This window comes from Ammospiza caudacuta, chromosome 22, assembly GCF_027887145.1.
Source record: "Ammospiza caudacuta isolate bAmmCau1 chromosome 22, bAmmCau1.pri, whole genome shotgun sequence".
In the NCBI taxonomy this organism is placed as follows: Eukaryota; Metazoa; Chordata; class Aves; order Passeriformes; family Passerellidae; genus Ammospiza; species Ammospiza caudacuta.
The window spans coordinates 3263503-3332527 of NC_080614.1; the positions used below are offsets into that span (position 1 = coordinate 3263503).

The 69025-nt window shown below is 51.2% G+C and overlaps 4 protein-coding genes and 1 pseudogene across 4 annotated transcripts; all 5 read left to right on the forward strand.

Moving 5' to 3' along the window:
* Positions 1-5552: 5552 nt before the first annotated feature.
* On the forward strand, positions 5553-23597 carry FHAD1 (forkhead associated phosphopeptide binding domain 1). Its single transcript, XM_058818903.1, has 28 exons — positions 5553-5648; positions 5847-6053; positions 8081-8351; positions 9353-9444; positions 9708-9935; positions 10536-10659; positions 11016-11146; positions 11868-11933; positions 12329-12421; positions 12831-12938; positions 13321-13404; positions 14118-14270; positions 14603-14798; positions 15117-15187; positions 15488-15625; positions 16448-16555; positions 16745-16834; positions 17013-17238; positions 17762-17843; positions 18242-18357; positions 18987-19146; positions 19474-19582; positions 20766-20901; positions 21170-21297; positions 21625-21720; positions 22317-22537; positions 22943-23108; positions 23385-23597. The coding sequence occupies exons 1-28, from the start codon at positions 5553-5555 to the stop codon at positions 23493-23495; spliced, it is 3807 nt and encodes a 1268-aa protein (XP_058674886.1). The 3' UTR covers positions 23496-23597.
* Positions 23598-25079: 1482 nt separating this feature from the next.
* On the forward strand, positions 25080-29690 carry EFHD2 (EF-hand domain family member D2). Its single transcript, XM_058818849.1, has 4 exons — positions 25080-25276; positions 28131-28278; positions 28410-28544; positions 28683-29690. Exons 1-4 carry the CDS (start codon positions 25080-25082, stop codon positions 28815-28817), a joined length of 615 nt encoding a protein of 204 aa, XP_058674832.1. The 3' UTR covers positions 28818-29690.
* A 697-nt stretch (positions 29691-30387) lies between these two features.
* On the forward strand, positions 30388-31916 carry LOC131567238 (chymotrypsin-C-like). The gene is made up of 8 exons (XM_058818789.1): positions 30388-30427; positions 30537-30628; positions 30705-30802; positions 30885-31010; positions 31127-31263; positions 31347-31492; positions 31652-31804; positions 31899-31916. Exons 1-8 carry the CDS (start codon positions 30388-30390, stop codon positions 31914-31916), a joined length of 810 nt encoding a protein of 269 aa, XP_058674772.1.
* A 20614-nt stretch (positions 31917-52530) lies between these two features.
* Positions 52531-54034, forward strand: LOC131567246 (chymotrypsin-C-like; annotated as a pseudogene).
* A 12303-nt stretch (positions 54035-66337) lies between these two features.
* LOC131567241 (chymotrypsin-C-like) lies at positions 66338-67897 on the forward strand. Its single transcript, XM_058818795.1, has 8 exons — positions 66338-66377; positions 66494-66585; positions 66674-66771; positions 66858-66983; positions 67101-67237; positions 67321-67466; positions 67634-67786; positions 67880-67897. The coding sequence occupies exons 1-8, from the start codon at positions 66338-66340 to the stop codon at positions 67895-67897; spliced, it is 810 nt and encodes a 269-aa protein (XP_058674778.1).
* The last annotated feature ends 1128 nt before the right edge of the window (positions 67898-69025 follow it).

Genomic DNA, 69025 nt, shown 5'->3' on the forward strand with positions numbered 1-69025 from the left:
TTAGTAGTATTAGTATTAAATTAGTGTTAGTAATTCATATTAACTAGTATTAATTTCTTAGTTATTTTGTATTAAATACTAACTATTGAATATATATTGAATATTAAATTAATAATAAATTATTTAATTATTTTTGAATTTAATTAAATTTAGTATTAGTATGAAATACCCTAGTATTTAATACTAGGTATTAACAGTAGTAGTTTTTAATACTAGGATTCTCTAAATGGCAACATGCACCAAACCAAGTGTGTCTCATAATCTGCTATTCAAAGATCAATATGAAGCCTATAACATGCAGTCTGGGATCTATCTGTGGTTAGCATACTCTGGTTAAATTGCAGCTCTAAAACCTCTGATAAATCACAGCCTTAAAGAAATTATTCCTCAGGCTGAAATAATTGTGGCAACATAATAGCAGTCTCATTAAAATTATGTCCTTGCATATAGATGACACAGAACATTTTCAAATACCAAAATGTCTTGAAAAATCTATTTAGCTTGGTTTTGGGTATTCTGTGAAGTTACCATACTGTACTGGTGCTAAAATATAATTTTAATGTGTCCAGTTTCTAGAGAATATTTATGGGATAAGAACAAATACTTGCAAAGGTCTGGTTTCACTTCTGACCTCTTGCAAACAGTTGTCTCTGCTCAACTGCCTGTATTTTATTATTTTGAAGTGCTCATGTAAAAGTACATTTTTATTTGTACCTGCAGATTACTTGCTTCAATAAAATATTAAAAAAACTTTGCTTTTAATTCCTCAGAAAAAGGATTTTGTGAAGAACAGCTGTGTTACTTTCATATGACTGTGAGACATAGGGTTAGGAATTACAGGGGTATTGATTAAAAATAGATATTTAGATGAAATATTGTTTAATCAACTGCTCTGTATGATAATGTGTGTTTCAAGTGATTACAGAAGAATTTATCTGTATTTATTGCAAGGCTGAGAGTTTCACACATGTCTTGCATATCTTTAGTAAATGTATTTCCACAGAATGTTTTTTTGATAGTTTTGAAATGGGTCTGTAATTCAGCACCAAAGAAAATTTGAGGGAGCACCTGCAAAGTTTTCAGCACACACCATCACTATTTTCAGGTCTCATTGTTATAAATCACAAAACATCCTACAACTTCAAAAAGCAACAAGTAACACGTATTAGTTCATTGTCTCTAATAATGCAGCACATAAAAACTCTCTGAGGGTCAATGCCATGATTGGGCCTGTAAGTGCTGTTTACTTCCTTTTTTTTTCTCTTTTGGTGTTGAGAGATTAGGAAAAATGGCTTTCCTACAGAAGAAAAAAACAAATAAAAAAGAAAACAAAACCAGCCCTAGGCCATAGTAAACACACCACAATGCACACAAAGAACTGTACTGTTGAGACATAAACTTTAAGGAATTTAGAGATTTTAGAGGAGCTAAGATTTTAGTTAGAGATAAGCTTTATTGGAGTTAATTAAAATAAATGGGTAGGCCTTGATGAAGTTGAGTTAGTAGTTAACTAATAATTGATTGCTTGTCAGCACAATGTTTGGTTAGCTGGGTTTATAATGAAGAATATAGAAACTGATAAATAGCTTTTAGGAACATAAGAATTATAGGACTCTTCTGTTGTGAAATCAATTGAAAATGGGGAATGACAGTTCTACAAAGGGTTCATTTGTCATATTTGCATTGAAAAGGCAGAAAGGTCAGAATGAGGAAGACTTCATATACTTCCTCATTTTGGGACTCCTCCCCATGAAAGGGACCACCGACCCATTTCAAGGAACAAACTACCCATGCTTAATGGCTTTTGAACTAATTACCATGGGAAGTGGGGAATGGGATGTACCAAAATTATGAATATGCATTTGTATTTTATATATATAATATAGTATTTAATAATACATTTATATATACAATAGTACAGTATTCAATATTTGTATAGATAAAAGGACTCTGTAATCACCTGTAAATCACAGGGTGTATTTGGGAGCTATCCCACAATAAACATTCCCTTTCTGACTTTAAACTGTTAGAGAGTTTTTGTCCATCACAGTTGAATATTGGTACTAGATCAATATCCATATTTTTAATAGATCACTGTGACAAGGCAACACAAACCATGCTTCCATTTCAGGGTAAAAAATGTAACATAGCTGCATGTGGGCAGCACAGTGGGGTCCAAGCTGGTTTCTTGTCAAAATTTTTGCTGCAATATTTCCTATGCATCACGTGCCTGGGAGAAAAATGTCCATAATACAAGAAGTAATTAATTTTTTAAGTTAACAACAGAAAAGCAAATTCAAAGGCTCTAAAGATGCAGATAACCTCTAATTTTAGACATAGCAATGCATGTAATATCAATTTAAATCTTCTCCCTACTTATCCTACCTTCTAATTAACATCTCTTCTTGTCTTAATGTAGATTTTTAGGAAGGGTACTGTTGCTTGTGTGAAGTCAGAAGCCTTTTTGGAGTTGTATAAATGGAACACATTTTAAATCTTAGATTTATAATTTAATGTCAATAGACATCAAAAACAATCAAAATTTAGTACAGCTACTTGGGTGCTCTTGTCAATGTGAGGGGAAGGACAACAAACAATTTAAGGGAGGGAACACCTCTGCTATAGAAGCAGGACCAGAGAGTTGGTGTTGTTTAGCCTGGAGAAGGGAGCACTCCAGGACTTCTAATTGTGGCCTTCAAGTGCCCCATGGGGCTGTGAGAGAGTTGGAGAAGAGCTTCCAACGAGGGCAGGTAGTGATAAAACAAGGGAAATGGCTTTGGGATAGAAGAGGATTGGTTTCCATTAGATATTGGGAAGAAATCCTTTGGTGTGGTAGTGGTGAGGCACTGGCACAGGCTACCCAGGGAAGTGTGGCAAGAGAAACCCTGGAAGAGTTCAAGGCAAGGTTAGATGGGGCTTTGAGCAGCGTGGTCTAGTGGAAGCTGGAAATAGGCATAGTTCAGGTCCCTTCCAACCCAGGGATTCTCATGTGAAAAACACATTCGCTCTCCTCTGAAAATTTTAAAAGTTTAATAAAGGCCAACAGGAGACAAAGATAGTAAAGCAAGGATTATGGCCCAAGAGCACACTGTTATCTTTGGGGATACCCCTTAAATACCTTTTCCCTTACATCAGCCTGTTGCATATTCATAGACCCTTATGCATAATAAACTTTTTCCCAAACTAGTTTACATGTTCAAGAATTGTTTAGCATGGGTCCTCCTTGGATCCACTCTTTTAGAGCATGGGTATTCCTTGGGTGTGGTTTTAGTCCATTCTTATCACCTCCAGCTTTTGGGCCTTGCTCCACTCTGCCTTCAGACAGTGAGTGCTGATAGGTGGCAGATCTGTACAGGTGTCCTCATCGTGTGTGCATTGGATGTTATCCCATCCAGGCAGGCAGTTTAACACAAGCATAGCTATTTCACTGAGCCTAATTAACAACAGAAATAAACACTATATCTTTATAGCAAAGTTACTTTAACACTACACATATAAAATCCATTTTAATATTTGCAAAAAGCCAATATTAAAATATGTATCTATAATACAGAATTTGCTGAACCTCTGACTGCCACCTGATGCTTAGATGCTGTCCAGGTGCACTACACACCTGCAGCTGGTGGCAAGCCTCTACTTCTGTGTGTGTGGATTTAACATTTGGAAAAGGTACAGGACAGAGTATCTGAGAGGGAGGGAAGAGAGCAAATGAGCAGAGAGACAAGAAAGAAGAGACAAAAGGGAGAGTAAAAGGGGAAAAGCAAAGAGGAAAGAGAAGAAAAGAGAGAGAGGTGGAGAGAGAGCAGGACAAAGATGGCCAAGAGAGAGGGAGAGAGACTGAGAGGCAGGGGAGTGAGCAAAAGAGAGACAAGGAGAGACCCAGACAAAGTCAAAACAAACAAAAAAGAGTAAATCACACCAAAGAAAGAAGGAACAAAAAGAAAAATATTACAACTTCACAGCATTACTTACTTTGTTACACTTCCTCAGATACACTTCTGTGCAGCTTAGTCACGTGAGGAACAGTTCACCATTTAAAAATTTTGTAGAAGTTTATTAAGGGATAAAAGGGATAAAATCCAATGCTGGGGTGCTTGGCTATTTGCCAAATACATATGGTTAACTTAGCACCATGTTCTCTATGTACTGTTACATTGCAATAATATTCATTAAAGAATTTATACCTATTCAAATATTCTTTTGAGTTTAGATGTTCTTCTGCTTGGTTTTAACCTTTGACTTGTCTTCATGCCATTTTGGAGATTAAACCAATATATTTTATTTCTTCTTGTGGTTCCGTCCTGTTGTATTTTCACTGCCTGATAACAAGGGTCAATAAGTTCTTTTTTTCAGTGCTCTGGTTTCTGTTATCTTGTCTTTTAGATTTCCTGAATGTGAGAAATCACCTAATTATTTCACACGATATTCTGAGTTAGTGACATGGAAAAGCATTTTAACATTTCACAGTCTTTATTATACTACAGTCTAAGATAGTACATATTACACTACTATTTATAAAAGCTATACAGTGTAAACATAAACTGACAGATTGTACTATATCGAAAGCAGTAATTACAAGTTGTACTATATCAGGATTTTTGTGATCAATAATACCTTGCAAAAGTTGATACATAAATGAGAAAGCCAATAACTATATTTGTTATTTATATCAGTCATTTGAGAGTAAAATTTGACATCAGTTTCAACACAGATTAATACAAGAGCACAGAGTGACAGGACAAAAGGGAATGGCTTCAAACTGGTAGAAGTTTTCAGGGAAGCTCTGATTTGCCAAATGTGCCACTTCTACCTCAAAAAGGAGCACAATGAAATCTTGCAGGACTGGTGGGGGCAAACTGGGGGGAATTGGTGAGAAGTGGGGTTTTTCCTTTCTGCTCTGTTGAAAAAGGGAGTGTGGCAGCCTGGGACCAAGGAATATTGATGGCAAAGTGCTGAAGGGTGACAGCATCCACCTGACAGCAATGTTTATCCCCTTCCCTCAGGTTGCAAGTCCTGTTTCTGTGTGTGTGTTAGCATGACATGAAATAAAATATGAGGAAAATGAGGGCAAAAGGTTCTAGCAGGTGTGTGTGTGTGTGTGTGTGTGTGTGTGTGTGTTAACATGACATGAAATAAAATATGAGTAAAATGAGGGCAAAAGGTCCTAGCAGGTGGCCGGGCCCGTGTGGGGTTTGGGATACACATTCCCACGTGTGTCCCCAGCTGATGGGATCGGTGGCCACGCCGGCGCAGAGCTGTGTTGTGCTGCCGGGACAGTTGCTTGGAAAAAGAAGGAAAAAAAAAAAACCCTAAACAAATCGAAGAGGAAAAACTCACCCAGGCAGGCAGCAGCAGGCTCCGGCGTGACCGAGGTTTCCAAGGCTACTGCAGCACACTGCCAGCTGGGACACGGCCGCTTTTGGAGTCATTTTGTACAATTTTTACTGTTTGAGTTGGTGGAGCGACTCGTGGCTCAGGTTGTGTGTTGGGGGGGAAATTGCTGAGTGAGGATTTATTTGTTTGGTGCAAGCCTTTGCAGGGGGGGTTGGGCCATGCGAGCTTTCCTAAAGAGCTCTGAGGGGTGTTTCCAGCTGAAATCCTACACCACGACCGTCGGGAGCCACAGAGGGGCCGACATCGTCCTGCAGGTAGGGCTGAGGCAGCTGAGCATCCTAAAATGGGAAGGGGAAGGGGAAGGGGAAGGGGAGGTGATGGAGCCCTCCATGCAAAGTGTGGAGGTACCAGTTTGTGCTGGAATTGATGGCCAGAAAAGGGGCTTGGCAAAGCAGGGATGAACCTGGAGCCACCTCCAGCAGCATTCCCTGTCTGTCCCTTGCCTGTCCCAGTCTGCAGGGGTAGCAAAGCGCCATGCAGCCCTGGAATTCTCCGCCTCAGACAACAGCTTCATCCTTCAGGACTTCAACTCCCCCCACGGCACCTTTGTCAACAGCTGCCAGGTGCAGAACGCGGCTGTCAGGGTGAGGCCGGGGGACATCCTGAGCTTCGGCACTGCCGGAGCCTCCTTCGAACTGGTGCTGGATGGGGCTGCCCAGGTAGGGCTGGGGGTGCCCGGGGAAGGGTGGGTGCTATGGCCCATGGAAGGATGCCCATGGGCAAGGGTGGGTGGGGATGTCCAGGGAAAGGTGCCCGGGGAAATTGGTTGGGTAGGTGCTGCTGTCCAGGGAAGGCTTCAGAAGCAGGAACTCACTCCCAGCTCATCTGGAGATCCTGAGGAAAGGTGCCAAAGCTGAGTGTCAGGAAAATCCACAAACGCCAGAGGTTTATGTCCAAAAAGGAGACAGAGGAGTCCTTCACCTTTATTCAGGTAAATAATTCTCCCAATTTATCTCCCAGATAAATTATTCTCCCAGTAAAGGGAGAGAGTCCACTGGGGCACATGCCCCTGGGGTTTTCTCTCTCTCAGGGTTTCAGAGGGCACAGCCTCCTCTTATCCTCACTCCTGGCCACATGGTGCCTGTTTCCTTTTCCCCCTGGCCGAGCTCCTAGGAAGGTACAGCCTTCCCGAACCACCTACCACATATTCCCCCCTTGAACCTACTGTTTTACCCCAAAGTTCAGGAGTTCAGGCTTATGCAGACCCTTGCCTATCTCAGGAGCCAAGCTATCTGGGCTCTACAACAAACCTGCTGCCCAAAGTCAGTAGAGACATTAAGACCCCTTTCAAAGACATCAACACCCATACCTTGACCCATCAAATTATTTGTAAAGACAGTAGCTCACATCTTTCCTATCACGGGGGAGGAGGAAATCAAAAGCTGGAGCTCCCTCTGCTGAAGAAAGTCAGGCAGTTCGGTAGGAAAATGGAAAAGCGCAGGACAGAGATGCATTAGCAAAGGAAGACCTGGAAAATGTCCTTTCCCTCTGTTTGCATTTTATGTTTCCTCCCAAGCCACTTAACAAGAGAGAAGCTGGGTTTCAAATAAAGCATAGAGCAACTGATAATCCTCAGTAATATTTTTATTATTTTGGCTCTTGAAGAATCCAAGATGCTGCCTAGGTAAAGCTAGATTGTGCTGGAGCAGTGAGCAGTTGAATTCCCAAGGACAGGTGAGCAGTTGGATTCCCAAGGACAGGTGAGGGGCTCAATTCCCAAGGGCAGGTGAGGGGCTCAATTCCCAAGGGCAGGTGAGCACAGGACCGGATCTGCACAGCCTTGCAGAGCCTGTCCATGGGGTGCCTTTTCCTCACTCTGGGATCCTCCTTTGGAGGGGCAGCTTTGGAGCCTGACCCTGCTGCCTGCAGGGAGCGAACCCCTTGCTGTGAAGTGTCTGACGAGGGAAGGGATCTCTGCTCTGAGTCTGAGAGGAGGTGCTGTGCAGAGGAGCACACCTGATGGGAATCATGTCCTGCCATGCCCACACAGGGACCCTGTCAGGTTTTTGTGCCATCTCGCTGGGAGCCAGCGCTGTGGGCAGCAGCAGGAGCAAAGCAGCAGGGCTGGGATGTGCCCTGGGAGAAGGGAAAATGCTGGAGGTGCAGGGAGCCTGCACTGGGGTCTGGGGCTCTGTTAACAGCTGGGGGTTGAAAGACCCACACCCAGGTCTGACCCCCTGGCAGATGTTTAATGCAGCCCTTGTCACTGAGACCTTAGTGGTGGCTTGTCCCCACTGCCCTGGAAAGCTCTGCTCTTTAGGAGAGCAGCACACAGTGTCCTAATTCCCAGTCTGACAGGCCCAGCTGATAGGAAAGCAGGAACACAATGAGGGGCTTTGGTTTGCCTGGGAGAATGGGAGAAACAAATGGGATAGGACCATGTGTGAGCCAGGAGAGCTGTGAAAGGAGTGCTCCTCGATTGTGCAAATGATGTGCAGAATTAGGGCAGTCAGATGCAGAGGGAAAAGCTCAAAAAGCAGAAAACCCCAATAATTTCCTTCTGTTTCAGCAAAGCATCTGGATGCCCTGATTAAAATCTGATCCTCGCATAATGGAAATGGGAAAAAACTAAAATTGTGCTTCTGCTTAGATCTGTGCCTGGGTTTTCCATGACACAGTGCATGTGAATCCAGGGCTAAAATACTTCCTAAAATCTTGCAGATAACTTGGTGCTTTCCCACTGTAGATGTCCTGCCCCCCCTTGAAACGTCACGTGGGGTGGAGTGGGCAGCTCCAGGCTGTTGCAGAGCCCAAACTCCAGACTCCTGTATCTCCTCTGTGCCTGCCCTCGCTGCAGGGGCAGCTTCCCCCCGACTCCCTGGGCAGAGGGGCCCCCAGAGCCCCTGGCCATGTGCCCCATCTGGTGCTGCCAAGGCGACCTGCAAGTGCCCGGGACAGGAGCGCAGCCAGTGCCACCTCTATGGACACCTCCAGCAGGACCTCTGCCCTGAGGCCAGGTACTCCATGGTGCCAAAAACAGCCATTTCTGTCCTGGTGGCCTCACAGAGCCACTTGATTGATTGGAGCAGAGCAGTGACAAGCGTTGAGCAACTGGGTGTGAGTCATTGTCCCCTGGAGCTGATCAAAATCCATGTGTGGTGCTGGGTGGCATTTGGGTCAGGGAAGAAATGAGCTGTGCCATCACAAGGGGAACGCTGTTGCCCTTGCAGAGAGACATTTCCTCTTCCTTTTTCCTGGTGTGACTGACTTTATCTGCACTACCAACTCCTGTGCCTGTTTCTGACTCCTGTGTGAAGTGGGTTTTTTTCCACCCTTGAAGTGGCTGTCTCAAGTGAAAACACTTGAAAATAGGTCTGTATCCAGTGCACCTCTGGAAATAAAGTATGTGATAGAGCAGGGCAGAGGTGAGGGTTTGGGCTGGAGAAGGTGACATTTGCCATGGATGTTGTGGCCTGGTGCACAGTGCTGGCTTTTCCTGCTGTGGGCTTGGGATTTTTGAGCTGTCATAAGCAACACAAAGTGAGCAGTGAGGCAGCACCATGCAGTCCCAGTGAGCAGGAAACCTCAATGTGGGCAAAAGCAGGGACAAACACAGCCAGGGTAGCACAAACTCCTTTTTTTGAGAACAACCCAAAGGATCTCCATGCCCTAATGGCAGTGAGCAGCGCTGATCCCATGAGGAAAGACAAAAAAGCAGAGCTTTCTGGGGGGCTGGCCAGTGCTGAAAAATAAGGGCAGCCTCTCTCTGCTGTGTCTCTGCTGCTTTTAGGCTGTTTTGGTTCCCAGAGGTGAATTAACTCTCTCTTCTGTGCAGACTGTTTGCAGTCTAAGTTTTTTGCAGTTGGTTTTCTTTTTCTCTGCTGGTTGTGAGGTGAGCTCATGCCCTGAATAGTGGCCACTGCCTTGGAGTAGTTTTGGGACAAGGGAAAAGGGTGCTGCAGGGAGCATTTTTTCTGCCTGCAGCCACCTCTCGTGCTGATGATTTGCTCTCTTCCAGTCTCAGCCAGCTTCTCAGGTGATGGTGCAAGCAGTGTGGGGAGAGCCCCTTCCCTGGGGCCTCACAAGGTGGATCTCCTACTGCAGGGGAAGGTAATGCTGGGGAAGGAGCAGGGAGGGAGGACCCTGTCCTGGTCCTTGGAGGAGCAGGTGAATCCTGCCCAATGTCTGTGTCCCACCAGGAGTACCAGCAGGGTGTGAGGGCTGCCACCAGAGTGGGTGGATGGGGACAGGGGGTGGCTGGAGGATGTGCCAAGCCAGGGACAGAGGGTCCCTTGCTGATGGTTGGTACCCCTGGGCAGGGGGTCTGGAGCTTCTGTGGCTGCAGAGTGACCAGTGGAACCTGGATCTGCCAGCAGGGTGAGAAGCTGCTGGAGAAGGAAGTGGGCCACCTTTTTGGTTTGGAAACAGAGTTAAAGGGGAAGGATGTGGTGATGAGAGACCTACAGGAGGAGATCGCAGCCATGGCAAAGAAACTGGCCCAGGCAGCCATGAGGAACGAGGCTGAGCTGACCCAGAAGCTGCTCACCTTCAACCAAGAGCTGGGAGCCCAAACAGAGGAGATCAAAGCCCTGAGGGAACAGGTACTGGAGGCACCAAGCAGGGAAAACACCTCTCAGGTACAGGTGTGTTTGTGGGCTAACAGCCATGTTTGAGCAGGAGAGGTTTGTGGGTCTGAAATCAAGGGAAATGAGGGGGAGAGCCAGCCTTCCTTCCTTCCTTCCTTCCTTCCTTCCTTCCTTCCTTCCTTCCTTCCTTCCTTCCGCCACTTCCTTCCGCCACTTCCTTCCTTCCGCCACTTCCTTCCGCCACTTCCTTCCGCCACTTCCTTCCGCCACTTCCTTCCGCCACTTCCGCCACTTCCTTCCGCCACTTCCTTCCGCCACTTCCTTCCTTCCGCCACTTCCTTCCGCCACTTCCTTCCTTCCTTCCGCCACTTCCTTCCTTCCTTCCGCCACTTCCTTCCTTCCCTCCCTCCCTCCCTCCCCTGGCATTAGGATTTCAGCAGGAACAGCCAGATGCTGTTCCTGCTCTTTAGCATCTTCAAATACCACATTTAGGATGGTATTTGAAGTTGCTAAAGAGCAGTCCAGCCAAACCACAAGTGCCAGCTGACCCTCCCTGAAGGGGTAGCAGTCAGTGAACGTTCTGCTGAGGAGCACAGGTAAATCTGTGTTTTGCAGATCAATGACCTGCAGAAAGGCTCAAACCAAGTTTTCAGCCATTCCCTCCACAAGAGAGACCTGGAGATCGGGAGGCTGCAGAGGGAAAGTGAGAAGTTGAAGAAGGACCAGGCTTTGACTGCAGGTGTTGTATCCCTGGAGCTTTGGGACAGGGCATGAAGCAGATTGGGACTGGCTCTGGATAAGGAGCAAGCATTGGCCAAACTGTACAGGCAACAAATTATTCCTAGTGCCTTGTGGGAAGGGACCCTAAAGAGCACCTCATTCCACCCCTGCCATGGGCAGGAACTCCTTCCACTGTCCCAGGTTTCTCCAAGCCCTGTCCAACCTGGCCTTGGGCATTTCCAGAGATGGGGCAGCCACAGCTGCTCTGGGCACACTGTGCCAGAACCTCCCCACCCTCACATGGAAAATTTTCTTCCCAATATCTCATCCAAATGTCACACCTGGGTGACCTCTGACCAGAGTTGTTTTCCTCAGGTCTGGTGAGCAACATGCAAAGAGAACTCCTGCAAAAGGAGCAGAAAATCCAGCAGCTCCAGCAAGAGACTGAAAAACTGAGTAAGGAAAACCGAGAGAAGGGCAAGCAGCTGGCCGTGGTTTCAGCCAAGGTTGGTAGCACTAATTAGGGGCTCAGTAATTTATGAGCCCCTGCTTGACATGGGGATAAGGTGGGAAAGCAGGTGAGAAGGGTGGTGCTTCTCTCTGGTGAGGATGGTAGCAGTTGTATCACTGGGTGATGGTCCATGACCACGTCTGGGTGTGGCAGGATGCCCATGGATCAGGGTCTCCTTCCCCAGCTGGATCTCCCTCCTTGCTCTGCATCAGGTACTGTGTGCCCTGGGCTCCTGAGCACAGCAGCTGTTTGTACACACAAAATATTCCTGCCAAGGTCCTCCCGAGGAGCCATGGCACTGTGCCATGGGGCTCCCTGTGGCCCAGCCTGGATCTGTCCTTAAAGAAGGTGGCTTGTGCAGTAGCAGGTTGTTCCTCTGCATGGGCAGCTCCTCCTCGACTGGCAGAGCTGCACTGGGAGCATGATAATGGCAGAGATTGTGTTGGCTGCAGTGCACCTACCAGGAGATCACAAGGATTGACTTGTGAATACCAGAATTGCTGAGGTTGGAAATGACCTAAGGATCACTGAGTCCAGCCATTACCCCAGCACCACCAAGGCCACCCCTAAACCATGTCCCCAAGTGTCTTCTAAATTCTTGCAGGGATGTCAACTCAACCACTGCCCTGGGCAGCCTGTGCCAGTGTCCCGTTCACAGCAGGAGCAATGGTATCACTGCCCTCATGGTTATTTTCCTTGGTTGCCATTCCTTCTAGTGCTTGAGAATTAAAGAAGAAAAAAAGCACGAACTCAGAGAGCAAGAACTAATCTCCTGCAGAAATGTGAGTCAAAAGTCACTTTGGGTAAGCAGTGGCTGTAGGAACACATCAGTGAGGGAATAATTAGCTGGGCATTGTAAGGGAGCTGTTTGGAACTCAGCTCCTGTCCTGAAAGGCACATAATGGGCATAACACCTGGGGCAGTCCTGGATCAGCAGCTCTGGTTTACACTGTGAAGGAGAGGGTGGGGAGAGGGGGCTTGTGGGGGGGGGTGATCAGAAATCAGATTGACTTCCACTTGTAAGCTGATGGAACCACAGTAAATGCAGGTTAGAAGAGAATTCCAGTAAACAGAGTGAGTTAGATGGGCAGAAAATCTTGCTGATCAGTGGAGGTCATCCAGAGGGGCAGTGCCCAGCTGCCCTGGTGAGACCCCCACCCTCGCTGGGCTCTTACAGCGCATCAAGGAGCTGCAGCGGGACCTGCAGGGGCTGCAGGGGGAGATCCAGAAGCATGAGAGTGTCCAGAAGCAACTGGCTGAGAAAGCCAAGGTACTGCAAGGAACACACTGAATGCAGAGGACACACAGAGGGCAGGTGCCATCATCCCAGGGGGGTGGGATGGGGACCAGCAATCCCTGGGAGGACAGGCTGGGTGAGCAGGGCATCCAACTGCCCTGAGCTCTACCATGGACCCTGATGGAAGAATTAAAATATATGACAGAGTGCCCTGTGTGGGTGTTGGGTGAGGAAGTCAAGGCTGGACAATGTCCCAGGGATGAAACCCAGACAAAAAGTGCCGTGAAGGGTCCATGCTGCAACCCCACTCCCTGCACCAGGACTGCTGTGTGTCTCCTGGTGTTCCAAAAGCACATTTGGATTTGTCTGATGGGAACAGTGGTTGGAATGCCCATGGCATGGTTTTGGATGTCACTCTGAGGTGCCAAAGCTCTCGTTGCAGGCAGAGGAGGAGCTGAAGGCAGCATGGTCCCAGCAGGCGCAGCAGCTGCGGGAGATGGAGCGCAGGGAGCGCCTGCTGCAGTCTGACATGCAGAGAGCTGGGGAGCAGGTAGGGATGGGAACATCACCACTGGGCCGTGGGCAGCACAGGGATGCAGCTTCCCATGGGGAAGATGTGCTGTGGAAACAGAAACCCAGAGCCCTGAGCACCAAACCCTGGCACGGAACTTACCTTGTCATTGGGTGAATATAAAAGGCTTATCCAGAATTGGTGTGGGCAGCGTAGACAATGTAGCAGTCTATTAGCATACAGAAAAGGAATCTCTAAGCTTAGTTGTGCTGCCTGGGAGCCACACCAACCTTCCTCAGTGCCTGGGTAATGCTGCTCTGAGCAGGGACAGCCCTTTGCAGATAACATCACCATCAGTGATCAGCAGAGTGGCTGTCAATGATTGGTGGTGTTTGTTTCCATGTGTGGGTCCCTGCTGCAGCTGGAGTCCTTCAAGACCCGAGTGATGCAAGCCTGTTCTCCATCAGCAGCTGGCAGCACAGGGAAAGCTGTAACAGAGCAGCAGGTGAGTTTGGGCAGCAGCTCACAGAGACGTTCAGAGTGGCTCACGGCAGCTGCTGCAGAACAGCTGTGGTGCCTGCTCCATGTGCAGCTGGGCTGCAGCACCTAGCCTTCTCCAGAGGAGGATTTGGGCTGTGGCTGTCCCAGGTCAATGGCACTGCTCCACTGTTAGAGCAAACCAGCCCCTGGCCAGGTAATAATTGGCACAGACTCCATGAATTCACAGAAGACTGATCAATAATCTTTATTAAGAAACCCATTGCTCTTTTTATATCCTAGTTCCCTGCAGGTAGAATTGATTGGTCTTTAATTAAAACACCATCACCACTGCTTATTAAGAAACTCCCCTTTGGTAACAAATCTCCATAACGCATTCCACGTGTTCACAATACCAGGTGCAGCAGGTTAAGATAAGAATTGTTTCTCATTCTTTTCTCTGATCTTCTCCCAGACTTTCCCAGAATGATGCCTGGGAAAGTTGTGTGTTTCTGTGGCCAGACGTGCTGCCACACTCCATGACATGAAGGGGACACAGTTCTTTTTGTTTCCTAAAGCTTGGAGGGAGTCAGTGGTCTGTGACAGGGACAAGCCCAGGAGTCTGATGTGGCTGCCAGATTGCAGGAAGCCTCAGATGTTGCTCTCTGAAACAATCCCTGGCCCCTCAGCTGGAAAACAGCATGAGCCTTATCCTCCTCTTTCTCCACCCACTTTTACCAGGTGATAGAGAAGGTCAGGCAGATCTCTGATGAGAACCAACAAAGTCATGAGAGAGAGAAGAGTCTGCAGAAGGAATTAAGCTCCAGGCTTGCAAAGGAGAAGGAGGTGTCTGCAAACATCGAGGTGTTCAAGAATTCCCTCCAGAAGCTCCAGGTCAGCCCTTTAAATACTGAAGACCAAATAGCAGCTGGGAGATAGTGGCACAGGGTGTTTTTTTGGCCTGAGGAAAGGTCAGAGTAAAGATACACCCCTGAAACAAAGCATCATCCCTAAGTGTTGATGTTCCCTGGAGTTTGTCACAGATTCTCCATAAAGCCCATCCTGTTCCACCCCTTGCAATGTGCTGAGACGCCTTCCACTGGACAAGGCTGCTCCAAGCCCCATCCAGCCTGGCCTGGGATGTTCAGAAATGTGTCATTTGCCAGTCCCTGAAGGCCACTGACAGTGGACACTGCCTTGTTCCCCTCTGGTTCCATTTGTTCCAGGCGTGCCTGAGGAGCCCCTGCAGCAGTGCCAGCCTGCGGGGGGAGCTGGGGCAGCTGGAGCTGGTGTGCCTGGATCCCTCTGTCTCAGCCATCAGGACAGCAGTGGTGGACATGGCACGTGGTCCCCTGTCCTGGCTGGAGGGTGCAGAGCAGCTCCTGGACAGCGTGGGGATGGACCTGCACACCTCTGGCAAAGGTCTGTGTCCCTGGGAATGTGGGATGTCCTGGCAAGCCAGATGTAGAGGAGAAATTCCAGCGTGAGCCACTCCTTGGGGAGAAAAATCACAGAATCATGGAAATTTTAAGGCTGGAAAATATCTCCAAGGCACCAAGTACAACCATTAAGCCAGCACGGTTCCCAAGTGCCACCGCCTCGCACTTTTTTGAACACTTACAAGAATGTGTTCAGGCCCATTCCAAAGCCTGACCATCCTTTTCATGAAGAAATTGTCCTGGATATCCCTAATATGGTGTATGAGCACCCCACACAGTGAGGCTCCATTGACTTTTGCAGGGCTGTTGGCTGCTCTCGGGAGCTTGTTGGAAAAGAGCCAAGAGATGGCACAGAGGAATCAGATGCTACAGGTACAGAAATATTTATGCACATAAACCAGGTGGATTTGGACTCTTTCTATGGGTAAATATGATGGCAGTCCCAAGCAAGCCAGTGCAGCACCTGGACTGCGGATGTGCAGTGTCTGAGGTCCCTGAGTGTACAGGAAATGTAAGGTAAGGACGACAGAGCCCACTGGCAGTGTGTCCTTATCCTAATGCAGCAGGATGGAGAGGAGATCTCTTTTGTGAATTTTTTGTGAGTTTTTGTGAGGTTTATTTCTTGCCCTGCTGCTGACACACTTCCTTTAATACCTCCATGTCTCCCTGCAGGAGCAATTAGAGAAGCTCCAGGAGCTGCAGGCAGAGCTGCTGCAGGAGCACACAAAGGAGCTGGAAGTAAAGCATGAGCAAGACTTACAGATAAAAATCCAGCAAATTGTCCTGGAAAAGGACAAGGAGAGCAAACAGGTACAGTGGCATGGTTGGTGTTTCAGAAGAGGAATGTTATGCAGGAAAAATGGATGTCTATAGGAGTGTTGGATAACAGGAGGAGGAACCTCTAACTCCAAACTGAATGCAGTCCCAAGGGACTGGATATCCTCCCATATGGATCCAGGAGGTGTAAACTCACAAAAATATCCATGGTGGAATGGGGAAGCACCTGCAGGTAACATCAGGATGCACAGCCTCCAGTCAGTCACCAGGGGACAGCGGAAAGCAAGGAGCATCGTGATCCACGAGCTTAGGGAAACATTGCACTGCTGCTTCTCAAGCCTTCTCTGCCTCCCTCCCCCTGCTGGGGTCCTGTGGGCTCCTTTTTGGCAGGAAAAGGATATTGCTATGGAGCAGGGGGCAGCAGTCCCCCTCAGCCCCAGGGAGGCCCAGGCCATTGCACCAGTGGCTCTGGTGTGGGGTGCAGTGTCAGTCAGGGCGTGAATGGGTGTTTTGCCATGTGTGTGTTGTGATCATGGTGGCCTTGTGGGACAGTTTCCAGTCTGCTTCTGTGCCTGGCACCTTGGGAGTGGTGATTTCCTGGTGTTCAGTTTTCTGAGGATTCAGGCAAGGAGCAGCCAAACAGCTCCTACTCTGTCTCTCAGCTGTGCTTTTCCCCAGGTGCTCTCATCCTCTCCTTCACTGAGTTACCTCGTGTCCTGGCAAGCTTTTCTCCCATCATCTGCCCCTGCTCTGGAGCAATGACCCTCCCTGGAGCAATGACCCTCCCTGCTGCTTTCCTCCTTGGAGCTGAGGTCTTTTTTTCCTGAAGTGAACCTGTGGTCTCTTGATTCACAGATTGTGGAAAGTGCCGTCACTGAGGAGAAGGAAAAGTGCAAGAAATCTGTGGAGGAAGAACAGAGGAAGATCCAAGAGTTGGAAAGCCACCTTAGAAGCATGGCTGAGGTGAGCATGGGAGATGTAGCAGAACAGTTCACTCTTGGAATGAAGAAAAGGGAAAGTGTAGTGTGACTCCAGGGGCTCAAATCAGTGGAAGAAGGGGTTTCCCTGCCCCCCCAAATACACAGAGAGCAGCTCTGCACAAAGAAAGGTGGATTCCTGGCTAAGCTAATTACTGATAATTTCCTCTGGTAGGAAACAGCAAAGAGGGCAGAGGAGCAGGAACTGACAGAGGGAAAGCTGAGAGAAGCTTTGCACGAGCTGAAGAAAATCACTGCACAAGAGGTACTTGCACTCACCTGTGCAGGTGGAGGATGCAGTGCTGGAGAAGAAGGCTTCCCCCATCCCTGAAATCCTTCCCTTCCCTCCATTCTTGTGATCACCATCCAGGAGAGATGATGCTGATGGTGATCCCAAAAGAAACCCAGTGCTCCCAACCAAGCTCCCACGTCTTGTTTCCCAGGCTGTGTTACAGCAGCAGGTGCTCCAGCAGAGCCAACAGCTCAGGGCTGTGCAGGAGGAAAATGAGCTGCAGAGGCAGAAACTGCAAGAAGAGGTGGCAGGATATAGGGAGCAAAGCAGGCAGCATTCCCTGACCATCCTGGCTTTAGAGGACAGGCTGCTCGAGGCCACTCAGCAGCAGAAGGTGCTGGAGGAGGAAAAGGCAGCGCTTGTGGAAAAGATGGAAGGTAGGTGAGGGTTGTATGGGATGTGCCTGTACCAGGAACTGACTGGGTTAACATGAAATGTGTGTGGAGATGGAACAGTGAACAGCTGCTGTAGAAAACATTGGGAAGATGTTGAATGAAGGTTATTTCCCTGCAGGACAAGCTGTGTGAGGCCCTGCAGAAGCCATTTCATTGTTTGGTGGGTTTGGAGAACAATTTTTCATTGTTTGGTGGTTTTGTCAGGGCTTTGCCACTGGAGAAGGGCTCTTTGCCCTCTAAAATTACAGACTGGTAATAAAACAAATAAAATAACAGCTGTAATAAAATTACAGCTTTGGGCTTCTCCAAGACAGAAGCAACCCCAATAAGGCTGGATGTCAAGAATTGTCCAGTTGGCCTTGGAACTGGGCTCTCAGGGACATGGTTTCCCAAACAGACAGTCCTCAGAGCTGCCACATGAAGGAAATTATTTGTGTAGCAGAAGCAACAAGCATGTAAGTGTTTCAAAGAAGTAATAGGCCTTTTTTGTGTGTGTGTCCTTTAGGACTTCAGTGTGATGCCCACAGCCCAGCACCAGGAGCTTGGCTGGAGATTTGTCCTGCCATGGAGTCTCATGCTTGTCTGAGGTGAGCAGCAGTTGCTGATGGTGATCAGAGATGCTTAGAGAAGGGCAGGGACCACTTGGGAGAGCCTAAGGAAGTCCAACGCCACCTGTCCCAAGATCTTTTCAGTCTGGCACAGGACTTGAGTCCCTTTGCTAGGCTGAAGTGATCCTAAGGGCAAAGAGCATCAAAGTGATGCCAAACAGCACATGACAATCTGCCATCCCCTCTGGATGGCTCCAGGTGACAGCAAGTGGTGTGGCCAATCCCACACCACAGGGTGACCCCCGGGGACCAAAAGGGAGGTTAAAAAATAATTAAATAATAAAATATTAAGCAGGAATGCAGCACAGGAAGGCATGCATGGGCTCCCTGCAATGAGGTTTCCCGATGGCTGTGAGATCTGCACTGATCTTTCCCAGGAAACTGCGGGAGGAGCTGGCAGTGGTGCAGGGCACACTCCTGGAAAAGAAGGCAGTTATCAGCAGGCTCAGCAGGGAGCTGTCAGAAACAAGAGCCAGGATGTCGGACATGAGAGGTGGGTGATGTGCACTGTGTGCCTGCCATCGTCCCCATCCTCCTCCAAGCATGCACAGATCACATGAAATTGATGGCACAACTCTCAGGCAATGCTGTGTCCTGCTGGGGTCAAAGCAGGCAGTCTGTTCCCTTTGGGAAGGTGAATTTCTCCCCATCCTTGGCTAAGTAATAGCAGTGACAATGAGAGAGCAGAGTAATCAGGGGGAGAGCAGGTAGACAAAAGTGAGCTCAAAATCACACTGGTGAACTTCTTGGAGCTGAAGATGTTCTAAGCCAGTGGACTGGGAAAGCCTTGCCTGAAATTCCTCTATGAGCAGGGCTGTGAACACGAGGAATGTGTGGAGTCAAAAACTGCAAGTCAGAAAATGCTGGTGACGTGTCCTCCTTCAATCTGAAGGAAAATTGCCACAGCAAGGAATTGCCCTGGCTGGTACCTCCACAAAGAGACTGGGATTTAGTAAAGCAGGATGTCCTGTTGGTGTGGCCCAGGATCTGAGGGCAGCTGCCAAGGGCAGGACTCTGCAGGGATGAGCCCCATTGTTGCTCCCATGAGGGTGCACCAGCTGCAGATCCCCCAGGACTGGGTGGTGAGTCAGCCAGCATCCCACGAGGCTGTTCTGTGCTTAGGGGAGCTGAGTGAAGAGCAGAAGGTGGAGCTGGAGCACAGCCAGAGGCAGCTGAAACACCGGGAGTGGGAAGTCAACCAGCTCCGGGAGAAGCTCTCCGAGATGTCCAGCCTTGTGGAGGAGAAGGATCAGGCCCTGAGAGCAGCAGCTGAAGAATTAAGGTACACCCTGACATCACCCAAGGCTTCACAGACGCCACTCTGTGTGTCCCCAGCAGCTGATGGTGTTTAGGGTTCTCCTCAGAGCAAAAGGCACGTGTGAGAGTATCAGGATGGAGCTCAGCTCTGAATCCATGACACATGAACTGAAATGGGGGTTTAGTGGAGCTCATGCCAGTAGATCTGTTACTCAGGCACTTGTATCTAAGCAAGTGTTCCCACCCACACCATGGTAGTCATCAGTGGGTGCCCAGGGTGCTGCTCTCCACAAGCTGTTTGGGTCACCTTCATCCATCATGGGGTCCCACAACTTCTTGTCTCTCCACACAGCCAAGCCCAAAGGCGCTGCCAGGTGCTGAGGGATGCCTCCCAGCAAACGCTGGAGAACGCAGAGGATGCTCCAAGGACACCAGTGCAGCTGAGTGAAGCCTCCCAGAGGGTGAGTGCTCGTGGAGAGCCCCGAGGTGTGGGTTTGCCAAGAGCACTGATGGGATCACGGTGGGAGCCAGGGCTGGAGCTGCCCTGCACTGGCCCGAGGCTGGGATGGCCGGGCACCCTCTCCGAGCCAGGGCTGCCTGTGCTGCCTCTAATCCAGGGAACCCTCAGCCCCCACCAGGCTGCTGCTGGTTAATGAGCTGATGTTTGCACAGCACTTTGGAACCACCAAGTGTTGTGCGCGCTAATGGCTGCGTTAATTGCCAATTAGAGGGAATAGCAACATGCAAGCATTCCTTCCTTTTCCCAGCTTGCCAGGCTGTGGATGCTGGCTGTGCAGGTAGTGCAGAACCAGTTCTAGGGTTGGATATGCAGAAGTAGGGGCAGCTTGTTGCACAGGACAGGAAGAAATGCTCCTCATTCTCCTGTGCCAAATCCCTGTTTGATTTTCCCGAGGCTGGAAAAGGGAAGAAGTGGCAGGTGGTGGCGGCAGCAGATGGAGGGGCTGTGGGAATTGAACGTTCTGTACAGCGAAGGTGGCAGCCAGCAGCGTGCCAGCGGGGCCGGCTGGCTGCGGGGGCGCGGTGACTCACTGCCAGCTGAGGAGGGGCGGGAGGCACTGCCCGTCCTGCTCCGCATGCCCTGATGGGGAGGGAGATCCCAGTGCTGGGGGTGCCACTCAGGAGCGGGATGGGCTGAGATGTGGGGTGACAGCAGCCAGACCGGAGCTGGGGGTCTGCAGCCATCATCAGCCCTGTGGCCCTAGCCCCATCGCAGGGTTTTGGATGTTTGTCATAATGTGGCGATCTGGATGGGGCTGGGAGAGGCAAGCACATGTAGAGAGTGATGTCCAAGTCTGTGTAGGGACAATCTCTGAAGTGCACCAGTGTTTGTGTGTCAATGGCAAATGCTCTCTGGTGGTGCAAAGGACAAGGGGAAAACGCCAACGTGGCTGTTCAGAGCTGTGCACCAACCTCTCCTGGCTCTCCAGAGCATTTTGCAGGGTTCTTATCCTGACCATAGCAGGAAGGAGGTCTCTGACAAGTTGTCTATACACCCCCAATCCATGGAGATGCTCCCCAGGCTTTGCTCTTGTGCCAAGTGCCCGGTGTCTGGCAGCGGGGCTGTGTTTGCATTGAGCTTGTGCTGTGCCAGCTGCAGACTGGGCAGAAGCTGTCTTCTTTCAGGAGCCACCATCAGCCTTGGCTGAGCTTGGTGCCAAGTGCCAAGGCCTCAGGCACGAGGAAACAATCCAGCGCCAGAAAGAAGGTTTGGCTGAGCTCCGGGAGAGAGTGAAGATGCTGGAGAAGAGACAGTGCTCAGGTGAGCAGGGCTCTCCTAGAACTATGGAATGCTTTGGGTTGGAAGAGACTTTAAGGACCAACTTGTTCTGCTCCCTGCCATGGGACACCTGCCACTGTCCCAGGTTTCTCCAAGCCCCATCCAGCCTGGCCCTGGGCACTTCCAGGGATGATGCAGCCACAGCTGCTCTGAGCAACCTGTGCCAGGGCCTGCCCACCCTCACAGGGAGGCTGGGAAAGCTGGGCAGCCTCAAAGTTGTGTGGAGAGTGGAACAATTTGTCACCTCCAGGTGCTGTGAAGAGCGATTCAGAGCCACTGGTGGTCTGGATGGAAGACTTACCAGAGAAAATAGTCCAACAAAGAGGTCTTGAGCTGGAACCTGTTCCTGTGTCGGGAGAAAAGCTGAGGGCTGGCAAGGTAGGGAGGCAGTGTGTGGTTTGTAATGCCTGTGACTTTGTTTGGAAAGTACACTCTGGGAAAGGGAGAAATAGGTTTTCAGAGCTGCTACAAAAGGAGTCAGGGTAGGAGATACAGCTGATGGATGGCAGGCAGTGCTCCTGCAGGGCTGGCAGCTCCATCAGGACCAGCACATTGCCTGGGATGCCATGGGCTGAGCAGGGTGGGAGGCTTGGCACCACAGCAATACTGGAGTGGTTTTCCCATGGGGCGAAAGGGAGGCACAAGGCCCCTTGACCAAAAACCAGGCCCAACATGGGCTCCATGGGTCTTTCCCTGTCTTTGCAGGTTCCTGACCATGTTCTTAATGGGAGCTCATTCAGGATCACCAACAGCACAGTGAGCTTGGAAATGGCTGAGGCGACAGACTTGGGTGAGAAGATGGTATGTCAGGGATAGATGTGGTAAATGGTGTAGAGTGTGTGTACATGCCCAGAGTTTGTGTAGAGTTTAGATGTTTTTTGAAAACATTTCAGAGGCATGTCACATCAGGATGCTGCAGGAATTTGAAGATTAACTGCTCTGTGGTCCAGTTAAAGACACCCCTGTCCATGGCAGGGGGGATTGGTTGATGACCTTTAAATTTCCTTTCCAATCTAAACTATTCTATGGCCCAGAGCACATTGTGTGTCTGCCAGGACATCCTGGGACCCCAGAACATGCCACGGTACATCAGAGAGGCTGGGGAGCAGTGGAGGGAGCTGCCAGGGAAGGGGTCCATGGGTAGCACAACTGGTGGGTTGTGCAAGGGGGTTCCTTCCCTCCAAAAAATGCAGGGAAGTACCCAGCAGGGAAAACTATAATCTTAGGAAAGGAAGCAATCCAATTCCAGTGAGCTGTGCAGGTGTGAATGAGATGCAAACCTACTTTCCTTGGGACACTGTCATGTCCTCAGGAAAGCAGACAGAAAGCAGATGGCTGAGCAGCGTGATGGAATGCAGCAGACCTGGTAAATAATGCATTGCCTCTTCTTCCCACAGTACCTTGATGTAATCGGTGCTCTGGGAAGCCTGGTGGAGATGAAGGAGCTGTCAGGAATGCAGCCTCTGCAGCACCTTCCTCAGGAGAGAAGGGCAGAAGTGGGACTGCAGAGACAGAAGGCCCTGGAGCTGTTGTACAAAAAGATCAGGAACCTCCAGGTTCGCCTGGAAAGGAAAGAAAAAGTGCTGAAAGATTATGAGGGAAGTGTGGAGCAACTCAGGTATGGAAAGCCAGGGTTCTGAACAAGACCTGCTCCTTGGATGCCAAGTGACAGGGAGCCTGGGGCAAGAAGTGACATGGCACTGCTGAGTCCTGTCTCTGTCTGGGACCAGTCTGTGTCTATGGCCACGGTACAAAAGTCAAATGTCAAGAGGAGTGGGGAAACATCCTCCCCACTCTGCAGTGCTACCTTCTGCAGCCTCACACAGTTGAGCAGTGTCAGAGCCAGGAAAGCCTTGACAGGTTCCCTTGTCCTGGGTGGCTGGAGCAGCAGTGGCAGTGGCAGCAGCTGGGACATAGGGACGGTGTCAGCAGGACCAAGGAAGGCATGGGAGAGCACAACTGAGGGTCAGGGCGTTGGTAAGGGCAAAAGACCAACAGAATCCTCCCCTCCTGTTTGGCACAGGCAGAGCCAAGCTTCCCTGCGAAGGTGCCAGGAGGAGATGTCCAACCTGGAAGATGAGGCCCACAGGGAGGCAGAAGAAAAGGCCCTGCTGAGAGAGGCTCTGGAGAGGATGCAGCTCCAGCTGGACCAGGAGAAGAGGCTGCGACAAGCGGCCAAAAGGCACAAGGTGAGAAGGCAACACCCAACTCCTGCTCTTTGTACAACAGGCGACTCCACCTGTTGGGAACCATCCACAGAGTGGTCAGTCAGACCATCCCAAGAAGCTGGAGGTTCCAGGCCCCCAGTGCTCAGCCACAGCATCGTGGCCACATCCCTTGATGAGGCTGGAGGAGGTGCTGACACCTGTAGCGATGGGTTTGCACCATGTATGAGAGCGAGGGAGAGGACCAGGTCATGCTGAGCTCTCGAGGTCAACGCTGTGTCTGTTGTCTCTGTTCTGCAGCCTGGAGCCACAAAGACTCTCTGCTCGGGCAAGCTGAAGGCCAAGGGGTGCATGGCAGGTGCTGCCAGATTGGGAAGATCATGGGAGCAGCACCACAGGGACCTTCACTAGGCGGTGGTCTGCAGTAGGAACAGTCATTGCTGTGGACTCTGTCAGGGTGGGGGTGGCACGAGGTGAGGGTGCATTTTGAGGAGCTCCAGTTTGTATCCCGTAGCTCCTGGGCACACTGGTGTGACTGTAAAATGTAGGACCTGACTTTCCCACATTCTGTGTCCCATAGAGTGTGGTGGGTTTTCTGGCAATGGAAAAGGTGGTGAGGATATATCCAGTGTACATGTGTGTGTGTGAATGCAGCCCAGTGACGTGTGAATTCAGTTGTGGGGGGCATGTCCTGTCCTTGCTGAAGTGGCCTCAAGCACATGAAGCCAACATGGCTTGAAATATCCCTTGCAATCCTGTGTCCTCCAGTCTCCATCGTGTCACGGGGAAACTGGAACGTAAGGCATGATGCAGTACGGAATTCTGGAGTTCCTGGTACTCCCCAAGAATGCTGGACCTGCCACCTGGGAAGGGGGAAGAAGAGGACCTGTGCCAGCCACACCAGTACTGCAGCAGCATGAGGCCGAGCTGGGGAGATGAGAGCGACATGCTGGTGGGGTGGGGTGATGGCACAGGCACTCACTGATTCTGATCCTTAGCAAAGGTGAGAACAGACCCTGGATTTTGTGGGGCAGCAGTGTTTTGGGGAGGGGGTCCCTGCAGGCAATAGGCAGCTCCAGCACATCATCCCTGCAGCTGCTGTGCCTCAGCACCACTCGGAGCAGTCCCTGTGCCGAGTCCTCTGCAGACCCCTTCAGCTGAGGATAATTTGGATGTGAACAAAGCCCCACTGCGGTTTCTTGGTCTTTATTTTTAAATAGGATAAAAAAGGTCTGGAAGCAGAGGGCTGCAGCAGGCTGAGGCAGGGCTGCATCGTCTCTGGGCATGCAAAGCACCCATGTGTGGTCAGTGGCCAATCCCTAGTGGGGCTCTGGGCATTGGTGTGGCCTGGTTTTCCTGCTCCCTGTGCTGGGAGAAGCTGGATGCTTCCCTGTCTGAATGCCTGGGTTTACTTTGGGACAGAGCATGACCTTGTGCCCTTGAGTAGGTTAAAGGTGCTGCCGTGGGCATCCTCTGCAGATGTATCTGGAGATGCTGGGCTGCTCCATGACTCTCTGTGTCCTCTCCATGCCACCCTCGGCAAACTCTGGGTCAGGAATGGATGGAGATGGCAAGAGCACTGGTGGTTGTGAGTGCACCAGACTCCCCGTACCCTCCTTCGAGCCTACTGACTCATAGAATCATGGGTTGGTTTGGGTTGAAAGGGACCCTAAAGATGGTCCGGGGGGATCCCGCCGGGGTATGGTGATGCCGGGCCCCAAGGATCATCCCAGGCCGGTCCCGCCGGGGGATTGATGAGCCCTGCGGATGCTGCCGGCGGAGGGGAGGGGGTCTGAAGGGCCGGTGATGGCTGATGGAGGGCTGCGGGGAGGGGACGCCCGGGGCCGGTGCGGGGCCGGGCGGGCGCAGCGGGGCCGGCCGTGCTGGCGGGGGCGGGCAGCCGGAGCCCCCCGGGGCGGGCGCGGAGCCGGGGGGCCGCAGCCCGGCCCCGGGGCGGAGCGGGGCGGAGCGGCGCGGCCATCCGGGCACCGCACCATGGCGGCGGCGGCGGAGGAGCCGGAGGGGCGGCGGGGCCGGGGGCCGCGGCCGGGGCCGGCGCCGGGCAGCCCCGCGGGGCGGGCGGTGGGCGAGGGCTCGCCCGGGGGCGGCGGCCGCCGCGTCTTCAGCCCGGCCGGGGAGTTCCGCGAGTTCTCCCGGCGGCAGCTCCGCGACATGGAACGGCTCTTCCGACAGTGAGTGTGGGGCACAGGGAGAGGGGGCTCCCCGGATGGCAGCGCCGGGGGGGACGGGGGACCCGGGACATCCCGGTTCCTGCATCCCGGCTTCTGGCAGGGTGGATGTCCCAGCGCCTCCCGCCCCGTGCTTGCGGGCGGGACCCCCCTATTCCTTTTGAGAGGGACCCCCATGCACCCCAGCCTCTTGCGGGAGGGATCCCCCCGGCTCCTTGTCGGAGACTCCCCCCGCCCCAGCTCTGTGCAGCAGGGATGCCAAGGCACCTCCAATTCCTTGCCGGAGGGATCCCCCTCCTGCCCCTCTCAGGAGGGATGCTAGGACACCCCTCTCCTCCCAAAACCCCTGCAGGACTGGTGCCGGGGACACCTTCCACAGCTCCTTGCCGGACGCGTTCCTGTGCGCCCCGAAATTCTCGCAGAAGGAGCTCCTGTCCCCCATGGAGGGGTGCACTGGTGCTGAGGCCAGAGAAAGGGGTCTGAAAGAGGGGACCGGGGACCTTCACATTCCTTCTGCCGCATCACCGAGGGATCCCACATCCCTGCAGCTGCAGAGGCCAGGCTGGCGTGTCCTCAGCATCCCTGCCCGCGCTGCGTGCCACCACGCGTGGCGGAGCGTGACTCGGAGCACGAGCTCGGCCCCTGGGAACGGGGGGAGCTGGCAGCGAGCCTCCAGCCCTGGAAATTTCCAGGGGAAGGCAGAAATCGGGGTGACTCCAGCCGTGGTCACGCTGGAATGCGCGGGAGTAGCCAGGGGCGAACGGGACAGCCCGGAGCATCCCCGTGGATCCCGCGCTGGGTGCTTTGTGCAGGAGGCGTGGACACAGCGCGACTCCGGGAAGGCGCGGAGATACAGCACAGGCGATGGCATAGCTGCGACATGCCAGTACCCTCAGCCCGTCTGGCACCGCGGGAGGATCCGCAACCGCGTCCGGGGTGGTCTCACTCGGACCCGAGCGGGGAGGCGGAGTAGCCGGGGAGCCGGAGGCGGTGACCCCCGTAACACAGGGCTGGGGGCTGCGTGGGGTGCGGGCACACCCTGTCAGCAGCCTGGCGGGGCGCGGAGCCTCCCCGTGCCCTCCTGGGGGGCTCTCACCGCCGGCAGCACACGGCAGCGAGCCCAGGCTGCAGCAGGGCAGGAGGGAGCCTGCGGGGCACAGCGCGCTCGGGCCCTGCGGGGACACAGGGCCGGGGCGATGGTGGCCGTGCCCGTGCTCCGGGCGCCGATGGCGGGGCGGGAGCGGCGGTCGGAGCCGACTGCTCGGTGTGTGCTCTGACAGCTGCGGCGTCTCGCTGCAGCGAAAGGAGCAGCGCCGGGGCTGCGAGCCACTGGGAGGTTCGGTAGCTGGGGCTTTCCCAAGGGAAGGATGCTCTGGAGCAGAGCCCTGCCACGCTGTCCTCGCTGCTGCTGTCCTCGGGATGTGACAATCCGGCTGTAGAGGATAAAGTGAGGCAGGGAAGGGTTTTGGCTCTCCACAGGGGAGATGGTGCCCTTTGGGAGATGCAGGATGCTGGTATCCCAAAAAAATAGAGAAGGGGATTGAGAAAAAGGAAGGGCCCTGCATCTGGGGAGGTGGCATGCATGGGATGAAGTGGCAAAGTCAGGCCAGCTGACCTTGCAGAAAAACTCTGTGTGATGCAGGATGGAGAAGGACTTTGGACAAGGCCATGGAGTGATAGGACAAGGAGGAAAGTCTTCAAAAGTGACAGAGGGCAGGATTATTTTGGATACCAGGAGGACATTCATCCCTATGAGGGTGGTGAGGCCCTGGCGCAGGTTGTCCAGAGAAGCTGTGGCTGCCCTATCCATGGAAGTGTCCAAGGCCCAGTTGAACAGGGCTTGGAACAATCTGGGAAGGTGTCCCTGTCCATGGCACGGGGTTGGAATGAGGTGGCCTTTAAAGTCTGTTCTAACCCAAACCACTCCATGATTCTATGATCCTGTGCTCCAGGTAGGGTACTAGAGGCAAAAATCATGTGGGATCTGTACCCACAGCGTCACTCTGAGGGTGCTGGCATCAGGAGGCAGGGATGAGCAGGACCAGCCCCATTTTGGGGCCCCTGGCAGATCAGGAGGGTGCTGCTGGAGACACGGACGGAGCCGGCAGCAGCAGAGGAGGTACAGATGAGTCACGGACCTGCAGCATGGGGAGCCGGGGCTCTGCGTGGCTGCTGCAGTGACAAGATACCAAAAAAAAGCCTTGTCACAACGGGTGCAGTGTGTAGCTGCCCACCTACAGCGTGTGGAGCCGTACAAAGCGTGGCTGTGTGCTGGCTCCCCATGGAGATCCTGCTGTGCCACGCCAGCACGCTGCTGGCACAGCCCACGGTGCACAGGCAGTGGGCAGGGAAGGAACAGCAGGGTGGCTGTGGGGAAGCCAGAGGGGACTGTGGCATGGCCACAGGCAGGAGTCTGAGAAGGGGCATTCCTGACAGGTCTGTAGGTAGCATCAGTGAGCAGAGCTCACTGTGACCTGGGGAGCAGTGCCCAGTGAGCTAAGCCCCATGGCTTGTTATCCCATGCTGCAGCCAAGGGGAGCGTGTGCTCAGGCTCCTGGCACAGGGAGTGGGCAGCAGGCTTGGCAGCATCCTGGCAGGTTCTCCTGCCAAGTGCCACGTGGAAACAGGCACGATCCTGGATAATGCTCCAGGGGGTTGTTAGCAGTTCAGAAGCTTGTGGTCTTGTGGTCTGGAGAGCTGCCGGAGACCGTCAGTGCCCAAGTCCTTGCTCAGCCCTCTTTGCTTCCCAGCCAGTGTGAGAGCACACAGGGGTCTGCTGCTGGGGGGGTCAGTATGGGGGGCTGTGTGGGCTCTGCACCCCGTGGTGATGTGTCAGGATTGTGCCACCATCCTGCAGGTACGACGCAGGGAAAGACGGCTTCATTGACCTGATGGAGCTGAAGCTGATGATGGAGAAGCTGGGGGCTCCACAGACACACCTGGGACTGAAGAACATGATCAAGGAGGTGGATGAAGACCTAGACAGCAAGCTCAGTTTTCGAGAGGTGAGGTGTTAGGAGGCTCCACACTGGCCCAGAGATGTCCCCAGCCACTGTTCAGGCTGGTGAGAACTTGGGCAGTGGCTGTGGTGTCTTTGAGGTCTTCAGGGAGCCAATGCTGCCATCTCCCCTCACAGTTCCTGCTGATTTTCCGGAAGGCAGCAGCAGGTGAGCTGCAGGAGGACAGCGGGCTGCACGCCCTGGCCCGGCTCTCTGAGATTGATGTCTCCACAGAGGGGGTGAAAGGTGCCAAGAACTTCTTTGAGGCCAAGGTGAGACAGGGCTCAGGAGGTCCCATTGCAAGATGGCAATTCACCAGGGCAGTTTGGTGATGGGTAGGCAGGAGATAGAGAAGTTGGGGTGGACAGGAAAGCTTGGTGGAGATCACAGCTGAACATTTCCATCCACAGGCACAAGCCATCAACGAAGCCAGCAGGTTTGAGGAGGAGATCAAAGCAGAGCAGGAGGAGAAGAAGAAGCAGGCAGAGGAGCTGAAGCAGAGGAAGGCAGCCTTCAAGGAGCTGCAGTCCACCTTCACGCAGTGACAGGGCCAGGCAGGACTGGTCAGCGGTGCCCAGAGTGGCAGCGCTGCCTGTGCCAGGTGCCAGCCATGCCAGGGGTGATGCCCGAGCCGTGCGCCGCCCCGGCTGCCGGCAGGATCCCGGCGCGGGCTCGGCACGGCGCCCACCTTGCTGGCAGAGCCCGGCCAGCCCCGGCTCCCCCCTCCCCTCTTGCTGTGGTGTCTGTAGGTGTTGTTTGTGCCCCCACATCCCCAGCGTGCCCCCCACCCTGAACAGCACCCTGTTCTCTGCCTGCAGCTGCACTGGGGGTTGCTGCTGCTGAGTCCCAGGGGAGCTATGTCCTGAATGTCTGACCCTGGGACACCTGTGCCCCGACTGTTTTATGTTGTGAGTGCATTGGGAGATTTGCAGGATGGGGCTTGTGCAGGTGGCCGTGGTGGGTGTTTTGGTGGCCATGCTGGCCCAGTGTCTTTTGGTATTCCTATGTCTGACACCAGTGACAAAAGCTGTGGCAAGGGCCAGGTTCTGGTAGAGGGGCTCTGTGTTTGTGTGTGTGTGTGTGTGTGTGTGTGTGTGTGTGTGTGTGTGGTGCTGGGGATGTGTGCCCACCCAGCTGAAATGGAGCCCCTCAGGAGCTGTGTCTCTCTTTATTTTGGTCAAAGACATACAGAAAGGCAGCTGCTGGCTCATGGGGCTGTATTATGGTTTTTTTTATGTTGTATTCAGCCTGGCAGGATGAGTGTGGTGGCCACAAGTGGTTGCCATTGGTCACTGAGACTCTCGTGTTTGTGGGTGGCTGTAAAAACCCACATCTGTCCCAGTGTCCCCCGAGTGGCGGTATAGGGGGTGTGTTATGTTTTTTTTAATTTAATCCCAAATAAATATTATATTTCTAAAGTGCTGGTTGCTGGTTGCTGGTTGCTGGTTGGGTGGGGAAAGGAATCTGGGGATTGGGGTGTGGCTGTGGGCACGCAGTTCCCACTGGAGGTGGTGGCAGTGAAGAGGAATGAGCCATGGCTCATTGTGCCAATGGTTTGGGAAGCAGCAGGGGCCTGATGCAGGTGTGGGGGTGTGTACTGAAGGCCATCAGCAGCGCTGCTGCTACCTGCGCCCGTCCCACCCTATGGCACCTGTGGGGTTGTGGCTGTTCTTGACCATATCAAGAGTGAGATAAGGAGACCGTGTGCCTAGGGAGTGGTGGGGTGAGAGGGCAGTGTCCTGGGGAAGTGAGTGCTTAGGGGTGGGGGACAGCAGGGCTGCCCAGCCCCTCATTGAGAGCATTATGGGTGGGGGGCTGCCCCAGGAGGGAGTGACCCTGTGCCCCAGCAGGGACCCTGCCCCTTCCCAGAGCAGGGCCAGGTGTCCCCACCATGTCCCAGCATGGTGCCAACACATGAGGGGCAGATGTGGCCATTCCCAGGCAGGACCATGAGTGTGATAAGAGCAGGTGATGGGGCTGAGGAGCCCCTGTGCCCTCAGGGTGGGACAGTCCCCATGTGTCAGCAGCAGGCAGGGACACTCCAAGGTCTCCAGCAGTCCAGACACTATAAGAGGGGTGAGCAGCCCCACCACTTCTTCTTTCCTCTGCACAGCCATGCTGGGAGCCGTCTGTCTCGTTGTGCTGCTGGGCTACGGTAGGTGCATGGGGAAGGGTCAGGGCAGGGAGCAGGACTGTGGCTCCTGCCCTGGCCCTGGGCATGGGCACAGGCGGCCTCTGATGTCCCTTTGCCGGGTGTCCCACAGCCTACGGATGCGGTCAGCCGGCCGTGCCACCACAGCTGAGCTCCCGCGTGGTGGGCGGTGAAGACGCTGTAGCCCACAGCTGGCCATGGCAGGTGAGGGGCACAGGGACCGGGATGGGGACAGGGATGGGGACATTCCTGCTCTGACCCTGTGCCTCTGCCCTCGCAGATCTCGCTGCAGTACAGCCGCTCTGGATCCTGGAACCACTATTGCGGCGGGACCCTCATTGCCCCCAAGTGGGTGCTGACAGCTGCCCACTGCATCAGGTGGGTGTTGGGGCACTGGGGGGCATCTGTGCCATGCAGGTAAGATATCTGTGGGGACTGACACTCCCTCTCTCCCTGGCAGCTCCTCCCTGAACTACCGCGTGGCGCTGGGCAGGCAGGATGTGTCAGAGGCTGACGAGCCTGGTTCTGTGGCTGTGGCTGTGGAGAAGATCATCGTCCATGAGGATTGGGACGACTATTACGTTCGGTAGGGGTTGGGGTGCATTAGGGCTGGGTCATGGGTGGTGTGGCCATGGTGCCTTGTTGCCCTGGCCAGGGACCCTGTTCCCATGGCCAGGAACCCTGGTTCATGTCTCCTTGCAGCAACGACATTGCCCTGATCAAGCTGGCAGAGGAGGTGCGGGAGACTGACACCATCCGTATTGCCTGCCTGCCGGCTGCTGGCAAGATCCTGCCGAACAACTACCCCTGCTATGTCACCGGCTGGGGAAGCATGAGGAGTAAGTGGGATGTACCTGGGAGAGTCTCCAGAAAGGAGATGCAGGCAGAGGGTGTGAGGTACAAGCTTTGTCTCTCGTTGCAGCCAACGGGCCCCTGGCCACCATCCTGCAGCAGGCTCTGCTGCCTGTGGTGGACTATGAGACCTGCTCCAAGTGGGACTGGTGGGGCAGCACTGTAAAGAAGACCATGGTGTGCGCCGGCGGCGATGATGTCAGATCTGCATGCAATGTGAGTGTGGGCACTGCATGTGGTGGGTGCCCCAATGGTGTGGTACCGTGAGCACTGGGAGGAGAGGGGATGGAGCCATGGTGGTGGATGGCCAGGAGGGATGAGGGGAGTGTTGGCAGGGTGCCCAGGAGCAATGGCCCTCACTGTCTCTCCGCACAGGGCGATTCTGGGGGCCCCCTGAACTGCCAGCGCGACGATGGGATCTGGGAGGTCGAGGGCATCGCCAGCTTTGTCTCCAGCCGGGGCTGCAACACGAACAAGAAGCCGACAGTCTTCACCCGGGTGTCTGCCTACATCGACTGGATCAACGAGGTGGGTGCCTCTTCCTCTGCGCCCCACCCCCACATAGGGGCTGTTCTTGCCCCACTGAGAGTCTTACCATGCCCCCCCTGTGTCTTTTTGGCAGAAAATGAGCACAAACTGAGGACGCAGCACTGTGGAGATACCACTCTTGATCAAAATAAAAGCAAAAAATGCTGAGCTGGTCTTGCTGGTTTTTTGGCGGAGGGGATTTGGTGGAGCTGGGGACACTCATGCATGGCTGTGCCTGCTGATGCCAAGGCCCTGCTTGTGTGCTGGGGAAGGTGTCCTTGTTGTGCATTGGGGCTGGGCAGGACTCTGCAGAGGCTGTTGGGCACATCCTGCAAGATGCTTCCACTCCTCAAGCTGTGGCTGAGGCAGGGGTCTTGAGGGTTGGCAATTACTTTGATGGGACGGGGGCTGGGCTTTGTCCAGGTTATTCAACGGAGCTCCAGGGAACCCAACTGGCCCTTGGGGATGATCTGGAACACTTGGTAGCTCCCACGTCGCTTTCAGGGACCTCAATGGCACTGCCTAGATGAGGACTGACTTTCAAATGGGGCTCTTGAGGGAACTGGGTTGGCCTTGGGGAGCTTGAGAGAGTCTGACTGGTTTGGGAGGCGTCAGGGGTGCCTGCAGGAGCTCTCTTGGAGACAGAGCCCTTGGCAGCTGCATGGCACTGCCGACTCCAACAACAGGACCTGTGACATGGCCCAGGAGCAAAGCATCTTACCATGGATGTCCTTCTGTGGTGGCTGGAGGAACAAGGTGGGTGATGGGCAGCGTGCAGAAACCCCAGCTCTGGGGTTCCCAGGAGGAGCCCGGGCTGCCCTGGAGGAGACAGGGATGTTTTCCAGGAAGAGGGCAGCGTGTTGGTGGGAGCAGGTGTGAAGGAGCTGTCCAGGAAATGGAGGTGGGTGCCGCACCATCAGCCCCTGAGCAGAGCCATCCATCACACCATCATCCCATCACAGCTGCTGCAGCCCAGTCAGGATCCTCACGGTGTGAGGAGGAGGAGCAGAGCGAGCAGGGATGGACGGCAGCAGCTCAGGCTGGGTGGGGGACGTGGTGGACGGTGCCGGGTTTAGGAGTCATGGTGCCACAGGACCATTGAGCAGCACCATCACCAGCCCACAGAGCAGCATTGGCACCTGCACCGTGGCCCAAGAGCACTGGCACGAGCCCTGGCACCATGGGATCCACCTGGGGACTCTCCAGAGATTCCTGGCACTTGTCAGCCTGACCAAAGCTTTAGCAGGTGAAGAGGGATGCAGGGTGGGAAATGGTTTGGATGGACAGGAAATGTGCTATGGCAAAGGAACTGTAGGGATCACCCCAAAGGCAATTAAAGGCCTGCCAGTCAGATGATGTGTGGAGGTGGCTACTCTGCACAGCAGGATGGGGCCAGGTGCTTGGGACAATGGTGTGGCATTGGCAGCATGATCTGCTGGCTTGGATGGAGATCTGTAGGCTGTCCATGGGAAGCTGGCCAATGTGGGGCCCCCTGTCCCCTCTGTGTGTACCCACATGTGCCATGAGGACAGTTGTTTGGGCTGGGAGTGCAGAACACTGGGGTCCTGGGGACATTACCTCTACAGGTTAACCTACTGTGTAAACTTTCTTTTTATTAAATGGCTAATATCTAATGTACACTCTATAGTATGTGTCCATTATTAAGTATTTAACAATATGGGAGAAAAAGGGGAAGTTTAAAAGAATACAACTAAACTTTGTGAAATTCATTACTTTTACTTCACTGTTGAAATATAAGTACTCATACAATCCCTTACATAAAAATTTCATGTTATCAGTGATCTTTACACACTCCTGGGAATGAGAGCTCGGGACACCCAGGGACACATGAACAAACTCCCCTGACACTGAGCAGCATCCCAATGCTGATGGCTCAGAGCATAGGGAAGCACTGCCCTGACACGTGGTGCCAGTCCACATCCTGGGCTCCCCTCAGGGGCATTGTCTTAGGTTGGAAATGGGTGGGTGTATTCTATTCCTATCTGTGGAGCAGTTCTGTTAAATGGGCAGTTTTCTTTATCTCTTCCACAACCAATCCTCCCTCTGGGGAGATAGCTTCTGTTAATGGGCCAATGAGTCTCACCACATGTCTGGTAAAATTCCATCATCCCATTGTGAGATGCTCTGCCCAGAGGGAGGGGCCAAGCATTCCTACCTGGATAGAATCTGACATTTGGAACATCAGGTCAGTCTTTGCCCACTGCTTTCCCAGAGGAACAGCTGTCTGTCCAATGCATTCCCTGAGGGAGACCAGGCCCATCTCCAGCAGCCCTGGACATTCAGAGGAAAACTCCACCCTTGTGCAGGATCCCTGCTCAAACAGAACCTCCCCTGGCACTGCAGGAGGGCTGAGCCCCCATGGAATGGGACTGCTGCCAACAGCCTGACCCACATGGTGTCAGGGCCTATTCTGACTCTGTCCACAGTTTATTTGTTTGTACTATTACATTTGTATTTTCTTAGTTTTCCTAGTTAAAAACTGTTATTCCTATTCCCCTATCTTTGCCTGAGAGCCTTTTCATTTCCAGATTTTAGCAATTCAGAGGGAGGGGGTTTATATTTTCCATTTCATGGGAGGCTCCTGCTTTCCTTAGCAGACACCTGTGTTTTCAGTCCAAGACAGGCATCCAGCACTCAAAAACAAGGAGGAGGAAGAAGAGCAGTGGGGCCCATGGAGTAAGCCTAAAAGAGCATTTCCCCGTCTCTCCCTAAACCCTCCTCTCCTCCAGCTCCACCACACACCTCAACACTACAGCTGAGCCACTGCAGTGCTCCTGCTCTGCTCTCACCTCCACCAAGGATGTCCCAGGAAGGGACAAGCCACTGCAGTCCACATCATGGAAGGAGGAAAAGGACAAGGTGGAGCCATCTCTGCCCAAACTCAAGCACCAGCTCCCTGCACCCCAGCCCATGGGACAGCCCAGTCCCAAGGCTCCGTTGACAAGAGAACTGGGGATATAAATGAAGGGGGAGATGCAGGGTCACCTTTCCTAAAGGAAAACAGGTCCAGGGGAGATGGAATCAGCCCCAGCACCACCGGTACACCCAGTGCTCTGTGCAGAAGTAGCAACACAGAACAGGGCAAACCAGATTCTCACACCACAGGTGGTGGGGAAGGGGACACGTGCAACTCAGCTCTCAGAAAAGCTTGGGCAGAGGCAAGGCCATTCCAGCCACATCCTGACTCCTGCTGGACCCTCTTGGGGCTCTTGGCTGGCCTTGGTTCTATTGGTAGTACCAATATTGGAGACGGGACGTGCCCTGGCTTGTCTGACCCCTGCAGCTGAACCAAATAGTGGTTACTGTGGTGTTTCACCCCAGAGATGCCTTTGGCCACCTGGATGTTGCAGCTGGGTGTGTGGAGACAAGTCCAGGCATGCTGGGCTCTGGTGGTGCGGGATGGAGCTTCCTCTCGTGGAGGGGCTGCTCCTCGGACTTACATCTGGCGGAGAAGCTTTAAGGCAATGGTGAAGGAAAGGAGTCATTTCTGATGGAGGGTTTCAATCCAGAGCTTTTGTTCTGGCCCACAGGCCTCTGAATCCAGCAACTGCTCCAACAGAACTCCCACACTGTATGCTTGCTCGCTCTTTTACCCAGAGGAGGTGAGGAGGGAAGGGGTAGGGAACCACCAACCAGGTACGGGTGGGGAGGTCTCAAAGGACAAAGGACACCTGGATGGTGCAATGCCCCCCCAGGGGTAGAGGGCATCCTTGGAATCTGCCCAATCACTCAATGCCCTTCTGGAATTCCAGATTGACTGACAGTGCTTGGAGGGGTCAGAGTGGGGAAAGGGAAGGTGATTGACACACCTGGGAGGGAATCTTCCGGGAGTACTTGGGGTCCTGAGATAAACCATGAAATCACACTGCAACATCTTCCTCTAATTTTGTTTAAAATGAAGAGGACGGGGTTTGGGGGCAGAATGCTCACCAATCTGTGGCTTGTAAATTGGTTTCTCCTCTTCAGAAGGGTCAGTATTTTCTACTGAGGCTTCCAGGTCATCAGTTAGAGCACTAGGGGCTTCCAAATGGTAGACTTCAGGAGGGGAAGATGAGCTTGAAATTAGCTTGTAAGCCATGCGCTTCATTTACCCAAAAACAATGCTAACAACTACAACAACAATAACTAGAATAAATAGTACTAAAAACACAGTTTTCAGAATAGATCCCAACCAGCCCACAAGTCCCCAGCCCTTGAACAGTCCACTCAGCCAGTCATCATCTCTCTCTTGATGTCATTCACCATGGTTTTCATTTTGTCAATCATGGCATGGACGTTCTCTGCTTTTGATGACAAGTTGAGGCAGCAGAGACCTCCAAATTCTTCACAATGAGGATTGTGCAGAAGGAGTAGATAGTCTCTGGCTGCCCTGGTTTGAATGGTGGCTTGCCTGGTAATTTCCTTGTCTGCTAAGTGGTCACTCGGTACAAGAGAGGTTTGCCTGTTTTGCAACTCAACATTCCAATCAGCCTAATTCTCCCATGCTTTTTGCTGCCGAGATCCACAGCAGAAGGACTGTAATTGCAGTGGCCTTAAATCTGGAGCAGTAAACAATTTCCAAATTACTGTCTGGGTCTAATTGCCTTAGGTCCCTTTTTTGGATAGCAAATTTATGTGTATTGTTTTTTATTTGCCAATGCATTCGATTTGTTCCATTTGGGGTAAACAGGCTCAGCTTGCCAACGGCGCATGGACCTCTGAGCAGACGAGGGGGGAGACCTGCCCATGCTCTGTCTCCACATATTAAAAACACACCTTTGGGGAGCTCAGGGGGCTTATAACCATCACTTGATGAGTGCATGACTAGGACTGAATTTTTGCACCAGTTTTTGTCTGTGTAGTGTGGGTTGCTTAGGTGAGGATAGGTGTTCAGTTCAACTTCATAATATGGTAACCAGGGATTAAATTTAAAGTGAATGCAAAAAGTTGCATTCATGGAGCCCAAGAGATGGAATTCTTGTGGCTCCCTTTTTGGCACCGCTAACTCTCTTGCCCACTCCTGCCAAAACAGTAAAGGATTGTCAGCAGGGGAGCGAGCAGGAGGAGGGGTGAGTGAGTTAACTTCATTTAAAGCATGCCACATTCCATTTGGGAACTCTGCAGATTTAAAAGGAATTCCCACAAGCAAGTTTATGGGGGGGCAGAGGCTGTTGCTGTGGAGAAACAGATGTGATCCTGTCCAAGGGCTTTGGCCAAGGTGGTCCATACGTTCGCTTTGGGCTGAGGGACTATCCAGGAGATCGCTGGTGGAATCATCGCAAGTAGGACGAAGAGCAGGCTCGGTCTCATGGTGTCTCAAGACTGCACACGAACAGAGGGATCTAAACCGGTAAAAGGAAACTTAAGACAGAAATATACTACAAACTATTTCAGATAGGAGGTGTACATGGAATTTCTTCCAGGGAACACACACTGCGTCTCCTCCTCCAGGCAGCATTAGCAACCTGCGGCGCTTCTGTAGACTTCCCTGAGACCTTGGGGACCTAGGGCCTTACCCATTTGGATGGAACACACTTAAAACCAGAGAGGGTCGACACACAGGAGTGTCCATGTCCCCATGTAACCAATTTGTAAGGTCCCACTGTCTTCCAAGTCTCAGGGTCCTTTACTACGACTGGAGGCCTTTCTTTCCCTGACATCTGACTGCTCCCCCCAAAGTGGCATACAATGGGTGGATTCAGGTTCTCAAAAGAAGAGTTCAGAAAATTTATTGTGAACAGTGCTCTGGACAGCTGGATATGGGGAGATTCCATTTTCAGGACATGATGTTACTGGTCCAGGACTCTTTTGGTATCACAGTGAGTCCTTTCTACTACGGCTTGACCAGTAGGGGTGTAGGAGGATGCCGTTTTTGTGCTCTACTCCCCATTGCTGCAGGAAACTCCTGAATTCCTTGGATTTGTAAGTGGGCCTGTTGTCGGTTTTCAACTCCTCGGGGATGCCCATGAAAGAAAAAGCCTGTAGGAGGTGCTTTATGGCATCAGAGGATTATCCCATATGGGTAGAGGCATAGACCACTCCAGAAAAGGTATCTACACTGAACATATTGAACATATTTCTGCAATCCAAATGACGGTATGTGCGTTACATCTGTTTGCCACAGTTCACAACTGTTCAACCCCCTCGGGTTTGCTCCCGTGCTCTTAGTAGGGAGTGCATGTTGTTGACGATTTGGGCATGTGTCCACAATCACTCTGGCCTGTTCTCTGGTGATGTGAAACTGACAAACCAGGCCAGGTGCATTTTGGTCGAAAAGCTGGTGGCTGAGTTTTGCCTGTTCAAAAACATTTGGGAGAGGGGCCATCTCTGCAGGCGCAGCAAGAGCATCTGCCCTTCTGTTGCCTTCAGTGATAAACCCTGGCAAGTCAGTGTGTGACCTGACGTGCATCACATAAAATGGTTGCTCTTGGTGGGAGACCAACTTCACAAGTTTTGAGAGCAATTCAAAAAGTGCGATGTTAGACACTTCATACAGTATTGCTTGATCTGCCCTGGATACTACTCCTGCCACGTAGGCAGAGTCCATAATCAGATTGAATGGTTCTGAGAACATTTCAAAGGCCCCAGGAACTGCAGCCAACTCTGCAACCTGAGGTGAACCTTCCACCTCAGCAATGTCTGTCTCCCACTGCTGAGTTTGAGGATCCTTCTAAGTCATAATGGACTTGTGGGATGTCCCGGACATGTCTGTAAAGACAGTCAGAGCCTTTTTTAAAGGTCTCCTACTTTAAACACTTCCCAATTTCAGAGTGAATTGAACTTTTTGTTTAAAAATTTTGTGGGCAGGCTGATGAATAGAAATTTGTCCTGAGTAGGAATCCAGAGCAAACTGCAATGCCTTATTTTCCTGAAGCAAACCTTCCAACATTTTCTTAGTAATTTGGCCCAACTTTAACCCGACTGGAATGTGAATGCGCTCAAAGTCACATCCTGCTAGCCCCCTGATCCGGGTCCTCGCTTTCCGGATCAGTTCTGCTACCAGCTCTTGGGGCTTTGTCATTCTCTTGGGCCTTTGTTGACTGGGAAAAACCCACTCTATGATCAAGAGAGGGTCCCTTTGGTTCCTGGCCCTTTTTAGGTGTTTCTTTTGCCTTAGGTGTTTGTTTCTGCTCCCACTGGAAAATGATTCCACAGAGGTGTGGCAACTTACCTGAGATTATAAATTTGAATGGCAGGTCATGACAGCAGCGAGGGAAGACAAACAATCAATCAATATGATTGGTAAAGCAAGCTTCAGTTTATTTCGAGTACAACAGCACTTTTATGTATTTCCAGTAATTATGCATACTTGTATTTAGTTCATTGGTTTAAAGCAAAAGGCTACATTTACATACTCCTCCTATTTTGTGGTTTCTAACACAGGGTTCTTCCTCATTCTCATCGCTTTTACTTCTCTATTATTATATTGCAAAACCTCTTTTCTTCTTCATTTTTGCTGCTGTCCTTGCCCTTTCGACCTTGTCATCATGATGCAGCATACTTTGCAATCTCCTTATCATGGCGTGCAGCATAGTTATGTCAAGCTAACATGGGGTTTTATAGTAGGAGTCCTAGTAAAATATATGTATTGTATAAGTGGCCTTGCCCCAATCCTAGTTGTTCTAAATGGGCTGCAGCTGTGATGTCCTTAATTGGGCGGCAGCTGTGGCTAATGAAGATAACTGGGATAAAAGGGGGTGGGTTGGCTGGTCAGGGAAAGCCTTGGAGGAGCCCTGATGAAGAAGAAGGAGCAACACTGCTGTGAAGAGCTGATTGTGAGAAAACCACCCAGGAGGTACGTGACTTTAGAAATATGAATACAACAATATAATAACAACGATTGGTGACCCCGACGTGATAGAAGATAGGACAGCCAAGAGCTGTAGAAGAAGATGGCCTTTGAGTCGAGGAGCTATGACAGCCAGGAGCTGTGAGAATATGGCCTTTGAGCAAGGGGCTGTGTGTGTTGTAAATGGCCTTTGAGTCATGGGGAAATGTATGTATTGTACTTTAATATCTGTATTGTATTTGAATATCTGTAAGTAAAAGAAAAGGGGGAAATATAGTAGGAGTCCTAGTAAAATATACGTATTGTATAAGTGGCCTTGCCCCAATCCTAGTTGTTCTAGGGCTGCAGCTGTGATGTCCTTAATTGGGTGGCAGCTGTGGCTAATGAAGATAACTGGGATAAAAGGGGGTGGGTTGGCCGGTTAGGGAGAGCCTTGGAGGAGCCCTTATCTATAACCATATCCCATAATATGTCCCCATATTTCCATAACTGATTAACCTCAAATAACGTCCCTGGGTTGGTAAAACAACCTTGTGCCTTCCCAAAAGCAATCAACCCTGCTAATTCTTTTTTAAGGTCAATATCCTTTACTCCCCACTTTTCTAAAAGAGCGCATAAAGAAATCAAGGGCTACCTCACTCTCCATTTTAGTCAGCCAGCAATTGTCCCTGTAAACATCGTTAGTGCAGCCTTTTCTCTTGGGTAGCCCAGTCGGACGGCGGACTCCTCTGCTCAGGTCAGTCCAGGCACGGATCAGGCATCTTACGCCAGCATTTGCCGATCTTCTGTCCCACGGTCGCTGCTTACCGGTGCTTTTCTGATGTCTCGCCGCTGTTGAAGTCACGATCCGAAGGTAGGGTCTCCCAGTTATTGATCACGTCCGGGGTCACCATTGACAGCCGCAAGGGAAGACAAGCAATCAATCAATATGATTGGTAAAGCAAGCTTCAGTTTATTTCGAGTACAACAGTACCTTTATATGTTTCCAGTAATTATGCGTACTCGTCATTAGTTCATTAGTTTAAAGCAAAAGGTTACATTTACATACTCCTCCTATTATGTGGTTTCTAACACACATTTCTTTCTCATTCTTGTCGCTTTTACTTCTTTATTTTTATATTGCAAAACCTCTTTTCTTCTTCATTTTTTCTGCTGTCCTTGCCCTTTCGACCATGTCAGCATGATGCAGCATACTTTGCAATCTTCTTATCATGACGTGCAGCCTAGTTATGTCAAGCTAACATGGGGTTTGCTTGTACAACATTTCCAGGGACTCATGACCCTGTTCATCCAGTCATCCTTCCACATGATCAGGCTGACATGAGTTGACCTGTCTTGTGATGATTGTCTGAACCTTTTCTAGAGCTTTCTGTCCCTCTGGGGTAACAGCCCTAGGAGAACTTGAGTCCTCTCTCCCTTTCAATAAATCAAAAAGAGAGTCAAGGTCTTTGTTGGTCAGATCTAGCCAGGGCCTTACCCAATTTAAAGACCCACACAACTTTTGGACATCTGCAATGGTCTTGATCCTCATTTTGGTTTCTAATTTTTGAGGAACAATGGTCCTCTTTCCAATTTCTAAGCCCTTAGAAATACTTCCAAGGTGGCATCTTTTAAATTTTCTTTTCCTGGAGCTCTAACCCTGCAACAATCAATTTATCGATCAAGTTAGGTCAAGTGCATGGGTGCGTAAATCATCATTGGGGGCACACACAAGGATATCACCTATATAATGACAGATGATGGCATTTTTTGCGGCTGCACGCACCAGGGACAGTAAGGAGGAGTCATACAATTGGCCGATACAATGGCAAGGCTTTTAGTCCTTCAGGAAGAACTTTCCAATGGTACCTTTTCATCGGGGCTTCCCTGTTGATAGTGGGGACCAAGAACAAGAAACATGGTGCACTGTCAGGGTGTAGGAAAATTTGGAAAAAACAATCTTTTATATCAATGACAGCTAAATTCCAATTTTTGGGGAGCATTGCTGGGGATGGCATACCAGGTTGGAGAGAGCCATATCTTCAATGACTTAATTAATTTGTCGGAGGTCGTGGAGGAGCTGCCATCTCTTTTTGTCAGCCTTCTGAATGACAAACACTGGAGTGCTCCACGGAGACGTGGTCTCCACAATGTGACCTTTTTTCAGCTGCTCTTTCCCTAGCTCCTTGAACGCCTTCAATTTTTGTTTACTGAGCAAGCACTATTCTACCCAAACTGGTGTGTCTGTCTTCCAATTCAGTTTTTGGGTAGAGTGCTTTTCAGTGACCACTGGCCAAAAATCTGGTGGAGAGCCTGGAATGTCAATTGTGACTTCTCATTGGGCCATTAGGTCTCTCCCCATGAAGGATTCTGGATAACCTAACACAAACGAACGTAGCTTTACCAATTGTCCATTTAGCCCCTTGATTTGGATGATGCTCTTAGATTGTCTCACCAATTGCATGCTCCCTATGTCTTGAATGTGACCAGCCACGTTTTGCAAAGGCCAACGTGCTAGCCAACCCTGTGCTGGGATTACTGTGCAGTCCCCACCCATGTCTGCGAGCCTCTCAATGTGTTTTACTACCCCACTCCCTCTGACATTACACCAGCTTTTGGGTTTGTCCTTCCCAATAGCTTGGACCTGGGAGACTGTGGGCCTTTGTTTATCGGTGCTTTCATGTACACTCAGCACCGGGATAGCTTGTGGTACAATTTGTCCTTTGGGAAGAAACAGGGGTGGGTGGAAACAGTGCAGTCAGAGAACAAATCGCTCAGGATCTGATGATATCATTCCTGGAGCAATTTTGATCTCTTGTATGCTGGTTTAACCAGGAAGTGGGAATTCTGGGATGCTGTGGTCAAACCAATGGGTGCTCAGATTTTGATATTGGCACCTGATGTGGCCAGTAGGGTTTGGACACACCTCTGAGAACACACAAGGGTTAAAAGCAGACCTGCATGCCTGGGAGTTTCTCTTGGGACTTCAAGGCAAAGAGGTCAGATCTCCCTCCCCCGTCCAGCTGCTGCTGCTGGGCGGGGGAGGGGCAGCCATGTGGTAGGCTGGGGCTGGACAGAGGTGGGGGGGGTGAGGAGGCCCTTGAGGATGGAAGGGTGGAAGACCACCAAGAGACATCGGGCAGCCACCCCCACCCCCCACCCCCAGGAGAGAGAGAGGGAGAGCCGGCAACGGAATGTGATAGCAGCCGGCCAAGGAGGAGAAGGGGGGAGTGCGGTGAGAAGGTGCCCAGCAGGGCAGTGTGGGAATGCCGGAGCTCTGGGACAGGCAGAGACTGAAATTTTTAACCCTTTCCTTACATGATTGAGACCTTGCAAAAATGCTGATCCCTCTGGAGCTGAATAAGAAGAGAGATAAAAGATGAGATAACAAGGGATAGGCCCGAGGGAAGTGGAGAAGCCTGGCTGAGTGGGGGGAGAGATGACGGAGTTGCCTTTTGGCGGGACTTTTCTTGTGTGGCCATAGACTGAACCATTTTTATTTCTGTGACACAGAGACTGCATTTAGGGGGAGGCAGTGCCTCAGAACCACAAGGGTTCAGTGTGGGTACCCCTCGGCCCCAGGGGGTGAAAAAAAATGGGGGGGACAGATGTCCCGAAGGAGAGACTGTGCCTTTTTTGGAGTGAGACAAGGCATCCTTGAAAGACAACCCTAGAAGCAGCTCTGGTCCATGCACAGTGGTGAGAGCACTAGGCATGGAAGGAAGATGTCACAATGGCAAAAGGACTTTCCGGGCGGTGCTGAGTGACATGGAAGCACATGAGGTTTCAGCGTGTTTCCAGGGGAAGCCTATGGTGCAAGAAGGACTCCTCTCCTCTTCATTAACTGAAGATTGAATATTCTAAAGGGTGGTGCCGGACTGAGAGTTGGTGATTTAGGGGAATGTATTGGATCGGGAAATTTTGGTTGTGGGGAGGAGGAAAGTGCTTTTTGTAAGGTTTTCATTTTTTTTCCCCTTATAGTTTTTTTCCTCTTTTCTTGTAGTTTAGTTAATAAAGTTTTTTTTTTTATTTCTAAGCTGGAGCCTGCTTTGCTTATTCCTGGTCACATTTCACAGCAGACACCAGGGAGAGGGTATTCTCATGGGGGCACTGGCTCTGTGCCAGGCCTAAACCCTGACATCTTGCGGTGTGTGTTTCATGTCTCTACTGATGATGTATTTACAGTGAATTTGGTGCCCAGTACTCTGCTGTTGTGGGTTGATGGAGACAAAATGCCAGTCAGTGTCTTTTGGGTGGAGTGGTTCTGTCAGTTGTAACCTGAAAGGCTCATTGATAGAAGATGAGATTAGAATAGGTTCACCCAAGTCATAGCAAAGATTATTTGTTGTCATGTCAGGTGGTGGACCAGCAGAAGTCATCCTTGAAGCATCTGCTTCACTTAGAGAAATAGGTGTGCTACTATGTGCTCTGTCTTTTTTGTTTCCCTCATTCCCTTGACCTACTCTCTTTGTGACTGCACGCCTGGCAGGCTGGCACTCGCCATTTAGGTTTTTGTTGTTGTTGACCCCCTGGGAGCACTTGTAGTTCTCCTCTCCTGCTATTTTTAAATTCATCAAATTGCTTTTTCATGGGACACTGGTTAGCCCAGTACCCAAGGTTCTTACAAAGCGGGCATGGCTTTGTGGGATCAACCATTGGTGGTGTTATAAATGATCAAATCGTGATCCAAACTTATAAGAAAATTTAGCAAAGATTTATTAATTTGTCTGATAGATGGAAGTTTGGTCTTCAAAACCACCACAGTCAAAGAAACAGCTTCAAACCCGGGATCGGTGCTGGGTGAACATGGATATGACCTCCCAAGTGTCAGAGTTTCCCCCTCAGTTCATGCTTGTGGCTCCACGTAGTGAGTTTTTATACAGTTTATTCTGCCTGAGGCAGAGATGACCAAATTTTCTTTGTGTCTCTTCACATGCATCACTGTTGCTTTCCATGTGCAGAGGTGGACAAAAATCCCTTCCAGGTGTCTCAATGTTGTCAATCGACTCCAGAAAAGCCATGTGTCCACACGTATCAGGATGGCACCGTTGGTTATCTCAACAGATGCAATTGGCAGGATGATAATCCCTTTTGGGTGGTCCCGACAAGTTGGGAAACCAGCGATTATCATCCTGGAAGCTTCTATTCTTACATTAAAGCAAAAAAGCTTATCTTAACGTGTGTTTGGGAACTAGTTGAATCTGAATAAGACAGCTGCTCCCGGCCAGGATAGTCAAAAGACATGGTTTGGATTTTACAATATTTTATACATTAATAGCATGAATTATCACTACCATATACTACAATCCTCCCCATTTATATCGCTAATTTAATTCATGCTTCTTTTATAACCCAGATTGCTAAATTTCTTTCATTTCTACTCCTACCCACCCCCATTAAGGGTATTTCACAAAACAAGTAACGTTTGTTGCACTATCCTGTACTCTCCTTGTGGAACACCCTGATATTCTGTATTATTTACATTCGTTTTTGCTTGTTTCTCAAACTTTACCAATATTTCGGCAGTGTTGCTGGCACACTTCCTTTCTCCCAATCTCATGATCTTAGATATGTTGCCTCTGGAAGCCACCTCCGGGTCCACAGGCACTGTGCCATCTGTATACCCTGGACCACAGAATGGATCAGTCTAATAAAACAAGGGATTAGACAAGGCACGAATAGGATTCCGACTACTGAACAGAGCATGAAAAACATAACTTTGTTCCAGCAGGCCCCATCGAACAATTTGTCCCACCATGAAGATTGTAAAATCGAATTCTATTTTTGAACAGGGACATGGGCCAACTTTTTGATTTCGGCTGCCAAACCTCTTATCTTATAACCATCAATAACCATTTTATAACCATCAATTTCAATACAACATTCTGATTCATTGAACTTTCCACACACTCTCCCTTCTTCGGCCAGCAAGTAGTCTAAAGCTATTCAATTTTGGTACACAAATGCCTGTACCTGGGTGTGCTGCCAAGTAAGTAAATCCAGGGCCTCAGAGGTGTGATTCGATAGAATTTCCACCACTGCCTGCAGCTGAATGAATCAGTCTGTTCAGTAGGTAGATCAGAGTCCTATACCCGTAGCTTACATCCTGGGCCCACATGGCCAGTCCATAATAATCAATTATCCTTGCCGCCGGCCACTCTTCCTCCCCCCAGGTTTGTTTACCACTTATCACTGGTATCATTTTTTTCAAGCTTCTCCTCTCCCTTCTCAGGGTCTCGTACAGTGGAGCCCCTAATAGGTTGCTCTTTGTTTGAGGGAGAGTAAAGAACACCGACCGGATCATACCTAAGGTGCATGATCCCTTCCACCTCAGGGGTAACCCAATGTATGCCTTCTTTCCACAAATCAAATAAATTCCATCCAGGGCTTTCCATCTGATGTTTGTTCTCCCTGGGTCTCCCCAATATTCTCTCAAGCCCTCAAAGGCTTGAAAAGGGCTGGCTCCTGGATTTTTGACCCAACACAGTCCTATTCTTTTGTTCCACTCACAATTTGTCTCATTCTTCCGGCTCCAGTACCCCGTAGGGGGTTCTGGCTACCAGACCTTGCTTTTTGTGTTTGAGTTCACCGTCAGGGTAGACACACACAGAGTGTATCCCACCATTTCCGTGTACTCCTTTCCTTCTCGACTGATGCAGATGGTTCCAATCACTCTCTGGTCCAAAATCCCTCAGGTCTCTGTGCCAATTTTGAGATCCTCAGATTATCCCATTTCAGAAGCTGTTCTGGAGCAAAACCTTCCCCTTTCCAAGGCCATTTCTCTGCTGACTTCAGCCCCCCACAAATCCAACCATTTGACAATCCTAGTTCAGTTGCAATTTCTTGCATTAAGTCAATGAACAGGTTCCTGCCCGGGGAAGGTAGTTCCCCATCACCATATTGTTTCTCCAGCAATTCATACTGTCCTCCCAGTGTTTTCAGTCTCTCCTGTTCAACTCGTTTCCTCGCATTTCTGACTCCCTTCAGTTCAGTTCCTGAGTTATTTCTCTTATCTTCCCCTCAGGATCTTCACCATCTTTATTTCTCGTGAAGCAGACAACCCGGTCGTATTACAAGCACACTCTATTATCATTCGTCTGTGCCAAATCCAATATGAGTGGGTCTCTAATCAAGGTAAATTTGCTATCGAACTTTACATTTCTTCCCATCCAATACATTTTCCTGTTCATCATGCATGTCCCCAACCTTGCATTGTCATAACAGAATGGATTCACTTGGCAATACGCGACAAAGATCAACTCTCTTTCCCCCAACCCACATGATTCAGTTACATTGGTTACAAATGGGGATTGACATTATTTCTGCATTTCGTTTCCGTATCTGGTGTTTGTGCTCATCTGCCTGCCCCTTCCTTAGCCCTGCCTCAGGATCGATACACTAAATCCCTGTTTCCAATTCGCACAATTTGACCCTCTTACCATTCTTCCAACAGTACCTACCAAATTCCCTGAGACAATCTTCCAGCGCTTGGTATGCTGAGGGTCTCCCGTCCGCTTTCACCACTGGGACCACCTGAGTGCAATTTCCACACTCATATGTGGAGTTCTCATTCCCGCCTCTCATTGAGACCTCAATGTGCAGACTCTGCGTCCCGCACACGACTAGGCTCAGGCCAATCAGGATTCCCACCAGGCATACTCCTCTGCCTTTGCCTCTGCCCCCTGGGGTCCCACCAGCGGTGAGAAAGACCATCTTCACGGCAGCAGGAGTATTCTTTGGGGAACACGTTCTCAGACCTGGCCGCATACCTCCTTTTAAAAGCACCCCACCATGAAACCCTGATGGCATCAGAGCTGCACGGTACTATGATGGATTTCTGGCAGTTCACATCCAGAATCTCTACTTTTGATCTCAGCTTCCCACGCACCCCATTCTGAAAAATTTGAAACCACTCCTGCGAATCTAATTCAATGATTCCCAAATTTGTGGCTAAGGTTAGGATTCGGTCAGTCAGCTTTAGCTCTTCCTCCAGACACTGGGTGCACAGCCCCTTCGGCCACTGTCCCCTTCTACAGTGAACAACAAAAACCTCTTGACAACATTCACACTTAAAGTGTACAAATGGATAGCATACACAATCAGACAATATACAACTTATCTGCTCACCGTCAGTCATTTACTAGGACATTGGAGTCTGAGTTTCAGGTCGCCTGGGGAAGAAGTGACCATCCAAGTGGAAGCACCACTCGGGCGCTTCCTCCTGATGTTCGATTTTCTTCACCCTAGACGCGTGTGTCCAGCCTTTCTCTGCTGTCCGAATGGCCGTGTGTGTTATCAGGAGCACAAGAAAGGGACCTTCTCAGTGAAGAGAGAGGGGCACCTCCTTCCACACTTCCACAAGCACTCTGTCACCCGGTTGGATTTTGTGGATAGCAAATCCCAGAGGAGCACTCTGAGCCACTATCTGCTGTTTTCTGAGTTCCTGCAAATTTTTGTTGATTGCAACCAGATACGGTTGAATCTGACAGTCGCCAAACCTGGGGTGTCCCACTGACATTCCATGTCTACATGGCATCCCATATAACATTTCAAACGGCGAGAGCCCCGTCTCCGAATGAGGCATTGTTCGGATATTAAGCAGTGCCAAAGGCAGGCATTTCAACCAGGACATCCAAGTTTCTAAAATCAATTTAGATAACTGCGCCTTCAAGGTCTGATTCATCCTTTCCACTTGTCCTGAACTCTGGGGATGACATAGAGTGTGGTATTCCCACCGAATGCCTAGCGCATCAGCCATCTGCTTAATAATCTTCGATGTGAAACGTGCCCCTTGATCTGAATCAATGCAATTCACCACCTCATTTTGGGGTACAATTTCTTCCAACAATTTTCTGGACACCATCTGAGCCGTTGCCCGTGGGCTGGGAAAAGCCTCCACCCAATGAGTTAATTTGTCTATGATCAAAAGCACAAATTTGAATCTCCCCACTTTTGGCAACCCTGTGAAATCAACTTGAATTCTTTCAAATGGTCGGTACACCACAGGGCGGCTCCCCAGGGCAGCCTGTTTTGCCCTCGATTTGTTAACTCTCTGACAAATCAGGCATCCTTGTACCTCCTGTTTGGCCAATTCATAAATTCCTTTGCACCCGAAAAAATTTCAGAAATTGTTCTGCCAGGGCCTGTGCCCCCCAATGTGTTTGCTGGTGCGTCTTCCTCAAAATCCTCCTGGTAAATCCTTTAGAAACTAGTTCTCTCCCATCAGATAATCTCCACTTATCTTCTTTCAATTCACCTCCAATCTTCTCATAACATTCGATCTCTTTTTGGGAGGGCTGAGGAGGATCATCGGGGACCTCAGTCCCTTCAATCTCACCATCATCAATGCCGCAGTTTTGGCTTCCTGGTCCACCAAATTGTTCCCCCTGGTCCAAAACTGAATTCCTGCCTGGTGTCCCTTCACATGGACCACCACAATTTCCTTCGGCCCCCTTAGAGCTTCTAAGATTTGCCGGATTAATTCTCCGTGCATCAGTCACCTTCCCCTAGTATTGATCAGCCCTCTTTCCTCCCAAGTTTTCCCAAACGTGTGAACCACCCCAAAGACAAACCTAGAATCTGTAAAAATTGTTCCCTTTTCCCCTTTCAGTCCCTTCAAAGCCCTCAGAACTGTGTACAATTTGCATGCCTGTGCCGACCAACTAGCACTCAGGAGACCTGCTTCAATCATCTTTCCATCCATGACTGCGTATCCTGATTTCCTTTTTCCCTCGACTTCTCTGCTTGATCCATCCACAAACCATTTTTCTCCCTCATCCAATTGTTTGTGTCCCAAAAGTGAGTATTGTGGACTTGCTCAGGAGAAACTTGTGGGAAGTGTAGAAAAAGCTAGCATATAAAATGTTTCAATTTTCCCTTACAAAGCAATATATTTCCACTAACTAAAATTCCTATAATCTGATAATATACTCCTTTCTGTGCTGTGCTTAGCTTAGACCCCACTTTAGATGTAAAAGGCACAGCACAACCTCACACCAACCGAAACCAAACCCGAATCCGCTACTGATTTCCAAAAACCGCAGTTAAGAAGAAAAAACACCCAGATTTTAACCCTGCACAGCACAGCAGCCTGTGCAACTTTTAAAACTGCCACTGGCAGAAGCACAGAATTGGAACTCACCACACCACAGGACAGGCAGAGCCGCCTGCACTGCGGGAAAACCCAAAAGCCACACCTCGCCGCCCCAAGAGGGATCAGAGCCGGCCTGCATGGTGCTGCTGCGAAGGGGAGGGCAGGCAGAGCCCCCCCACTCCCTCTGAGCTGGCATCGTGCCGCTGTCGCTGCCGCGCAGGTTCTAAACACGGCACAGCTGCGCCTCTTGGGGCTATACCCAACGCGCTATCGCTTCTGGCTCCACGGGGCTGTGCAGCCTTTCCGTGCTCTAAATAAGAGCGAAAATGAACAAATCTCTTGTCAGAGACTGGTTTTGAACTTCTCACCTGTTATGAGTAGAAAAAGCTACCCATTTTTTTAAAAGGTTGCAGAGTTAACGGGTTGGGCCAGTTGCTGCCAGGGTGGAGTTCTAACTGTTTCTTATTGTAATCACCTGTCATTTTCGTTAACTACCTGTTGTTGATGGTTAAGAATTCCCCCATTTGTTGAGTGACACCCTGCTGCTTCCTGGAGGATGGCACCCATATGGTGAAGGGGAAGGGACATTCAGTCTGCATGCAAATGACATCGGATCCAGCATGCAATGGGAGGGACCTCTCACCAAACCTAGCAAAAAGCCTCTAAAACAATGAGACATCAAAAAGTTGATGAATCAAAGCAATGTCTAGACATGAAGAACAAAATCTAGTAGCCACCAAGACCCTTTTTTACCCCTCACCCTAACCTAAAAGATGTCAGCTAGACAGAGGATCTTGAATGTTGACCCAAAAGGTAAGGGAATGTCCTGATGCTCTCGTGACGACAGAGCCCCCAGCTCTGTCCACAGACCAGCAGATGAAGCTGCACTCTTCTTCCTCCTCCTCCGAGTCACTCCTGGGATCTGCAGCAGCCTCAGGGCAGACGTGTCGGCTCTCCCCACCTGAGCTGATCACTTTTAATAAGGGCATTAAAAAGGAGAAAGCTATCCTGCCTTTGTTTATTTCACCACCCCCCTATGGAGCAGAGATAATCACCCTCTCAGTGTGGTCGGTGCCCATGTCTGGCAGGGTCTTCTCTTCACCTGAATAGGACTTCTCAGGGCAGGAGGATCTACCCCATTTCCCCTCTCGGAAGGTCTGCAGACCAAAAAGGAGCTGCACTTCCCAGAGGCACAGAATGTCCTCGAGTTTTTTATGGATTAAATCCCAAAGTCTCTCCTGGAAAGCTACGTCAGCCAGAGCTCTGCCAGTAGACGCCAAGCTGCCTTAAAGTCTCCCCGTGGTCTTCTGATGCTCCGAGAGCTACGGAGTGTCCCTTCGGGGCTGCAGGATTGGAGCAGCCGCACGTTTGGGTGCCAAAATATTGGTATTACCAATATTGCATATGGGACATGCCTTAGCTTGTCTGGGCCCTGCAGCTGAACCAAATAGTGGTTACTGTGGTGATTCACCCCAGAGACACTTTTGGCTAGCTTGATGTTGCAGCTGGGCGTGTGGAGACAAGTCCAGGCATGCAGGAGCTCTGGTGGTGGCTGGATGGAGCTTCCTCTCATGGAGGGGCCACTCCTCAGCTTTACATCTGGCGGAGAAGCCTTAAGGCAGTAGTGAAGGAAAGAAGTTGGTTCTGATGGAGGGTTTCAATCCAGAGCTTTTATTCTGGCCCTCGGGCCTCTGCAACTACTCCAACAGAACTCCCACACTGTGTGCTTGCTCGGTCTTTTACCCAGGGGAGGGGAGGAGGGAAGGGGTAGGGAGCCACCAACCAGGTACGGGTGGAGAGGTTTTAAGGGACAAGGGACACCTGGATGGCCCAATGCCCGACCAGGGGAAGAGGGCATCTTGGAAATTGCCCAATCACTCAATGCCGTTCTGTGATTGGAGGGGTCAGGGTGGGGAAAGGGAGGGGGATTGACAAATCTGGGAGGGAATCTTCAGGGGAGGACTTGAGGTTCTGAGGTAAACCATGAAATCCCACCACAACATGGCAGCCTCTGGCAAAAGTAGCCACACATGTCCAGGTGCTCTTCTCAAGCCACATGTGGTCATTGCGCCCCCCATATCTGCCGTGGAGCACCCACCAACGGCGAAAGATACAAATATACAAAAAGAACACCCAAAAATAAACTTCTACAGTTATCTTCAAACCATAAACAAAAAATCTAAAATGACACATAAAGCAAAACAAAAAGTCACCCAAATCCTCATGCATGCAATTGGCAGTCATACATGGAAGAGCCACTCACCCCCAGGCTTTCCTGAGTACAGAATGTACCACTGGCACCCACGACGATGCCACGTGAGCCGAGGCAGCAGCCAGGAGCAAGCACCCAGACATGCCAAAGATGGGTACACGAGGTGAACAAACACTGATGAGAGCTCAGAGATACTCAATGATAAGCACTTCAGGAAAGGGAACACCTTATCCCTGGGCGACTGAGGGGCTGGGGGCAGAGAGTGTCATGGGGAAGTCACTGCACGGGGCTGGGGGCAGCAGGGCTGCCCAGCCCCTCACTGACAGCATCATGGGCGGGGGGCTGCCCCAGGAGGGAGTGACCCTGTGCCCCAGCAGGGACCCTGCCCCTTCCCAGAGCAGGGCCAGGTGTCCCTGCCGTGTCCAAGCCATGTCCCAGAATGGTGCCAGCACATGAGGGGCAGATGTGGCCATTCCCAGGCAGGACCATGAGTGTGATAAGAGCAGGTGATGGGGCTGAGGAGCCGCTGTGCCCAGAGCGTGGGACAGTCCCCACGTGTCAGCAGCCGGCAGGGACACTCCAAGGTCTCCAGCAGTCCAGACACTATAAGAGGGGTGAGCAGCCCCACCACTTCTTCTTCCCTCTGCACAACCATGCTGGGTGCTGTCTGTCTCGTCGTGCTGCTGGGCTACGGTAGGTGCAGGATATGGGGAAGGGTCAGAGCAGGGGGGACAGGACCGTGGCACCTGCCCTGGCCCTGGGCACGGGCACAGGCAGCCTCTGATGTCCCTTTGCCGGGTGTCCCACAGCCTACGGATGCGGTCAGCCGGCCGTGCCACCACAGCTGAGCTCCCGCGTGGTGGGCGGTGAAGACGCTGTAGCCCACAGCTGGCCATGGCAGGTGAGGGGCACAGGGACCGGGATGGGGACAGGGATGGGGACAGGGATGGGGACATTCCTGCTCTGACCCTGTGCCTCTGCCCTCGCAGATCTCGCTGCAGTACAGCCGCTCTGGATCCTGGAACCACTATTGCGGCGGGACCCTCATTGCCCCCAAGTGGGTGCTGACAGCTGCCCACTGCATCAGGTGGGTGTTGGGGTGCTGGGGGGCATCTGTGCCATGCAGGTAAGATATCTGTGGGGACTGACACTCCCTCTCTCCCTGGCAGCTCTTCCCTGAACTACCGCGTGGCGCTGGGCAGGCAGGATGTGTCAGAGGCTGACGAGCCTGGTTCTGTGGCCGTGGCTGTGGAGAAGATCATCGTCCATGAGGATTGGGATGACTACTACATTCGGTAGGGGTTGGGTGCATCACGGCTGGGTCATGGGTTGTGTGGCCATGGAGCCTTGTTCTCCTGCCCAGGGACCCTGTTCCCATGGACAGGGACCACCATGGTTCATGTCTCCTTGCAGCAACGACATTGCCCTGATCAAGCTGGCAGAGGAGGTGCAGGAGACTGACACCATCCGTATTGCCTGCCTGCCAGCTGCTGGCAAGATCCTGCCCAACAACTACCCCTGCTATGTCACCGGCTGGGGAAGCATGAGGAGTAAGTGGGATGTACCTGGGAGAGTCTCCAGAAAGGGGATGCAGACAGAGGGTGTGAGGTACAAGCTTTGTCTCTCGTTGCAGCCAACGGGCCCCTGGCCACCATCCTGCAGCAGGCTCTGCTGCCTGTGGTGGACTATGAGACCTGCTCCCAGTGGGACTGGTGGGGCAGCACTGTAAAGAAGACCATGGTGTGCGCCGGCGGCGACGGCATCACCTCTGGATGCAACGTGAGTGTGGGCACTGCATGTGGTGGGTGCCCCAATGGTGTGGTACCGTGAGCACTGGGAGGAGAGGGGATGGAGCCATGGTGGTGGATGGCCAGGAGGGATGAGGGGAGTGTTGGCAGGGTGCCCAGGAGCAATGGCACAGAGAGTCTCTCTGTCTCTCCGCACAGGGTGATTCTGGGGGCCCCCTGAACTGCCAGCGCGACGATGGGATCTGGGAGGTCGAGGGCATTGTCAGCTTCGGCTCCAGCCGGGGCTGCAACACGAAAAGGAAGCCGACAGTCTTCACCCGGGTGTCTGCCTACATCGACTGGATCAACGAGGTGGGTGCCTCTTCCTCTGCTCCCCACCCCCACACAGGGGCTGTTCTTGCCCCACTGAGGTTCTTACCGTGCCCCCTTGTGTCTTTTTGGCAGAAAATGAGCGCAAACTGAAGACGCGGCACTGTGGAGATACCACTGTTGATCAAAATAAAAGCAAAATATGCTGAGCTGGTCTTGCTGGTTTTTTGGAGGAGGGGATTTGGTGGAGCTGGGGACACATATACAGGGCTGGCCCCGCTTGTGTGCTGGGGAAAGTGGCCGTGTTGTGCACTGGAGATGGGCAGGACTCTGCAGAGGCTGTTGGACACATCCTGCAAGATGCTTCCAGTCCTCAAGCTGTGGCTGAGGCATGGCCCTTGAGGGTTGGCAATTATTTTGGTGGGAGAGGGGCTGGGCTTTGTCCAGGTTATTCAGGGGAGCTCCAGGGAACCCAGATGTCTTTGGGGACGATCTGGAACACTTGGTAACTCCCAGGGTGTTTTCGGGGACCTCACTGGCACTGCCTAGATGAGGACTGACTTTCAAATGGAGCTCTTGAGGGAACTGGGTTGGCATTGGGGAGCTTGAGAGTCTGACTGGTTTGGGAGGCGTCAGGGGTGCCTGCAGGAGCTCTCTTGGAGACAGAGCCCTTGGTAGCTGCATGGCACTGCCGGCTACAACAACAGGACCTGTGACATGGCCCAGGAGCAGAGCATCTTACCATGGATGTCCTTCTGTGGTGGCTGGAGGAACAAGGTGGGTGATGGGCAGCGTGCAGAAACCCCAGCTCTGGGGTTCCCAGGAGGAGCCCAGGCTTCCCTGGAGAAGACTGGGATGTTTTCCAGGAAGAGGGCAGCGTGTTGCTGGGAGCAGATGTGAAGGAGCTCTTCAGTAAGGGGGGATGGGTGCCACACCATCAGCCCCTGAGCAGAGCCATCCATCACACCATCATCCCATCACAGCTGCTGCAGCCCAGTCAGGATCCTCACGGTGTGAGGAGGAGGAGCAGAGCGAGCAGGGACGGACGGCAGCAGCTCAGGCTGGGTGGGGGACGTGGTGGACGGTGCCGGGTTTAGGAGTCATGGTGCCACAGGACCATTGAGCAGCACTGGCACCTGTACTGGGGCCCAAGAGCACTGGCACGAGCCCTGGCACCGTGGGACCCATCTGGGGACTCCCCAGGGACCCTCTGGCACTTGTCAACCTGACCAAAGCTTTAGCAGGGGAAGAGGGATGCAGGGAGGGAAATGGTTTGGATGGACAGGAAATGTGCTATGGCAAAGGAACTCTACAGATCATCCCAAAGGCAATGAAAGGCCTGCCAGTCAGATGATGTGTGGAGGTGGCTACTCTGCACAGCAGGATGGGGCCAGGTGCTTGGGACACTGGCGTGGCATTGGCAGCATGATCTGCTGGCTTGGATGGAGAGCCCCAAGCTCTCTGTGGGAAGCTGGCCAATGTGGGGCCCCCCTGTCCCCTCTGTGTGTACCCACATGTGCCATGTGGACCGTTGTTTGGGTGTGGAGTGCAGGACCCTGGTGTCACAGCCTGTTGTTCATGTTCTTGTGCGTTGTGTCCCATCCTCAGAGAGACTTTGGTGGATGGAGGAGCCCTGCACAAGGCCCCAGAGTTCCACAAGCCTCTCTTCTGGGTCATCAGCTCTGTCTCTCCCAGCCAGGCATGGCCACCCACCCACAGTGTGTGTCACTCCAATAACCAGTGTCGCCCTGCCCAGGAGGTGGTGAAGAGTTGTGATCTCTCTGGGAGAAGAACCTTTTTCTAACATCCAGTCTGTCCTTGGCCACAGCTCCAGCCGTGCCTTCGGGTCCTGTTCCTGGTCACAGAGAGCAGAGATCAGAGCTGCTCCTTGGGAGGAGCTGCAGCCTCCAGAGAGGTCTGACCTCAGTCTCCTCCAGCTGAACAAATTGACTGACTTCCACCTCAACTACTTTTAATCTCTATGGCTGCATAGAGTTCCATGAATATTTGTTACACTTACATGTTAATTGTCAATTATTGTTATATTCTGCTCATACAATTTATAACTGACACAGTAAATCTACAGGTTAACCTAAAGAAGTGTAAGCTTTATTTTTATTAAATGGCTAACATCCTATGTACACCCTATAGGATGTGTCCATTATTAAGTATTTAACAATATGAGAGAATAAGGGGAAGTTTAAAAGAATACAACTAAACTTTGTGAAGTTCGTTACTTTTACTTCATTGTTGAAATATATGTAGTCATACAATCCCTTACATAAAAGTTTCATGTTATTAGTGATCTTTACACACTCCTGGGAATGAGAGCTCGAGACACCCAGGGACACATGAACAAACTCCCCTGACACTGAGCAGCATCCCAATGCTGATGGCTCAGAGCATAGGGGAGCACTGCCCTGACACGTGGTGCCAGTCCACATCCTGGGCTCCCCTCACAGGCATCGTCTTAGGTTGGAAATGGGTGGGTGTATTCTATTCCTATCTGTGGTGCAGTCATGTTAAATGGGCAGTTTTCTCTTTCTCTTCCACAATCAATCCTCCCTCTGGAGAGATTTGTTCTGTAAGTGGGCCCGTAAGTCTCAGCACATGATTGATCAAATGCCATCATCCCACTGTGAGATGCTCTGCCCCGAGGGAGTACCAGGTATTCCTACCTGGATATCATCAGAGATCTGGAACACCAGGGCAGCCTTTTCCCCCTGAATTCCCAGAGGAGTGGCTGTTTTCTCCACTGGATTTCCATTGCAAGACCAAGCCCATTTATACGGTCACTGGACCTGCATCCTTCTCTAGGATCTCTGCTCCAACAGACCCACAGATGGCACTTCAGAAGGGCTGCAGACACCATGGAATGGCACAGCTACCACCACCCTGACACACACCATGTCAGCCTGTGTTCTGACTCTGTCTGTAGTTTATTTGTGTGTACTATTACATTTGTGGTTTTTTTTAGTTCTCCTACTAAAAAACTCTTATTCCTATTCCCATATCTTTGCCTGAGAGCCTTTTAATTTCAAAATTATAACAATTATAACTATTCAGCAGGATGAGGTTTTATATTTCCATTTCAGGCAAGGCTCCATTCTTTCTTAAACAGACACCTGTCTTTTCAGGCTATTACAGATATTTGGCACCCAACGTGGGGCTCATCAGCATCCAGAGAAAAAGAGTGAAAATAGGGAATAACAGTTCTTGAGTAATTTAATTTTTGTGTGCTAATATAGAAACTCTCTTTAGTATCACCATGTGGTCCAGCTTACCCTAGTTTGGATGACACATGATCATTGCTGTATTTCTCTCATTCAGGCCATTCAGGCCCTTATCTAAATATGGGTCCTATAGTTATGGCTACTGTGGCTGTTTTCCAGCTTGTTTTATGGGTTAATAAGGTGAGGAATTCATGGATCTTTAAGTTCCTCTGGATGGCAAGCACATGAATTCAGAGCTTTCACACACTGACTGTATGTTTTTGGGGTTACTTTAATAATGGTAATTACTGCGAGGAAATGACACCAGGGGAAATTTTCTCCTAACCCTTCAACCAGCTCTTTGGGTCTACTCTACCGGTTTTCAAAGGGTTCAGGTGCACACTAAATGCTAATGATATCATACAATGGTTGGTGTTATTGATATGCCTGTTCTATATAGCATTTAGAGATAAGGGAAGATTAACCTGACCTACCTCAGGTCAATCAGGAAGATTGACCTACCTCAAATACTATAGATGTTGCTACTCTACAGCCTGACCCTGCCTCTCAGCCCACCTCAGAAATGAACCACCCAGATTGGGTGGGGGCTCTGGTGAAGGAGATACACGAGATGAGCCAGATGTAAAGGAGTACATTTGCCCAGCTGCTGAGAAGCCCTCACCCTTCATCAAAGAGGGAGAATCTGATGGTGCAGCAGTGGAACTCACAGATATTGCAACCACCCAAGTTCCAGCTGAACCACAAATGCAGTCACAGCCAGCAGCAGTTGCCTCTGTAGAAACAAGGAGATCTGAGATGAAATCAGAGCACCCAGACAAGGAGAAGAATGGAGGGCCTTAAAAATCCACAGGGGAGCCAAAGGTTGCGATCATCACCAAGTCCCTGATGTACAAAAGTCTCCATAATCTACATAAAGATATTGTACGATGGGGATGTGAGACTTATACAAACTAGTTACTTCAGGTCTGGGACCTTATGGGTACAGACGTACAACTGGATGGTGGTGAGGCAAGGAATTTTGGACCCTTGACCCAGGACTCAGGTATGAATCAGATTTTTGTAAGGGAGTCTGACACTGTTGAGTCAGGGATGGTAAGAAAGTCTCCAGTCTTCAGGTCAGAAGGCTCAAGAATAATTCCTTTATTAGCAAGAAGTTGCAAGCTTTATAATCTCACTCGCTAAGATGAGATCTGATTGGTCTCAAAGTAGAAACATCTCACATTATTGGTGACTATGAATAGCACCCTGTGGAGAGCCAGAACTATAAACAGTGGTTCCAGAAAGAGAGATAATAATTGTTTAAATTTTTTCATCTAAGATTCCCAGGCTCAGTCTGGGAGAAATTGTTTCTGTTCTCTCTTCAACTGAACTGAGAATATGCCCAGGAGTCAGAGTCCCTTTCCCTCTGGGAGCAGCTTTTAATGAGTGTCAGAGAGACGTTTATCCATAGGGAGAGAATGCAGGACCACCACCACAGAATGTGCTGGAAGGCCCTTGAGGAAGGCATACAACAGTTGGCATCATTGGAGGTACTCTTTGGGAGGGATGGACAGCATGGTAATGACCCTGACAAGGTCGAGTGCACGGGGCAAATGTTGTCTGGCAAATCTGGGGCCATCCCAATACACCACCTTCATTGCAATGATTGATGCCAATACTAACTGAGAGACAGTGGGCTCTGTCGCCAACAAGCTTAGAAATTATGAGAATATGAACAATGGCCTGATGCAGGCTCATGTCTCTGCTGCAAACAAAGAGTTCAAAGAGGAGATGAGGGAGATGAGGGAGGAGGTGAGGAAGATCAATGCAGCACCCGTGGTAGTCACATGCCCCATAGTCAGAGCCCAACATCCCCCAAGTAGAGAGAGAGGGTACACCCCACGGCCTGACCTGTGGTTCTTTCTGTGTGGCCATGGGGCAGACATGGGAAGGTGGGATGGGAAACCCACTTTTGTCCTGGCAGCAAGGGTGCGACAAATCAAGGAGAGAAACACTAACCGAGGGAATTCCACTAAAGTGAAAGTAGTCTCAACCATGACTGAGCTGCTGAGTATGATCTGTCAGATCCCCTTGAAGGTACATCTACCATGTATGGCCAGGAAAGAAATAATAACCAGGGTAAAACGGGCCCTGTCTCTAGCCAGGGAGAGGCGCGGGGAAACCGGATCTTCTGGACAGTGTGAATCCGATGGCCTAGGACATCAGAGACACAAAAATACAATGCCTTAGTTGATACTGGTGTGCAGTGTACCCTAATGGTATCGGGACATGTGGGGGCAGAATCTGTTTCCATTGCTGGGGTGACAGGGAGATCAGACAGCAATTGACCCTGTTGGATGCCAGGGTGAGCCTGACTGGGAAGGAGTGACAGAAACATCCCATTGTGACTGGCCCAGAGGCCCTGTGGATTCTGGGCATAGATTTCCTCCAGAATGGCTATTACAAAGACCCAAAGGGACTCAGATGGGCTTTTGGCATAGCTGCTGTAGAGGCAGAGAACATTAAGCAGTTGAACACCTTGCCTGGACTATCAGAAAACCCATCTGCAGTAGGACTCCTGAGGCTGTAAGAGCAAAAAGTGCCAATTGCCACCTCAACAGTGCACCGTCAGCAGTATTGAATGAATTGAGATGCCGTGATCCCCATCCACAGAATAATCCTTGAAGTGGAGAGCCAAGGGGTGCTCAGCAAAACCCACTCACTCTTCAACAGTCCCATCTGGCCTGTGCCCAAGTCTAACAGAGAATGGAGATTGACTGTGGACTATTGTGCCTTGAATGGAGTGACTCCACTGCTGAGCACTGCTATGCCGGACATGGTGGAATTCCAGTACGAGCTGGAGTCCAAGGCAGCAAAGTGATATGCCACTGTTGACATTGGTAACGCATTTTTCTCCATTTCTCTGGCAGCAGGATGCAGGCCTCAGTTTGCTTTTCCCTGGAGGAGCATGCAGTACACTGGAACCGACTGCCCCAGGGGTGGAAGCACGTGCCCACCATCTGCCATGTGAGAGACTATGGAGACTTGTAGTGCAGAAAGCATACAGGCTTGGCTGATAGACAAAGGGCACGGTTATCTGCAAGGAGTGCATAACCAGGCCTGAAGGCAGCAGTCAATCCTTGAAATGCCCTTGGCCAGGCGATAAAGAGAAGTTGGTCAATTACACAATGCCTCCAGGCCCGCTGGCAGACCATCATAAACTGCAAGGCAAAACTATTGCAGAGGTAAGCAGAAGCATGAACAGCTGGCTTGCACCAATCATAGCATTAGTAAAGCCGCATGAGCAGATATTTGTAACCAATAAAATGTAAGCTAAAGCTGCATGGACAAAAATAAAAGAACATATCAAGCAGTAATAAATTGAACAAGATGCATACCTCATATTGAGTCACTTCTTGATTCCAGACCCCTTCTAGACCCCTTATCTCTACAGCCATGGACTGATCAGGGCTCCTCTGGAAAAGGGTGAAGCTCCAGAACACCTGCAGTACCTCAATGACATCATTGTGTGGGGGAACACAGCAATGGAAGTATTTGAGAAAGGAAAGACAAACATCCAGATTCTGCTAGAAGTTGACTTCACCATCAAGAAGAGTAAAATCAAAAGACCTGCCCAAGAGATCCAGTTTCTGGGAGCAAAGTTGCAAGATGGACGGCATCAGATTCACACTGAGGTCATCAACAAAATTACCACGATGTGTCCACCAGCCAGCAAGAAGGAAACACAAGCTTTCCTAGGTGCCACAGTTTTTGGAGAATGCACATACTCGAGTACAGCCAGATTGTGAGCTCTCTCTCTCCAGTCACTCACAAGAAGAACAATTTCAACTGGGGCCCTGAAGAGCAACAAGCCTTTGCCCAGATCAAGCAGAAAATCGCTCATTTGGTAGCCCTTGGGCCAGTCAGGATGTGATCAGAGATGAAGAATGTGCTCTACTCTGTGGCTGAGAACAATGGCTTGTCCTGGAGCCTTTGGCAGAAGGTGCCTGGGGAGACTCAAGGCCAACCACTGGGATTCTGGAGCTAAAGTTACAGAGGATCCGAAGCCAACTACACCCCAACAGAGAAGGAAATCTTGGCTGCCTATGGAGAAGTTCAAGGGGCCTCAGGGGTGATTGGCATGAAAGCACAACTCCTCCTGGCACCCTGACTCCCAGTGCTGGGGTGGATGTTTAAAGGAAAGGTTCCCACTACCCACCACGACACTGACGCCACATGGAGCAAATGGATTGCCCTCATCACACCCATGTTGGAAACCTGAATTGCCCTGGGATTTTAGAGATAATTACAAACTGTCCGGAAGGTGAAAACTTTGGTCTCACTGAGGAAGAGGAACAAGAGCAAGTGGCACATCCTGAAGAAACTCCACCATACGACCAACCACCAGCTGAGTAAACACACTACACTCTTTTCACTGATGATTCCTGTCACATCATAGGGATGAACCAGAAGGGGAAAGCAGCTGTATGGAGCCCCACAGGACAGGTTGCACAAGCTACCACAGGAGAAGGTGGATCAAGACAACTTGCTGAACTCAAGGCCGTTTAACTGGCCCTGGACATTGCTGAAAGGGAGAAGTGACCAAAGCTCAACCTTTATACTGATTTGTGGATGGTAGCCAATGCTCTGTGGGCCTGGCTGGAAAGGTGAAAAAAAGGCCAACTGGCAGTCTAGAGGAAAACCAATCTGGACTGCTGATGAGTGAAAAGACATTGTCACTCAGGTAGAGTAGCTACCTGTGAAAGTCCACCACACAGATGGCCATGTCCCCAAGAGTCGGGCTAATGAGGAACACTGCAACAACAAGCAAGTAGATCAGGCTGTAAAGATAGAGGTGTCAAAGAGAGATTTAGACAGATTCTTATCTATGACATTGGCTCAGTATGATCATAAGGGCGAGTTCCTAGCTCAATGGGTCCATGATGCCTCGGGTCATCAGGGCAGGGATGCCACCTACAAGTGGGCATGGGACTGAGGGGTGGATCTAACCATGGACAGTGTTTCTCAGGTTATCCATGACTGTGAGACGTGTGCTGCCATCAAGCAGGCCAAGCGAGTGAAGCCCCTATGGTAGGGTGGGCGGTGGTCCAAGTACAAGTATGGGGAGGCCTGGCATATTGACTACATCCCACTGTCCCAGACACGCCAAGGCAAGCACTATGTGCTGACCATGGTGGAAGTCACCACTGGATGGTTGGAAACCTACCCTGTGTCTCATGCTACGGCCCAGAACACCATCTTGGGCCTTGAAAAGCAAGTCCTGTGGAGACATGGCATCCCTGAGAGAACTGAGTCAGACAACAGAACCCATTTCATGAATGGCCTTATAAACACCTGGGCCAGAATGTGGTATTGAATGGATATATCCCTTATCATGCATCAGCTGCCAGGAAAGCTGAACAGAACAATGGACTGCTTAAGTCTACCCTGAGGGCACTTGGCTATAACGGCTTGGGGTTTTTGGTGTCTGTCTGACCCCAGCAGTCGTTGGTGTCCTGGATAGAGGAGTACCGCTAAGTACATCCTGTCCAGGTGCCTCAGGCAGGCTCCCAGCCACAGGCAATCTTAGCAAGCAGCTCAGCTCTTTGAGTGAGATCAGCTCTTTGATTAATTCAGCTCTTTAAAAATTTCAGCTCTTTGCTTCCTAAGCGCTGAGCAGATGCAGGGATGAGAGAAGAGAAGAGTTGTACGAAGTTCCACAGATTTTTATAATAAGCTTTATTGGCAGCTTCTACTAAGTGTGACAGGGACAGCTCTTCTGCCAAACTGGCCAGAGTTAGGGGTTATATGGACTATGTGGGTTTTGGGAAACAGTCCAACAGAAAGGGTCAAGGTGAATATGACCTATGGTCTCACAGAGAGATAACAAGGGTCCGAAGGTGGAATAGGGGTTTCTTGGTGCACTCATCATGACTAGGCATTTCTTATCTCAGGCAACTGACCACCAGGGAGGCCTTGCAAGCCTGTAGCTGCTACACTTGGGGGAAAAACCTTTAGAAATTGGGAAATGGACTTAGCAAAAGTGACCTGGATGGTCAATACCCAAGGGTCCATCAATCAAGCTGGTCCTGTCCAGTCTGAACCCTTGCATACAGTGGATGCAGAAAATGTCCCTGTGGTACATACGAAAGGTATTTTAGGAAAGACTGTTTGGATTAATCCCACATCAGGCAAAGACAAACACATCTGTAGGAATTTTTTGCTCAAGGACCTGGTTACACTTGGTGTGTACTGCAGAAAAAATGGAGAAACCCATTGTGTACCACAGGGAAACCTAGTTTTAAGTGAGAACTGTGTGTAAGATTTCATTGAGCAGTGCTTATTTATTTGGGTAAGATGCAGATAGTAATAGAATAAGGAGTGAGTAATGCCTTAGGCTGGAAATGGGTGGGTGTATTCTATTCCTATTTCTGGAGCAGTTCTCTTCTGTTAGATGTGCAGTTTCATTTATCTCTTCCACAACCAATCCTCCTTCTGGGGCGATATCTTCTAGTGGGCCAGTGAGTCTCACCACATGATTGATCAAATGCCATCATCCCATTGTGAGAAGCTCTGCCCAGAGGGAGGAGCCAAGCAATCCTACCTGGATAGAATCTGACATTTGGAACACCAGAGGAGCCTTTGCCCACTGCATTCCCAGAGGTGTGGCTCTCTTTCCCCTGGATTTCCAGTGCAAGGCCAGGCCCATCTCCAGCAGCCCTGGACCTTCAGAGGAAAACTCCACCATTCCACAGGATCCCTGCTGCAGCAGAACCGCAGCTGGCACTGCAGGAGGGCTGAGCCCCCGTGGAATGGGACTGCTGCCAACAGCCTGACCCACAGCGTTTCAGGGCCTATTCTGACTCTGTCCGTAATCTATTTGTTTGTACTATCACATTTGTATTTTCTTAGTTTTCCTAATAAAGAACTGTAATTCCTATTCCCATATCTTTGCCTTAGAGCCTTTTAATTTCAAAATTATAACAATTCAGAGGGAGGGGGTTTACATTTTCCATTCCAGGGGAGGCTCCTGCCTTCCTTAGCAGACACCTGTCTTTTCAGTCCAAGACAGGCATCCAGCACTCAAAAACAAGGAGGAGGAAGAAGAGCAGTGGGGCCCATGGAGTAAGCCTAAAAGAGCATTTCCCCATCTCTCCCTCAGCCCCGACTCTCCTCCAGCTCCACCACAAACCTCAACACCACAGCTGAGTGATTGCAATGCTCCTGCTCTGCTCTCACCTCCACCAAGGATGTCCCAGGAAGGGACAAGCAACTGCAGCCCACATCATGGAAGGAGGAAAAGGACAAGATGGAGCCATCTCTGCCCAAACTCAAGTAACAGCTCCCTGCACCACCAGCCCATGGACAGCCCAGTCCCAAGGCTCCATTGACAAGAAAACTGGGGACATAAATAGGGAGAAAGGTGCAGGGTCACCTTTCCTAAAGGAAAACAGGTCCAGGGGAGATGGGATCAGCACCAGCACCACCGGTACACCCAGGTGCTCTGTGCAGAAGTAGCAACACAGAACAAGGCAACCCAGATTCTCACACAACCGGGCTGTGGGGAAGGGAGCACATGTGCCACTGAGCTCTTGGAAAAACTTGGGCAGAGGCAAGGCCATTGCAGCCACATTCTGCCTCCTAATGGACCCCCTTGATGTGCTTGGCTGGCCCTGGCTCCCTCTGGCAGAAGTAGCCACACCTGTCCAGGTGCTCTTCTCCAGCCACATGTGGGCATTGGCCTCTACTACTGCCCTGGGGCACCCACCACCAGCCAAAAATACAGAAATACAAAAAGAACCCCCAAAAATAAACTTCTACCATTATCTTCAAACCATAAACACAACAATCTAAAGTGATAACATAAAGGAAAGCAAAAGCCACTCAAATTCCCACGCATGCAATTGGCAGTCATACATGGCACAGCCACTCACCCCCAGGCTTTCCTGAGCACAGAATGTTCCACCAGCACCCACGATGATGCCGCAGCCAAGGCAGCAGCCAGGAACAAGCACCCAGACATGCCAAGGAAGGTATCCAAGGTCAACAAGCACTGACAGGGACTCAGAAACCCCCAGTGATGAGCATTTCAGTAAAGGGAGCACCTTATGTCTGGGGTACTGAGGAGCTGCATGTTAGGAAGGATGAAAGTTTGAAAAGAAAGTCTGACAGATATGTATGTGTGGCAGAAAGATTGTTGAATATAGAATCTATAGAGGGAATAGAAATGAAAGGAAGTTTGGATATAGAAGAATAATAGATGTGTAAATTGACAATTACTGACCCTGTTCTGCAGACAACAAAGAAGGCAAAGGTTATGTCAAGATGGAAAGAGGTTTTATGACTTAGACAAAAGGATAAACCCAATTCAAAACAGAAGATGAATTTACCAAGCTGAAAGATAGCACAGGCAAACAAATCTGCCAGTCTTGCCAGTAGAAAAAAGGTTTCAGAATTTTCCACAGAAAGAAAACTGAAAAACAAATTCGAGCTTAAATTGTAACATACTAACTTTTAGTGATTAGAGAATAGTAACACGAATCTGGTAATAACAGCAGTTATGATAGGCTACAGGTAAAAGTAAAGGTATAGATTGCTTCTACTGCAGTAAGACACACAGCAAAGAAAAGTATATAATTGATTGTAACTAAAACCGAATGGTCTCCAGGCCTGCCTGCAGCTGGAGCTGACAGCTGTAGGCACAGCTCTGTCACCCACGACCCTGGACTGCTGTAACTTCTTGGATGTAATAAACATCAATTTGGAGAGCCACCTGGAGTCATGCATCCCTCATTTCAGCTCTTACAGCTGGGGGCAGAGAGTGACCTGGGGAAGACACTGCTCAGGGCTGGGGGGCAGCAGGGCTGCCCAGCCCCTCACTGACAACATCATGGGTGGGAGGCTGGCCCAGGAAGGAGTGACCCTGTGCCCCAGCAGGGACCCTGCCCCTTCCCAGAGCAGGGCCAGGTGTCCCAGCAGGGTGCCAACACATGAGGGGCAGATGTGGCCATTCCCAGGCAGGACCATGAGTGTGATAAGAGCAGGCAGTACGGCTGAGGAGCCCCTGTGCCCACAGCGTGGGACAGTCCCCACGTGTCAGCAGCAGGCAGGGACACTCCAAGGTCCCCAGCAGTCCAGACACTATAAGAGGGGTGAGTGGCCCCACCACAGCACCTTTGCTCGACCCAACCATGCTGGGAGCCGTCTGTCTCATCGTGCTGCTGGGCTACGGTAGGTGCAGGATATGGGGAAGGGTCAGAGCAGGGGGGACAGGACCGTGGCACCTGCCCTGGCCCTGGGCACGGGCACAGGCAGCCTCTGATGTCCCTTTGCCGGGTGTCCCACAGCCTACGGATGCGGTCAGCCGGCCGTGCCACCACAGCTGAGCTCCCGCGTGGTGGGCGGTGAAGACGCTGTAGCCCACAGCTGGCCATGGCAGGTGAGGGGCACAGGGACCGGGATGGGGACAGGGATGGGGACAGGGATGGGGACATTCCTGCTCTGACCCTGCGCCTCTGCCCTCGCAGATCTCGCTGCAGTACAGTCGCTATGGATCCTGGTACCACACTTGTGGTGGGACACTCATTGCCCCCCAGTGGGTGCTGACAGCTGCCCACTGCATCAGGTAGGTGGGTGTTGGGGTGCTGGGGGCGATCTGTACAAGCAGGATGAGATATTTGTAGGGATTGACACTCTCTCTTTCCCTGGCAGCTCTTCCCTGACCTATCGTGTAGTGCTGGGAATGCAGGACCTGTCAGAGGCTGACGATCCTGGTTCTGTGGCTGTTGGGGTGGAGAAGACCATCGTCCATGAGGATTGGGACTCCTACCTCATCATGTAAGGGATGGGATGCATCAGGGCGGGATTGCGGGTGTTGTGGCCACAAAGTCTTTTTCCCCTGGCCATGGAGCCTTGTTCCCTTGGCCAAGGACCATGGTTGATGTCCCCCTGTAGCAACGACATTGCCCTGATCAAGCTGGCAGAGGAGGTGCAGGAGACTGACACCGTCCGTGCCGCCTGCCTGCCGGCTGCTGGCAAGATCCTGCCGAACAACTTCCCCTGCTATGTCACCGGCTGGGGACGCATCAGGAGTAAGTGGGGTGTACCTGGGAGAGTCTCCAGAAAGGAGATGCAGGCAGCGGGTGTGAGGTACAAGCTTTGTCTCTCGTTGCAGCCAACGGGCCCCTGGCTGATGCCCTGCAACAGGCTCTGCTGCCCGTGGTGGATTATGAGACCTGCTCCAAGTGGGACTGGTGGGGCAGCTATGTGGATGAAAACATGGTATGCGCCGGTGGCGATGGCGTCGTCTCTTCATGCAATGTGAGTGTGGGCAGTGCATGTGGTGGGAGCCCCAATGATGTGGTACCATGGGCACTGGGAGGAGAGGGGATGCAGCCATGGTGGTGGATGGCCAGGAGGAAGGAAGGGAGTGTTGGCAGGGTGCCCAGGAGCAATGGCACAGAGAGTCTCTCTGTCTCTCCGCACAGGGCGATTCTGGGGGCCCCCTGAACTGCCAGCGTGATGATGGGATCTGGGAGGTCGAGGGCATCGTCAGCTTTGGCTCTGCCCTGGGCTGCAACACGAAAAAGAAGCCGTCAGTCTTCACCCGGGTGTCTGCCTACATCGACTGGATCAATGAGGTGGGTCACCCTTCCTCTGCTCCCCACCCCCACATAGGGGCTGTTCTTGCCCCACTGAGGCTCTTACCATGCCCCCCTGTGTCTTTTTGGCAGAAAATGAGCACAAACTGAGGACGCAGCACTGTGGAGATACCACCTTTGACCAAGATAAAAGCAAAAAACTGTTGAGCTTGTCTCGCTGGTTTTTTCAGGGAAGAGGTGTAGTGGAGCTGGGGACACACATGCAGGGCTGAGTCTGCTGATGCCAAGGCCCTGCTTGTGTGCTGGGGAAAGTGGCCGTGTTGTGCACTGGGGTTGGGCAGGACTCTGCAGAGGCTGTTGGGCACATCCTGCAAGATGCTTCCAGTCCTCAAGCTGTGGCTGAGGCATGGCCCTTGAGGGTTGGCAATTATTTTGATGGGAGAGGGGCTGGGCTTTGTCCAGGTTATTCAGGGGAGCTCCAGGGAACCCAGATGACTTTGGGGATGATCGGGAACACTTGGTAGCTCCCAGGGTGTTTTCGGGGACCTCACTGGCACTGCCTAGATGAGGACTGACTTTCAAATGGAGCTCTTGAGGGAACTGGGTTGGCATTGGGGAGCTTGAGAGTCTGACTGGTTTGGGAGGCGTCAGGGGTGCCTGCAGGAGCTCTCTTGGAGACAGAGCCCTTGGTAGCTGCATGGCACTGCCGGCTACAACAACAGGACCTGTGACATGGCCTAGGAGCAGAGCATCTTACCATGGATGTCCTTCTGTGGTGGCTGGAGGAACAAGGTGGGTGATGGGCAGCGTGCAGAAACCCCAGCTCTGGGGTTCCCAGGAGGAGCCCGGGCTGCCCTGGAGGAGACAGGGATGTTTTCCAGGAAGAGGGCAGCGTGTTGGTGGGAGCAGGTGTGAAGGAGCTGTCCAGGAAGTGGAGGTGGGTGCTGCACCATCAGCCCCTGAGCAGAGCCATCCATCACACCATCATCCCATCACAGCTGCTGCAGCCCAGTCAGGATCCTCACGGTGTGAGGAGGAGGAGCAGAGCGAGCAGGGATGGACGGCAGCAGCTCAGGCTGGGTGGGGGACGTGGTGGACGGTGCCGGGTTTAGGAGTCATGGTGCCACAGGACCATTGAGCAGCACCATCACCAGCCCACAGAGCAGCATTGGCAGGTGCACCAAATCCCAAAAGCACTCGCACGAGCACTGGCACTGTGGGAGCCACCTGGAGACTCTCCAGAGATCGCTGGCACTTGTCAGCCTGACCAAAGCTTTA

Coding starts and splice junctions, on each gene's coding strand:
- FHAD1 (XM_058818903.1), top strand. CDS start 5,553: ATGCGAGCTTTCCTAAAGAGCTCTGAGGGGTGTTTCCAGCTGAAATCC. Junction 16,835..17,012: donor AGAAAATCACTGCACAAGAG/GTACTTGCACTC, acceptor CTTGTTTCCCAG/GCTGTGTTACAGCAGCAGGT. Junction 21,298..21,624: donor AAAAGCTGAGGGCTGGCAAG/GTAGGGAGGCAG, acceptor CTGTCTTTGCAG/GTTCCTGACCATGTTCTTAA.
- EFHD2 (XM_058818849.1), top strand. CDS start 25,080: ATGGCGGCGGCGGCGGAGGAGCCGGAGGGGCGGCGGGGCCGGGGGCCG. Junction 28,279..28,409: donor GCAAGCTCAGTTTTCGAGAG/GTGAGGTGTTAG, acceptor CTCCCCTCACAG/TTCCTGCTGATTTTCCGGAA. Junction 28,545..28,682: donor AGAACTTCTTTGAGGCCAAG/GTGAGACAGGGC, acceptor TTCCATCCACAG/GCACAAGCCATCAACGAAGC.
- LOC131567238 (XM_058818789.1), top strand. CDS start 30,388: ATGCTGGGAGCCGTCTGTCTCGTTGTGCTGCTGGGCTACG. Junction 30,428..30,536: donor CGTTGTGCTGCTGGGCTACG/GTAGGTGCATGG, acceptor GGTGTCCCACAG/CCTACGGATGCGGTCAGCCG. Junction 30,803..30,884: donor ACAGCTGCCCACTGCATCAG/GTGGGTGTTGGG, acceptor TCTCCCTGGCAG/CTCCTCCCTGAACTACCGCG.
- LOC131567241 (XM_058818795.1), top strand. CDS start 66,338: ATGCTGGGAGCCGTCTGTCTCATCGTGCTGCTGGGCTACG. Junction 66,586..66,673: donor CCCACAGCTGGCCATGGCAG/GTGAGGGGCACA, acceptor CTGCCCTCGCAG/ATCTCGCTGCAGTACAGTCG. Junction 66,984..67,100: donor TGGGACTCCTACCTCATCAT/GTAAGGGATGGG, acceptor GTCCCCCTGTAG/CAACGACATTGCCCTGATCA.